A 68,377-nucleotide genomic window follows, 5' to 3' on the forward strand; every position below is an offset into this window, starting at 1 on the left:
ATGACACGTGATATGTGAAACTACAAGTTCTGACTATAGCCCAGTACTACTGAACACTCAGTACTAATTCTACAACTGCTGACAGATCAGATATCAGTTGTCTCACAGGAGAAAAAAACTGATTTCTGTTTGCGGTCTTTCTTTCATTTCATTGACAGGTGGAGCCACTTTCAGGTGTGGTCATACCGCGTATATCAAGCGTCTGGTGAATCACTGTGAGGTTCTGCCGTCAGGGTTTATTAAAAAGATTATTTTGAAAAATATCCGATCCTGCATGAAGTATTTAAATGCATAAAAAAAGAGTCCAGCCTCCGCACAGCACTGCACTTATATTATTATTATTATTATTTATTTCTACTGCTTCTATCACTTTCGATCACCTTTTGTTTTTATACCTTAGAGCGTTGTATGTAAAACTTCTTTTATGTGACGTCTCTGTTGTTTCTCTTTTTGTTTTTCATGTTCTGATGTCACATTTCTACCTTCTGTCAGCAGAAGACGGTAAAGCTTAACTATTTAGAAAAAAAAAATCAAGGCCCACTTCAACGTGTTAATGTTCAGCTGACACACACACACACACACACACACACACACACACACACACACACACACACACACACACACACACACACACACACTCTCTCTCTCTCTCTCAGCCTTCATTCCTGGAACAGGTTGGGCCTGCGAGTCTTCACTGTAAAACATTCACAGCTTAAACACCTGCTCTCTGATTGCCTGAACGGTTCACATGCTGCTGCTCCACTTTTCTGTTCAATTAAATGGCAGATTCTTTTTTTTTTTTTTAAATAGTGACATCAGCAATTTCTGCTGTTGAACTGTTTATTACTCATTCAGAGAGTTCAGGCCAGTTTTTCCAACCAAAGGGCCGTGGGCCCTCCAAAGGGCCACCATATAACTCTTAGAGGTCATCAGCTGAGTAATTTGAAAGCCATGAAAACAACGATACTCAAAAAAAAAAAAAGAAAGAAAGGAAAAGAAAATATTAGATCCACATACAGTCCGTGAGAAACTATTCAGGCACTTCCACTTTTTGCACACGTTGTCAGTTTTTTTTTTTGTTGCAGTTCCTCATTTTGACCGGACAAACAGACCGAGTGGATTTAATCGTGTGGTGTTTACGAGTGTAAGGCGGAGCTGCGGCACGAAAAAAAAACGTCCCACGTGAAGCAGATCAGAGACTGAGACGCTCAGAGAAACTGCAGGTACGTACTGACAGGCAGCAGACAGGTAAACGGGTAAACAGCGCGGAGCTCAGGTGTTGTACTGACACCGAGGAGTTGACAACAAGGTAAGACGACCACAGACAGTTTGTGTTTTTTATGCAGCTTGAATCACAAAATCACAACCTTCTAGTTTTAGACTTTTCATTAAGGGAGACCTGTTATGTTCAATTCAAAGTTTTTTTTTACCTTAATTCTGTGACTATATTAAAGAAGCTTTTCATGAGTCACAGATAATTTTTTTTTTTTAAAAACAACAACAACTGCAGCGTCTCAAATTCATCTAAACATGTTCGAGGCTGAATCTGATCGATGTTGGAGTTCAACATCGTTTGACATAACAATTAATTACGTTTTCAATCACAAGCGGCATTTCATTTTTTTTCTATACATGATGTGGTGTATGCGTGGGAAATGTGTTAACATAGCGATGAAATGTCATTCTGCTGTCGACAAACTAAAGAAATCTGTGATATGTTCATTATTTGAAACTTTGGACACGTGTACTATGAACCTCGGACATCGTAACATTATATAAATACAGTAGAGCATAACCAGTTTACGTTTGCGTTATGACTATCAGAACCAAACTGATAAGGACCACACTGATATGGATCAGAATCGCATGTCGACAACTATTTGACATGTCTCAGTTTCTTCTCAGTCTCAGCCTCCATCCGTTATTGATTTATTAAAAGTGACAGGTGAATGAATCAGTGACCTCACTAATCACTCAAAACTTTTGAGTTCAGACTGCAGAAGATCAATACGTTTGTTGGAGCGTTGATTTGTAGTACTTTACCATAGAATCAGATTTATTGAGGATATTTGGTTGCTAAGAGACAACGATGCTCCTGTGATAGATAATTGATCACTGACAGCCTCTCCCTCACCTCCAGATGAATCCTCCTCCTCCTGTCCCGAAGCCTCGAACTCGTTACGCGAGGAACAGCCGCAGCTCCACCTCATCTTTGGACAGGTCAGTGCACCTTTACATCTACGGAACAACCCTTTAAATCTGATGTCGGAAATGGATTATTACATTTTCAAAAAGGAAGTGAAACTCTCAGTTTGAAACTTTGCTTTTCAGAGTCGTGATTGGTGAAAATGTACGAGAAGTCTTCTCCAATGGAGTACACACAGGTACACACACACACACACACACACACACACACACACACACACACACACACACACTCACACTCACACGGAGGTGAGTCATGTGAAAGAGTCACAGTGACATCATCATCAGCTAATATGGGTCATTTCCTCAGGCACAAACATGTCCAAATGTCTCCAGTTGTCTTTTGAGTGGTCTGCCTGGTTGTCAATCACATAATCAATCGCCCGGGTCTTCATGATATAATAATCGAGCTATAATGTTTCCATGATGCTCTCAGCTGTAATAACAGCAGGAGGAGGTTCTGGAGGACACTTCAGGTTCTGTACTGGGACCTGACTGAAGCCTCCTGGTTCTACTGACACTGAAATGGATGCAGCATTCTTGTGCTTCAATTCTGTGGCATCAGATTTGATAAACTTGTAGATGAGAATTTTTTAGAACAGGTTCGACCACATCGTGACTCGTTCTTATCAGGTTGTTATGTACCGTCTGATTTACAGTTTGGATTAGGTAGAAGTGAAAATGTCAGCGTTAGCTGGAGGTTTTCGGCTCTTACGCCGTCGTGATGTTTAAGACAAAGAGACTTATTGTATTTCTAAATTCTGTCAAGCGCCTCTGATCCATAGAGGGTCGTCCATGTCAGCGTCGCAGCTGTGCAGCTCTTTGTGAGTGAATTTTAAATGAGGTTTTGAGGCAGAAATTTCACGATTTCGCCTGGAGCTTAAGGAGTTCATGAAACAAAAACAAAAGCAGCACTTAAAAGTTCTAATTTCACATATTTGTAGGTTATCTGTTGCTAATAATTTCAATTTTGAGAACTGTACGATGCAGATTTTAGTTTTGGGTCAACAAACACCAGAAACAGGCCTGGAACAGTGGACGTTGATGTCAAATGTAGTTTGTAACAATTGAAATCAAGTTAATCAACATTCAAACAACACAAAAACTATTAGGACTTTCTTCGCTCTTCCTTTCTGCAGTGAGTTCATTCAACCACCTGCAGCAATCACTGTCACATATAGGAAGATCGTCACGATGACCGAACAACTGAAAGCTGTGGATCCAGATTATTTTTAGCCAGATAGCTGCTGATGTGTTTTCAGAGTGAACAGTTGAACCGGTTTGTTCCATGAGAATAAATCTGAAGCTTCTGGAAACAGAAAACTGGTGATTATCTCAAACCAGTTTGTCTTATGATTGGTGATGATGAAAAAAACTCATCTGAAAGTACAGACTGTAAAGATCGCTGCCGCGAATATGAAATCTCTAACATTACTCTTATTGTGGCAGTCTTCCCTCAGTGATCTTTATAGGACTCTTATTGTGAAAGTCAATGATTATTATGGGACTCTTACTGTGAAAGTCTTGGTGATATTGCTGGACTCTTACTGTGGTGGGAAGTGGGAGTGCTCAGGTGGACGTTGGAAGAACTGCAGCTGGTCACAGAGGCATGTTTGTTTGATTGACAGGTGTCTCAGCCTGTAACCTGATGTCTGATGATGATGTCAATCTGTTCACCTCCTTAGATGAAAATGCTCCTCCTCTTACTCCTCCCGGTGGATCAGATCGTGGCATCGCTTTCCCAACTTTGGCTGGCGTTGCTGACATCATCGCCACCAACATCCCGTCACTGGCCGGAGTTGCCGATGCAATCGGAGGCTCCGCCCCCTCAGCCAACCTGGCCTCCCCAGATCCTCCATCCATAGACAGCATGGCTAACGGCGTCGCCGCTCACATACCTGGCTTACCAGAAGCTGCTGGCGCTATGCCTAACCCTGCTGCTGCAACGTTAAACCCCGCCCCCTCCACCACACCTGCATCTGCTCCTAGCACAGGTGCTGCAAGTTTAGACAGCATCCTCAGCTCACTGGCTAACATACCCAGTTTAGCAGGGTTTGTTGGCAGCGTGGCTAATCCTGCTGTTAGCTCCTCCCCATTAACCCCATCCATCGGAGCTGGAGATGCTCACACAGGTACAGCAATCAATCAATCAATCAATCAATTGATCAGGTCACCAATCAAAATTAAGTTAGACCAGTATGTGATTTTAGTGAAAGGGAAAATGATTCACTTTATATGTGGATGTCCTCCACGTGTTGACAGTAAATTCCTGTGTTTGCTATACTGACCAAGAAAGAAGCTTTCAACAGTAGGAGGCGCTCTAACCTGTAATAACCCACAAATGCACTAGTAGCAAAAGTTACAATCGTTTACCCAGCATTAATCAGCAGTGTAACATCTGGCTCTCTCTGTTGTACTGAACATATGTCTTCTGTCCAGATGTTGGAGCGCTGTCACAGCTGGTGTTGGCGGCTTTAGACCCGACTGCTGGAGTCACATTACCAACTCTAGAGGGCGCTGCAGAGTCCACAGACAAAGGTACTGAAGCAAACTGTGTCCTCCTGACGGTCTCGGTCCCGTTTGAATTCACCCTCTTGTCCTCCATCTGATTCCGGTTTCTCGGTTCTGGTTCTAGTTTCATCTCCGTCTAATCAGGCCGCCAAAGAAGAAAACCCGTACGTCACCGTGTTGGCATGTTGGACGAGCCAAGAGGAAGCTGACACAGAGTCATCCAATGAGGAGGAAGATACAGGGGTTAGCCCCACCCCTTCTGGTACCGAGGGACCAACGGAAGCTCTTGCCTCTGACCCGACTACAAACACCAACAAGTGTGTATATACTACTGTCGCAAGTACTACATCTACTTGTAAAACAAATACTTCTGACACGGCATTGTTGTGTTTTTTGTTTTTTAGCGTTTCGTCCAATCATTTAATCCCCACTCGACCGGCCCCGCCCCCTCCTCGCAAAGCAGGCCAATCAGAGAGGCCCGTGAAACAGAAGATTCCAAGGTAAACGCAAAGACAAACTGGCGTTCGGCTTTCACTCAGAGTCCATGGTCATCCTCCTGTGAGGAACCGTGATGTCAGCAGCTCTGATGTCCTGACAGAGTTTGAACCTTTTAAAAAAAACGATTTTCAAACTCCTCCTGGTTCCCACACTCCTCTGGTGTGTTTTTCCCGCAGGACGGCCACCATCCGAGTGTCGAGGACGAAAGTGGCCAGCAAGAATTCAGCTCCTCAGAGTGCCGTGGTCCGAGCCAGCTGGCTGGACGTCTGGAAGGGCTTCCGGTAATCAACATCTTCATTCCCACCATCACCAGGTTTAAAAAAATGCTGCTTTAGATTCAGTCTTTTAATAACATAAATAATAGTTTACCAACTGGGCACCACCAAAGCCCTGATTCTATGTCTCTGAGGGGTCTGTGGCACATTGGTGTTAGAATATTTTGAGCAAAATATCAACATGATAAAGACCTTTAGGAAGGTTCTCCTTCACCACCTGATCTTAAGGCCTTTTCTTGATGGTGCCCTGAAACAAAATCACGTTTTTAGATTTTTATTACGTCTGATGATTGACCAGGTCCTTCTATTCTCCAGCTGACTTTTTGAATGATGTGACCCAGAGAAATTACATGATAATTTAAATGAAGATCAAAAGGAGACCCAGGGTTGATCCCTGAGGAACACCAGATCAGGATATCAACTGCTGATCACAGCAGATGGATGGATGGATGGATGGATGTGTAGCCTGTCTACCATCCAAATCGGTAGATAGGGCCCTGAGTTCTTTACTTAATTTAATTGTGGTTTTATAACCAATTATCTCTATATTATTCTCCCTGGATCAATAAAGAAACCCGGTACCGCACAGATATAACTTAACAGACTGCTATACTATACTATACTATACTCGGTTCACCTGGTGGTCCTCTCTCGGTTCACCCGTCACAAACAGTCCACGTTGCTAATTAGCCACTCGCTGAATTAACGAGCAGAATCAGGTCACAGCATAACAAACTTTGCATGGAAGTTTACTGCCACTTATCAAACAGGTAGTCCTACAAATGATCTTGCTGATAATTCACAACTTAAGGAAATATAATTATTTTCCTTACCACTTTGGCAAAAACTCCGCCAAGCCACCGCTTCGCTCATTAACACCTTTCTCTCTCTCCCCACATGTCCACACACCTCAGCACAATCACGTGACCTCATACACCTCTATCGACAGAAATCATTCAATAAAATTAACTGCTTCTATCAAAAAAGGAAAACATAAAATACATCAATGTACTTTTAACATTCTTATCCATGAACGTTATATTTTATCACACACAAGTGAAATGTGTAGTTTAATCTGACTTTTTAATAAACTGTTTTCATTTATTTATAATTGAAACTATTTATTAACCCTGGATTTATGCATGGTTTTTTTTATACCTGGGCTACAGATAGATGGAAGGATGAAGGATTGCTATACAGACTTAACCCTGTTTGCTCTTTTTCCCCGAACAGACACAATGTTTTGTGGGCTACGTTGGACGGACAGTTGATGTCTCTGTGGAAAAAGCGCACAGTAAGTCAGCGTCTGTCAGCTGTCTCACTGTGTACCTTTCAGGGCGTCATTAAAGTGATGGGTGCGTTTGTTTTGCGTGTCAGGACCGGTTCAGTGAGGTGCTGTTTCACGTCTCCAGTGTCACCAATGTGAAGAAACAGGACAAAGGCAGATTTTCCATTTACTTCAGGAAGAAACATTATGACTTCATGGCTCATAACGATGGTAAGAATGCAGTTTTGAAGGTGTGTACATGGGCTGACGTGTAACCGGTGGTTATTTTTGAATGAGATGTAAGCGGGAGAGTTTTTTGCTGAGAGTTGTGAGGTTTGCAGGTTCTACTGGAGTACCCAATGTTTCTTATATATTTTTGTCTCTCAGAGGTTCAGGATGGTTGGGTCTCGTCCCTGTTGGCGTGTCGAGGCCAGCGAAGCCCCGCCCCCCCAGAACTGCACGGACAAATCACCATGAAGGACACGCGGAGCCGCGCCTACGCCGCCGTCTGGGGTCATGACCTCTGGATTTACCCCAACAAGGAGGGCTTCCAGCTGGGCATTGCTTCCTTCTCTGTTCCCCTGAACTTGGCCACGGTTAAATCTATAGGCAAACACTCGTTTGCCCTCATCACTCCGTACAAGAGCTTTAAGTATGCACCTGTCTGTTTACCTGTCCGTCCGTCTGTTTGGTGAAGTGGTATGTTCCTAACATTGTCTCTCTCTTTCCCTCTCTGTAACACCGCCCCCTGCTTGTAGCCTGTCCGTTGATTCGTCGAAGGATCTGACCGTCTGGTTGGACAGCCTGTCCTTGACTATCCGCAGCGCTCTCTCCTGCAGCCAGGTGGCGCTGCGTCTCTGGGAAAACCCTCACAACAAGGTTTGCGGCGACTGCGGCACCGTCAATCCTGAGTGGGCGTCGGTCAACCTGCTGCTGGTCATCTGTCAGAACTGCGCTGGTACGAGCTAACGTCAAGCATCGATAGTTCAACGGGGGAATTAAATGTTTGGATGCTGTTTGAGGAAAGTAAAACTCTAGAGACCCCCAAAGCTGACGTTTGTCTCCTCTCAGGTCAGCACCGAGCTCTGGGCAGCAGCCTGTCGAAGGTCCGCAGCCTGAAGATGGACAACAAGGTCTGGACTGAACCACTCATACAGGTGAGGAGGGTGGGGAGAGTTCATGTGAACCACTTGTTCATTCTTTGGGTCTTTTTCTGCCTAACTTTTTACCCTTTCGTCATCTCCCAGTTGTTTTTCACCTACGGTAACCGGCTAGCCAACCAGGTGTGGGCTCCAGCGGTGCCAGCGGCGGAGCAGCTGCGTCCGGAGTCAACGGATGAGGAGAGGTCAAAGTTCATCCAGGATAAATACAGCAGGGGGCGCTACAGACAAGTCCATGCTCTGACTTCCTTTCACTCTCTGATGGATCAGGTCTGACCGAGTCCCGTTCATTTTAAACCACTTACCATCGTAGTCCCTCTACAGGTTCTGTGGCTTCAATTAAACAATTGTACTATCGATACGGGCGGTCTAATGTCACATATCTACGGTCTAGAGATTATCATACCTATAGAGTGAGAAATCAACAAATGACGCACAGACTTCAGTTTTAGTTGTGATGGTGATGTGTGTCCGTGTTTCAGCGGCTGTGTCAGGTGGTCTGTAGTGACGACGTCGAAGAAACGATGTCTCTGATCTGCTCGGGATCGAAGGTCAGACGCTTTTACACTTCGTTCTGAATTTACGACCCTCGTTGAGGTCATTAATGATTCATGACGCAGAGCACCGTCGTTCACCGTGTGTGTTAAGGTTGATCACGTGACACGGTGTGTGTGTGTGGTTGTGTAGTTTTCTGTGTATCTGAGGGGATGTTACCTGTGTGCAGGTGCGTCAGTCGGACCCACAGAGCCCCTCCCCCATCCTGCTGGCAGAGAGAGCCAATCAGGCTCTGCAGACTGAGCTGCTCCGACTCAACGAGTACACGGGTAACACACACACACACAGGCACACACACACACACACACACACACACACACACACACACACACACACACACAACAGGTAACACAGTATGCTACATAGACTTTAACTCACCTGGCAGTGATGTTTTTATTCAGGCCTACTTCCCCTTTTTGTTTTTCAGTGGTCCCGTCTCACCAGCCCCAATCAGCCAATCAGAGACTTGACTCCGCCCCCTTAGGTATGGCCTTCAGGACATCTGTACCGTGGCTCCTACAATGATAAGAAAACAGTGTTTCAGACATGATTTGAGTTTCTTGATTTCCTCCGTAGATGCTTCCAAGCAGTGATGACGAAAAAACATCAACAATCAACTGTCCGTCACTCTGTTACTGAATTTGAAACAACGTGTGTGTGTGTGTGTTTCCTGTGTGTTTGTTTTACCTGTGCTTGCAGGTGAGGAAGAGGAGGAGCTTCATGGCAAACTGGAGGAAGACCGTTTTCTGTTCTCGTTAGAAAACGACTCGGCAGCCTGCGACGTCCTCGACCTGCGAGAAGTTCTGTCTGTCTTCCTCAGTGAAGGGTAAACATGGATGTCTGATACTATTATTACACCAAGTAATGCTGTTTTTAAATCATATATTTTACAGGGACGACACACACCATATTTTTACAGCAGGTTTTTTTTTTTAACACAGTGGCTCCCTCTGCTGGAGGCTCTCCGTTCACTGCAGTTACAAACTGACTCGACAAGTCAAGCAGAAAAACTTAATGATTTTATTTTAGCAGTCATCAAGTGACCACAAAAAAACTGATCCAGAGTCAGAACACAGAAGAGGATTACAGGCTATTTTATCTGTTAACAGATGAAGCGAGCCGATGTTTTAATTGTCTCAGATCAGACAGTAACACTTTATCTGCTCCTGTGTTTTCAGACCGGCTCATCAGTTCAAGATGGTGACGCTGAGCGATCAGCTGATCTGTAACGCTGACGACAAGGAGGCGCTGCTGAATCACCTGGTTCATATCCTGAAGGTGAGTTTGTCTGAGGGTTCAGGGCAGGTTAAGAGTTGGAAGTAAGCTCGGGATCCTCTGTCTCTTTTTGCTATAACCCGAGTTCTCGTTTCCAGGTGATTCTCCCCAGGGGCGTGTCTTATGCGGAGGTGGGAGGAGCCTCTGCTGTCAGTAAAGTGTGTGTCGTCGAGGTGGGCGGGAACTCGAGTCATTCAGACGCCTGGTTGTTACTGTGGGAGGATGGAGTCAGTGTTCACCCCGTCAATAAACACTCACAGGAAGCTCTGAGGATCGAACTGAGAGCACTCAGTCACCATGGTAACACATCATTTTATTAATCACACCTCCTCACACCCGAAGCTTTATTTGTTTCTCCAGAGAGAAGATGAAGAAGATGACAGAGTCCTACACGGCTCGACTATGGGTCCTCTAGCGTTTAGTCTTTGTATGTTATTATGTTTGTTTGTATGCAGTTGACGCCTAAGTCTATGCCACTATTTCACGATGTGAAAACGTCCTCCTGCTGAGTCGGGCCAGAACAAGCTAAATTTATTTTGTATAATTGAAATTGAGTTCACAGGTATCTGAAATACCTCAACGGGAAATATTTTGGTTTTTTTTATTTGAAAGAAGCAGGTGTAAAGTTTCAGGAGTTTATAAAGTTAATCTGGAGTCAGTTTCATTTCAATGTGATCACTGTTTATTTCATCTTTCAGAAATGAATCCATCTGAAAACATCATCACCATGGTCACCGCAGACAGGTGTGCCTCACACATGTTCAGCTTTTAAAATATGATTTTACAGATCAGTTCATAACAGCAGTACTTTTATTAAAAAGACATCAAGACAAGAAAAAACAGAAATTATCTTGACTTCCTTTCTCGGGAGTCTATTTTCTGGCTTCGGATTGTCTGAGTCTGGTACAGACAGATGTGACATCACAGGTAAAACCCTGTTGTTTCTCTCATCAGGACAGTGTCGCTACGTTTCGAGGAGCAGCACAGCTGTCAGTCCTGGTTTGATTACCTCCAGAGAGCTCTGGCCAATCAGAGCTCAGCTCCACAGCGCCCTCCTGCAGCCAATCACAGCGCCGCTCGTCAGCCTCTGTACCCGGTGATCGACCTGGGGTCGAGAGGTTCAGTGCCGCCGGCCATCGAACGCTGCATCTCCCATGTCACAGCCTACGGTCAGCAGAGTTCACACGTGTAGACACAGGAGGCTTTATAGTGAGCACAGGTGTGAAGGTGAGCAGGTATTCCTGCTACCTGCAGTGACAGTGTCAGTGAGCGTCAGTTGTGTCGGCATGAAACGCTGCTCGGTTAAAATCTGATTCTTTGATGAACGGTTGTAGCTATAAGGAAACTGTGGTAATAATAAAAAAAAAAATTCTGGGAAACAAAGCTGAAATATTTCAAGCAGAAGGCAACAACATGAACCTGCAGAGATCTGAGTTCCAATGAAGTCCAGTGTCATTCGTCAGATAATCAGATACAGCTGATGATTAACCATCGGAAAAATGTCACTATGGGGCAGGCTGTTACTATGGAAACAACCAAAAGCAGAGCGTTATGGGATAGTTGTGATGTAGTTTTTTTTTTTTATTTTTTTTTTTTTTAACAAGTATTTGTCTGCCTCCCAGGTCTGAAGGTGGAAGGTGTGTACCGCCGCTGCGGCCTAGCTCTCAAAGTAAGCCAATTGGTTGAGGCCCTTATGACATCACCAAACTCCGCCCCTCTGGAGAATGATGAGCAGGGTGTGTTGGATGCTGGCTCCGCCCTCAAACAATGTGTCCGCAAGCAAGAGAGTCTGATCCCCGATGGAGACCAGCGGCAGTGGCTGCAGGTGGCAGGTCAGTACACAGTGTCTGTAGTACAAGTACATGTCGTACTATTGCAGGTCAGTATAGTGTCTGCAGTACAGACAAGTCACTTGTATCTATACATTTATTTATAGTAATAGTACTGCAGTATTCGCTCTAACAGTACTCTTGTCTCTCAGTGATTTCAGATGAACGCTGCAGGTTTAAAGAATACAAGCGGTTACTACGGCAACTTCCTGACGACAACCGAGCAACGCTGAACGCACTGTTTGGACACTTTTACATGTAACACACACACACACACACACACACACACACACACACACACACACACTGTAATACAGCTAATTTCAAGTATCAATCGAAGTGTTCACTGTCAGCAGGATTAAGCATGTTGTCAGAACAACAGTAGAAACATGTTTCACCAGCAGACAGAGAGAATAAACACACTGACGTACAGCAGTCTACCTGTTTTACTGATCCCTCCCCCTTTCCGTCTCAGGGTCCAGGTGTTCTCTCAGGTGAACAAGATGTCGGCTCACAACCTGGCTGTGGTCCTGGCCCCCTCTCTGTTTCAGGCTCTGACCCAGGATCTGATCAGACTCACCAGAGAGTTCATCATCCACCACACACTGCTGTTCCTGGTAAATATTGGATACTGCCAGCACCACCTGTGATACACCTGCTCGGTTTAATATCAGCGTCCCCGATTGGGTGGACGTAGAAATGTCAGTTCCACGTGAAAATTTGAAAACAAATTGAATCAGAAGCGGTCGAGTGCATTTTTGTTGTCTCTGTAGCGCCTCCCAGAGCTCAAAGGCTCGAACTGTAATGTGAATGACGCTCAGTGATTAAAATGATTGTGACTTTTGTCTGCAGACACCAGAGGGGCAGCAGGGGGAGGAGAAGGAAGAGCAGATCACCGTCTTCTGATGAAGAAGAAGATGGGCTTCATGTTTTCTCATGTTAATGTTTCTGTATTTTTGCTGCAGATGAACTCAAATCAAACTCTTTTTAATGAGCTGATTTTTAAACTCTCTGCGATGGAAGACGAACATTTTCCTGACAATCAAACTTTTTTTTTTACTTAAACAAAAAGTTTGGGTTCATAATGAAAGATTTATTGTCAATGAAATTAATTTCTCTCCCACAAATACATTTACTGTTTATCTCTGTCTGTTGGGTGTTTTTTTTTTCTTATTTGGTCCAAACTAATTATCACAAAGAATAAACGTCTTATTGATGATTTGAATCAAATTGTTGTCATCATGTCTTTACTGTCATTTGATTAGATAAGAAGTGTGTGAGTTAGAGCTAAACGTATATTTGCATTAGCTATTAGCAGTAATTTAACAGGCTGCACTGTTAATGAAAAGAAAAATGAATAATATTTGTTGTGAGTGCAATGAAATTTCACATAAGCAAATTTTTTAACATGAATTTTATACATAGCCTACTCAAACTAAAAACAACAACTCTAGTCAGGGTTTTCATGATAACAAAGCACCTTGTTAATTCAAGCAAATGAAAAACTAAAATTTAGATCTGATCCTGAACTTTTCAAAATACAACAATGTATTTTGAATAAAAGCATTTGTGTGAGAAACGTTTTTACAATTTGAATATAATTATGATTCAATTCTGAAATTATTTTAAATAAAAAAAATGTATTTTAAATACATTAATGAAGATTTTATGCTATCAAGATTCAGATCTTTATTATTTTTTTTTTTTAAACATTTCAGATCTTATTTTTTCAATTTCAGATCATTTTTTTCACTTTCAAATCTTTTTTTCACATTCAGATCGTATGAGTTCAGTTCAGACTTTTGGCCCCCATCTGGCTCCGTACAGGGTGTGCGCGCGTATGTATGTATGAGTGTGTTATTTTGTTTTTTTAGAACAAGAAGTAGTTTCACTTTCATTTACGTTTGTGACGCAGTTAATTTTTTTTTTTATCCGCGTGTTAATTTAGGACCCTCCATAAGAAGGTAATGCAAACATATGTTCATGTTTTACTCGGTGATTTGGCAGCTGCAGCAGAACTGAACACAGCTGAAGGCTGAAAGTGTTAATGACGCGAATAATTAAACGTGTCTGCCATTTTCCTCTCGATATGTGTTAGTAGGAAGAATTGAATTTAAACAGCAACAGTTTAGACGACGGTTACTGAGCGCAGCGACACCTATTAGAGACTGAAGGTAGCGTTTCCTGTCTGAATGAACATATCATTTAGGATATTCACAGTGCTGCACAGTGATATTGATTGTAATTTTCCCTGTAAGATATTATATGATACTTTATCCTTCTCTTGGGTGCCTCTTTAGATTAAGAGCATTATTGAAAAGAAAATGATAAATTGGTAAAACATAATCACCAGATTAAAGTATTTTAAACAGCTCAAGCTAGATACAACATTAAAATTCAACTTGCATGTTAATTTAAATAATATAAAAGGGAATTTAGTAGCTATTTCTGATGTGTTTACCCGAACATTGTGTAAGACTTATTTGATTAGGATTATGGGACAAGGAAATATTATTTCTCAATAAAAGAAATATGCAACGTTTGACCATTACTATTACTATGTTTAAAAAAATAATTCAAAAAGTTTGGAAAAGCTACAACAGATAATAACATCCAACACATAAAAAGAAGCCTAAAGACAGAACTTGTTAACGAAGTGAAAAGTAATTTGGTTAATTTGATGCTTTCCTTAATATTTTTGATTTAGGGGTGCCCAAAAACTTATAATGGGAGGAGAAACTGTTATAAAAGGTTTTTAGAAATTATGTCGGATTATTTTCAACGAGATGAAAATGGTTGAATGTCGTGGAGTAGATGCAGTCTCGGTTGTTTTGTGTGAAAATGTGTTCCTTTTTGTGTGTGTTGTAGACACATGAAATCAGTCCTTCTAGGTCTGTCAGTGGATGTAAATAGTCATCCATCCGTCGGTCGTTTGCTCTTCACTTAACTGCTACTTAATGACGTCATCTAGTGGACTGATAGAAGAAGTGCAGCAGGTGATGTCAGCGTCCTCTTCCTCACTCAGCGGTGTGACTCACTCAGTCAGTTGAAACCGATATGAAACAGAAAATAAACTCAGTTCAGTGGACTGATGTGATTCGGTTGATTTGTTTTCTCTTTAGATGAAGGCGGAGACGTTTGTGTGTGTGTATTTAAGCTGATGTGAGTTCAGTAACATGGATCACAAAGCCACTCTGTACGAGGATCACGAGAGCCAGACCAAAGTTCAGAGGTGAGATGATGTTCTGTCTTGTCACTTTTCTGTCAGAGCTCATGACTCAGATCACCGCACTCGTCATTATTCAATTGTTTCACAGTGGAAAACTACACTTCCTGTGAATAGAATAAAAGACAACAACGTTAGAATAGGAATATTAAGGAAATATGAAGACAGTAGTGGTATACATGCATAAATAAGGGACTTAGTTTTGCAGTTAACAGTTACAATGACTGAAATAACAGACAAGCACACGTTAAAGTATCAATGTCAATAATAATATTCACACTCAAAGCTGTGTATGTGTTGAAGGCCGGAGCAGCACCATTCTGCTGGACCTGAACCAGAACCTGACCCAGAACCAGAGCCTGGCCCTGAACCCAGCTGTGTGTCCTTTAAGAGCGACCACTCAAAGGGTTTAGGTATTGCATTTAAAGAAGGACAATCATCTGCTCCAAAAAGGTAACCTCCATCTGAATGTTGTATCTGTAGTGTAACTTACTAAATGTTTTGAAATGTATATGTTTCGAAAAAAAAATTGTACACGTTAATATGTCTTAACATGCGAAGCAATGAGTGTTGGATCTTTTTTTCTCTCCAAAGTCACAGCAGTGAAAGTGTAGAGAAAGAATGTTGTCGTAGAGGTTTCTGTGGTGAAGAGGCTGACCCTCTCAAGGACACCAGTGAAGCCAGCAGACGTCGCCTTCGTGCTTCGGCTCCAACCAAGCGAGCTGAACCTGAACCCAGCTGTGTGTCCTTTAAGAGCGACCACTCAAAGGGTTTAGGTATTGCATTTAAAGAAGGACAACCATCTGCTCCAAAGAGGTAACCTCTCTGAAAATCCCTGAAAATGTCCAGTCAATCTTGTGTGCATTGACAAACAAACTGTTTCATGATTTAAAAAAAAAAGAAAGAAAAATGTATCAAAGAAGTTATCCGTGTCCTCTGGGTGCAGATCAGAATCTGTCCTGTGTTTATTAGGAGGACACTGGAAAATCGTGACTCTGTTGAAACTGAACTGTGCCGTGTGTCCATGAAGAGGAAAGTAAAACACCCTGTTAATCAAAGATAAAGATTTAAAACTCAAACTGAATACAAAACTATTACATACAATATAAAACATGACTTTCTCAGATAAAGTTCTCCCGAGTCTATTGATGGCAGCACCCGGCCTCACATTCCCACTCAAACACGCAAAAAAAAAATGCAGACTTTGCTGTTGATTCTCAGTGGGATTAACAGGACTAATGAATCTCTGAAGGGATTCATCTGATTCGCTGTTTACGTTCAAATACCACGTCGCAGAAGTGATTTTTGTGCGGACCGACATAATGTGAGCTGATTCTTCGCGATTCCTCCACAGAGTCGACCAGCGGAGCTCAGAGGTTCCCAGTGGTCAGTCTGTTCAGGAGCATGAAGCACACCTGGACTCCATATTCACGGTCTGTAACATTTCACATTTGTTCTGTCTGCCGTGTTGCACCAACATGGATCTGATGTCTCGGTCTGTTTGTGTCATTCATGTTATGCTCTGCTTCCAGACGCTGGAGGACCACATTATCACTTTTGTGAAGAACCAGCTGATGAAGATCCGGAGTCCAGATTTCCCAGAATGCTTAGATAAACATATGGAGGATGAGGAGGAGGCCTTTCTGAAGATCACGATGCACTTCCTGAGGAGAATCAACCAGGAGGAGCTGGCCGACTGTCTGCAGAGCAGTACGAATATATTTATTAAGTTTTGGGGATAGAAGCAAAGAAGGACATTAACAAATGTGTCACCCAGAGTTAATAATAATAATACTAATAATTACCTCACTTCAGCAGCGACCCTGTTAAAGGCTACTGCAACGGGGTTATGAAGTGAAGGTTGAAGGTTTTTCCCCTCCTAGTTTATGTGGGAATTGTTGAATTGTTGGGTTTCTCTGTATGATGCCGTAATGTTCTGCTGTAAGGACCTTAATGTGTTAAGTGCCATGAAATAACCCGTGTTGTGATTTGGTGTTATTATAACTAGAACTGAATTGAATTGAAGGTCGTGGTGTCTGAAATCTAAATTCATTGTTTTTGTGTGAAAGTGACCTTGTTGGATTTAGCCGGCGAGCTGATTTGATGCGTGTTCTTTCAGGGACTCCTGCTGGAAACTGTGGACGTAAACTCAAGTCTAACCTGAAGAAGAAGTTCGAGTGTGTGTTTGAGGGGGTCGCCACAGCAGGAAGCCCAACCCTCCTGAATCAGATCTACACCGAGCTGCACGTCACCGAGGGAGGCGCCGCGGAGGTCAACGATGAACACGAGGTCAAACAGATCGAAACGGCGTCCAGGAAACGAGACAGGCCAGAGAGAACCGTCAGACAGGAAGACATCTTCAAAGCCTCGCCTGGACGAGACGAACCCATCCGGACGGTGCTGACGAAGGGAGTGGCCGGCATCGGGAAGACCGTCCTAACGCAGAAGTTCACTCTGGACTGGGCTGAAGACAAAGCCAACCGGGACGTCCAGTTCATGTTTCCATTCACGTTCAGAGAGCTGAATGTGATGAGAGAGAAAAAGTTCAGCTTGGTGGAGCTCGTTCATTTCTTCTTCACGGAAACCAAAGCAGCAGGAATCTGCAGGTTTGAGGAGTTCCAGGTCGTGTTCACCTTCGACGGTCTGGACGAGTGTCGACTTCCTCTGGACTTCCACAACAATCAGATCCTGACGGATGTGACAGAGTCCAGCTCGTTGGATGTGCTGCTGACCAACCTCATCAGGGGGAAACTGCTTCCCTCCGCTCGCCTCTGGATAACCACACGACCTGCAGCGGCCAATCACATCCCTCCTGAGTGTGTCGACATGGTGACAGAGGTCCGAGGGTTCCCTGACCCGCAGAAGGAGAAGTACTTCAGGAAGAGGTTCAGAGACGAGGAGCAGGCCAGCAGCATCATCTCCCACATCAAGACGTCCCGGAGCCTCCACATCATGTGCCACATCCCGGTCTTCTGCTGGATCACCGCTACAGTTCTGGAGGACGTGTTGAAAACCAGAGCGGGAGTAGAGCTGCCCAAGACCCTGACGGAGATGTACATCCACTTCCTGGTGGTTCAGTCCAAACTGAAGAGGGTCAAGTACGATGGAGGAACTGAGATGGACCAACACTGGAGTCCAGACAGCAGGAAGATGATCGTGTCTCTGGGGAAACTGGCGTTCGAGCAGCTACAGAAAAGAAACCTGATCTTCTATGAGTCCGACCTGAGAGATTGCGGCATCGACGTCAGAGCGGCCTCGCTGTACTCGGGAGTGTTCACCATGATCTTTAGAGAGGAGAGCGGCTTCTACCAGAAAAAGGTGTTCTGCTTCATCCACCTGAGCGTTCAGGAGTTTCTGGCTGCTCTTTACGTCCACCTGACCTTCACCAACTCGGGCGTCAACTTGCTGGAAGAGGAACAAACTACATTCTGGGAACCTGAAATAAGGGAGGACGAATCTGCGGAGACAGACATCTACAGGAGTGCAATGGACAAGGCCCTGAAGAGTCCAGACGGACACCTGGACCTGTTCCTCCGCTTCCTCCTGGGTCTGTCCCTGCAGACCAATCAGACTCTCCTACGAGGCCTGCTGAGACAGACGGGAAGCAGCTCACAGACCAATCAAGAAACAGTCCAGTACATCAGGACAAAAATCAGCATGAACCTGTCTGCAGAGAGAAGCATCAACCTGTTCCACTGCCTGAATGAACTGAACGATCGCTCTCTGGTGGAGGAGATCCAACAGTCCCTGAAGTCGGGAAGTCTCTCCACAGATAAACTGTCTCCGGCTCAGTGGTCCGCTCTGGCCTTCATCCTCCTGTCAACAGACAAAGACCTGAACGTGTTTGACCTGAGTCAGTACTTTGCGTCAGAGGAGGCTCTTCTGAGGCTGCTGCCGGTGGTCAAAGCATCCAAGAGAGCTCTGTGAGTACACCGACGGTTTGACACCACCAGATTAAAAACACTGCCATCTTTTCAACACGAGAGAAAAATGAATAATTCTTCAACTAAAGAGTGTATTTTTTGTTTTGTTTTGTTTTCTCTGAAGCCTGAGTTTGTGTAACCTCTCCGAGAGAAGCTGTGCAGCTCTGTCCTCCGTCCTCAGCTCCCAGTCCTCCAGTGTGAGAGAGCTGGACCTGAGTAACAACCACCTGCAGGACTCAGGAGCCAAGCTGCTCTTGGTCGGACTGGAGGCTCCTCACTGCACTCTGGAAACTCTCAGGTCCAACCCAGTTACAGTTTTCTTTCAAATGATCTTAGAAGTTTAACAAATATAAACTCTGGATTCACTAATTATGACCAAAAATTTCACACAAATGTCTCGTGGAATGAAATGACGACATAATATTCCAGAAAGGTCAGTTTCACTGTGACATCATAATGTTCTGCAAAAAGCCTTGTCTGTCCGTTATTGAACAGCCTAACTCAGGAACAGAAGGGGCGGTTGTGACCTGATGTCATATTTGGCCAGATGCTGAACTGGTGACACTAATCGTGGGTGTCTGTGGTGATCGTGTAGATCTCCTGCGCTGTTGAAGATGTGCGTGTGAAGCATCCTCGTTTTAGATTTAGATTTTTAATTTGAAGCTCTTTCTGCTGTCAGTCAGCTCTACTGGCCACGCATATGATACGATATGAGTCGAGACAAACATGGATGTAATCTGCAGCTTGTGTTCACGGTTCTGACTGTCTCCTCAGACTGAGCTGGTGTAACCTCTCCGAGGGAAGCTGTGAAGCTCTGTCCTCCGTCCTCAGCGCCCGGTCCAACAGTCTGAGAGAGCTGGACCTGAGTAACAACAACCTGCAGGACTCGGGAGCCAAGATGCTCTCGGTCGGACTGAAAAGTCCTCACTGCAGACTGGAAGCTCTCAGGTCAGGATTCATCCAACAGCGTGATCTGTCAGTCCGAGACTCACGAATTCGGAGAAATATTTCACGTTTGTACTTTTGATTCACTTCACGATTGCTAAGACGCCACCGGGTGTTCAGAGAGTTTGTGGTTTTGCGTGTCTGCAGGCTGTCGGGCTGTCTGATCACAGAGGAAGGCTGTGTGTCTCTGGCCTCGGCTCTGAGCTCCAACCCCTCCCATCTGAGAGAGCTGGACCTGAGCTACAATCACCCGGGAGACTCGGGAGTGAGGCTCCTGTCTGCTGGACTGGAGGATCCTCACTGGAGACTGGAGACGCTCAGGTATGGAGAACGCCTGCTGAGGAGGAAGGACTGCAGAAAGTTTCCCCGTCCTACACTTAGCCTTCGTATTACAATATGTGGATGAGAGCAGTCCCGTGTCCACGTTTGCATGTTGAAAGAGACTGTGCAGGTCTTACCCTCCTCCTCCTCCTCTTCCTCCTCTCAGGGTGGAGCCCGGTGCAGCCCGGTTGCTGAGGCCTGGCGTGAGGAAGTGTAAGTGTTTGTTCTTTAACTCGATTCATGAAAACAAAGCAGCGGACATTCAACCACCTTCCAGCTGGGACGTCACTTATTCAAATCCCACTGAGGATGTCGTGTCAATAAATGTACAGATAGTCGATCGATAACCGTTCCTTGTTCTCTCCATCAGATTTCTGCGAGCTCACACTCGACACCAACACCATAAACGGGAACCTCAAACTGTCCGACGGCAACAGGAAGGTGACACAAGTGACGGAGGTTCAGTCGTATCCCGACCACCCGGACAGGTTTGACTTCTGTCCTCAGCTGCTGTGTGCAGACGGACTGACCGGTCGCTGTTACTGGGAGGTGGAGTGGAGAGGGAGGGTTCACGTATCGGTGAATTACAGGGGAATCAAACGGAAAGGAGACAGTGACGTCTGCGAGTTTGGGATGAGCGAGCAGTCCTGGAGTCTGTTCTGCTGTGAAGGTGTCTACTCTGTCTATCACAATAACAAAGGAACATCTGTTCGTCTCCACTCCTTCTCCTCCTCCTCCTCCTTCTCCTCCTCCTCTTCCTCGACCTCGGTCTCTAACCGAATAGCGGTGTATGTGGACTGTCCTGCTGGCACTCTGTCCTACTACAGAGTCTCCTCTGGCACTCTGAACCACATCCACACCTTCAAGGCCACGTTCACTGAACCTCTTTATCCCGGGTTTAGACTCTGGTCTGGTTCTCAGTTGTCTCTGTGCTCGGTTTAGTATGAAGCGTCTCCTACAGTTCGAGAAACACTCTCACGTATGAACACATAGCTACTGTCTTGGAAAAATATAAGACTGTTACATGATAAACATAGAAGACTGGTACGTGATAAAAAAAATATAAAACTGTTACATGATAAACATAGAAGACTGGTACGTGATCAAAATGTTGCTACCATGTTACCAAGTACTTGATTTCTTCTTCCAATTAAAGCATCATATTAAATATGATTATGTTGTGTGTCTCTGAACCTCCTTTCAACTCGGACAACTTAGTTGCGGTTATTATTGAATGCTGAAGGCTCTGCCAAGTTCAACTATTCTGCTTTTTGAAAACTGGAGGGTCCACAAATAAGCCAGCCTTCTGTGAGCAAAGCAATCCCAGACAATCTGTAACTAGTCACAGACCTCTGTCAGTAGTTCCAGATCTATTTAACGAGTCCTAAACCTTTGTAACTAGTCACAGACACGTTGTAACTAGTCCCAGATCTCTAACTAGTGCTAACCCTTTGTAACTAGTCACAGACACGTTGTAACTAGTCCCAGATCTCTAACTAGTCCTAAACCTTTGTAACTAGTCCCAGACACATTGTAACTAGTCCCAGATCTCTTGAACTAGTCCTAAACCTTTGTAACTAGTCCCAGATCTGTTTAACTAGTTCCAGAAACTCTGTAACTAGTCCACAGACATCTACTACTAGTCCCAAAACCTCTGCAACCACACAAACATCCAGCGCTGTCATACAGAAACAGCGGTTATTAGGGCCCGAGCACCGATGGTGCGAAAGCCCTATTGTTCTTCAAGGAATTATTATTCTGCGTTATAATCATTCTCCGTAAACAACTGAATTTTTGAAGGCCTTATAATATAAAAAAAAAAAAATCATGAAAGTTGGTACACGTGTCTCTGCCGGTGCAAAATTTTGTGTTTTAGTTGAGTCGCGAGTGGGCGTGGCCAAATGGCTCGCTAGCGCCCCCTAAACTTCAGCCCCGGCGTCTACATTTACCTACATGCACGAAATTCGGTGGACATGAGTATCACACCGAGATGTACAAAAAAGTTCCAGAGCACCCTTACGTCAACTCAACAGGAAGTCCGCCGTTTTGAATTTAGTCGCCCTTTTTGGCGATTCAGACGTTGTACTTGTACTCCTGCAGATTTTGTCGGACCGACTTGAAATTTAGTCTGTGCACTCTTAACGTGTTCGGGATTAAAAGTTAAAAGTCAAAATAATTCCTTTTCGGCGATCGGGGTGGCTGTGGCTGCCAAAAAGTGACCCAAAAGTTATACCAAAGGGAATATGCGGACCCTCGCTTGCTGCACGACCCGCTGGATCCCCGACATGCAGCGTGCGTGGGCCCGCATAGCACTGCTTGCAGTTTTAATTTCCACTTGTTACCCACTATCATGGTTCTTGTGTATTTGTTTTCTAATCATTGGAACTCTCTAATATAAAAAATAATCATCCACAAAGTTGATCTACAAGTTTACTTTATTTTCATTCAAATAGAAACAGAATTAAGAAAAATATGAATTCCTCCGGGGAACTGAAAAATGCCCATCGGTGATGTAAAAACAAAAGGTGAGTGATCTGAAGGTAAAGCACGCCATGCTGAAAACAAGATGAGCTCTGGTCCTCAGACGTAGACGTCTTCTTCATGTTCGGTGAAATTGGCAGGACTACAGGGAACTTGTGAAAGTAAAACAAGACAGCACACAAAGTTTAGAAAAGATTTAAAGTCAACAAATATTCAGTAAAAGTTAAATTGTTTAGTTTTTGTCTCGCTGGACTTTCACATCTGCTGTAATTAAAAGTAACTTGTTTATGTGCTGTATACATTCAAAATTCTTGGTTTAAATGAACTTAGATTTCTTTAACTTTTTGATTTACGTTCATAACCAGTTTGATTTGTTCGTACATTTTCAGTTTTTACTTTAAAGAAGTTTCTAATGTCTACACAAAGTATTATTCATGCCACGGAATATAAATTGCCGTATGTTTGTGTTATTTATTTATTTATTTTTTTACCATAAGCAGACTCTTCTTCTTCTTTCCCCGTCTTCTTTTCATCCTCCCCCTTCTTGCCATGGTGACTCTGCATCACCACATACTCATTCTCCTCCTTCGGAGCTGAAAGCAGGAGAGCAGATCGTAAGTGAATGACTTCTTATTAATATAAATCTGCTAATGTTTCATTTTAACAGACCAGGCCAGCGCCCAGACTGTCTCTGATTGGTTGATTTACCTGAGATTGTCATCCTATCAACCCTCCTCCTCCTCCTCATGATGAAAAGGATGATGATGATGACGAAGAGCAGGAGCAGGAATAGAAAGAGGAGGTTGTATATGAGTCCTGACCCCCCCGCGGTGGTGCTGGTGTCTGAAGGCGCACAGAGACGGAGGTGTTAACTCCTCTAGACCACAGAATGCAGTGTTTCATACAGGCTGGTTCAAAACGGGTTTTTGGTTGGTATTTGTGGTTGTTTGTTGTTTGTGGGTTGTTGTTTTTTTTCGTTGGGTCTTGTTGTCAGTTGGTGTTTGATGTTGTTGGGTTTTGTTATTGTTTGATATTGATCGTGTTTCTTGTCCGTTGTCTGATGGGGTTTGATGTTGTTGGTTACTGTTTGTTGTTGTTGTTTGTTGCTGTTGGTGAGTGTCTGTCTCTACAGACGTTGACTCACCTTCCACCCGCAGAATAAACACCTTCTTCCTCTTTAGTTTCCCTTCTTTATCAAACACCTCCAGCGTGTAGTTTCCTGAGTCTCTGGACTGAACTCTGCTGATTGCCAGCGATCCGTCGCTCAGCAGCTCGCAGCGTTGGTGTTGACGCACTGTCCGGTTCTTCATCAGCAGCAGGTGGGGGTTCGTCCACCTGACATCCCACGTCTGGTCCTTCAGCAGGTGTGATTGCAGCCGGACAGGCTCCCCGCTGGTTGCAGATATTGTGACAACGTCCACAGCGATGGCTGGGGTCAAAGGTCACACACACACACACACACACACACACACACACAACATGTAGGACCATTGAGCTGCCCATACTTAAAGATCATTCCTGATCGCAGGGACTCTGCTGCAGGATGAATCCGTTGTACAGGTTTGTGTTCAGACCAATTTGAATCAGACTTCACATTGTGTTTTCTTAACACTACATTACCCATGAGCCTCTGCTGCAGTTTCTATAGAAGAAGATGTGTATTTTTGTTCAGATTCTATTGTGTATTTTTTTTTTTTTTAAATCATTATGTTGTGCTGAAACAACGGAAAAGGAAGCTCTGTGATTGGCTGTTTATCAGTGAAATGCACCCTGGGAAGTTTGGTTTACATCTCTCCATAGGATTCTGTTGGAGTTCTGAATTTCATATCAGAATCATACATTTATATTTCACCGCTGTGTGTCTTAAAGGAAGCTCAGATCACTTACTATCACTCTTCGTTATAATCATCACCATCATCATCAGGAGCAAAGACGAGACCAGAAGGGACACGGCCATCGTCTGGGAATGAATCTGCTGACTCCGCTGTTCTAGCTGTCAATCACTGAGTAGGAAATGCAGAATTTTTGTGGTCAGAGTGTGTGTGTGTGTGTCACTCTCTCACTCAAAGGTGTTCACACAAGCCCACTTAGTCAGAAAGTATACATTTTTCTGCAACTTTAACAAACCAAATAATGATTCAATTGAGACAATATTATGAAGATTGATCTGTAATGAAAATGGTTAAAAATCCAACCTGCACAGCACATCGAATACTTTTACTGTTGGAAGTACATGTTCCTGTTTATACTCACATACTTTTACTGAAGTTTCACAGCAGGGCTTTTACTTGTTCCGGAATACTTTTACCATGTGTTGTTCGTACTTTAGTTGCAGTTTGTGTACTTCCTCCATCTCTGCTTAAATTTGTACCTCTTACTACCACAGGCATCCTGTGAACCTTCAGACCTGAGACTTTCTCAGAGTGGATTTTTGTTTTTTCATTTTAAAGCTACAAATGATCAGTAACAACTTCCTTCTCCCTTTTGTGCTATTTTACTAAAGCATCTCAAAAACAATCTCTCATCTCAGCCCGTTAAACTCTTTATGCGCTTCATTTCAGCTTTTTAAACGCTCTTGTTTTCCTGGTCTCCATTTGAAATTGTTAACTTGTTCATACCCATCTGTCTTTGCTCTTCTGCGGTTTGGACGGAGCTTAAAGACACACCGAAGACACATTGAGTCCTTAAAGTTCTTAGGAAGACAAACTGTGGATAAGACCGAGAAGATCTGCTCGTTTAAATCAGCACGATGAGCAGGTCACGCCGCCTCATTTTACATCGTTGACCTCTCGGGCGAGAAGTCGCAGACACGCTGTCCCTTTCTGACGACATGCAGAACTCAGGACGTCCCAAAGGTTCTGAACTTTAAAAAAAAAAGTTTGTTGTGACCTCTGACTAACGCAACGAAGGACAAGAGAAGCACTGAAAGCAGGAGAGAAATGAGCAGCGCGTTATCTACCCATGTGATCATATTTCTGATTCAGAGAATTAACTACCTGAACTGATCCCCCTTCTGACTTTAATCCAGAACCGGATCTGGATCCTGACCCGGGACAGACGGAGTGAATCCTCCTACCTGTCTGAGAGCCGTCGTCTTCAACCTGATTCAGATTCAAACAAAGTGTGTAAAATGACGGCAATGAAAATGAGACCAGACTGAGAGAAGAAGGAAACAACATTAGAAACCTGGTCACACCCTCTCCCCCCTCCCCAGTCACCATTAGACCACAGCACGTTTCTGTTTCTTTAAAGGAAACCAAAAATATACTCAAAAAACTGAAAACACTTTTATTTATGACAGTCACTCACCGCTGCTTTTATTAGACTGAAGTCTTTCTTAAGTTTGAAATACAAAACGTAAACCGTGAGCCTTTAACAAACGGACGACAGTCTCTTATTTAATTCAGACGGCATCAAGACTGCCACAAACTCTTCGCTTCATATCCTCCTGCTGCTCTCGTTTCCTCTGTTTCATAATGTCAGTCGTCAGATGGCCTCAAGTGTGTGTTCACGAGCCCTTCAGGTAAAAACCAGGTGGATCTGCTGCCAAAACATCAAACATTTTCTTCTCTGCAAATTCATCTTTTCTCCGTTTTAAAATGTAGATTTCATGACGCCTCGACTTACACACAATTGAATTTAGGAAAATGTAATTTAAACTCATTGACTACTTTATGAGGAACAGCTGTGAAGTCTAATTCAATCCAAATGCTGGAGACACCTCATCTGTCAATCAGTCTGACTGACTCGACTTCTTTGTCCTATGGCGCCACCTGCTGGTACACAAACGCCTCGCTGAAACACCGAAACATTAAACTCAAACCGGACCAAAGAAATATTCATTACATTTCCTTTTATTCCAGACAAGTTATTACATATACATTTCCTTGATGTAATACATTTGATAATTACTTTTGTTGATAATGTGTTGGGAATTAAAATCAGGTTTTTTAGTGACTTTTATAACTGTTCTGATCACTATATCTATTTTTTAAATTTTTTAAAATTTTAAAACGATCATCTGATATTGTTGTTACAATCGTTAGACTTATTGAGGCTATTTGTGGTTAAAGTTGAGACATTTTTGTTGTTATCTGCAGAGGGAAGGGCTACAAAAGGTCTGGAAAGTTTAGGAATTTGATTAATAACGAAAAACACATTTGCGTGGTTATCAATGTTAATACCCTAAAACGTCACAGTCATAAACTTGCACTGATAAGTCATTTCAACATGGCCCCGCTGTCACAAGGTGGTCAACCTGTCGAGAAGCCAGCAGGAAGAAGGAAATTGGTGATTGGCCCACTCACTCAGAGAAGAATCGACCAATCATCGGTATCGGTGCAACTTAAAGACAAAAACAGCCTGTTCTCGGTCGAGCGTCACAGAGATGTAAAACTATATTGAGGTGGTTTTTGGTGCTGAAAAACACCAGAAAAGTATAAAACATCCATCTTTAATATGTGAATTAATCGAAATGACAGGTCAGGAATGACCCGGGGCAGAGACACAATAAAGTTCAGTTTAGTTTCAGAGTCTCGTGGAACTTGTTGAGGATTTCGTCGAAGGACTCAGCAGGTCCGATCTGCTCGACGACATGGCGGACTCCGCTCTCTAAGGCGTGATAGTACCGCTTCACTTCTTCCAGCTCGGACTGCAGTCGTTTCTCCACCTGCTCTCGTTCCTGCTGAGCTTCACTCAGCAGCTTCTCGTACTTTGACTCGACAGATTTGATTCCCTCCTCCAGTTTCTTCTGGTAAACCTCTCTGAGCTCCGACTCCCTCTGATCCAACATCTTCACCGCCTCCAGGTAGGTTATGTTGGAGTAACACTGCCCCCCGTTGTCGTCCACCATCGTATCCACCTTCTGCAGCAGATCCAGAACTTGGCGACGATCGTTGGCCTGGCAGTTGTTGAAGATGTGGTATCTCTTTCCGGCCTTCTCCAGGACGACTTTCAGGTCCTCTCCCGCCTCCTGCACCGCCTGATCGATATCATCCACTTTGTCTCCGTGGGTGAAGAGGATGATGGTGTACTTCCAGGCTTCTTTTCCAAAGATCTCCTCCACCTTCTTCACGGCATCTCTTTCCTCTGCTGAGAAGGGCCCGACCTTGATCACCAGCAGGATGGCGTGGGGCCCCGGCGCCGACATGTTGATGCATTTGGAGATCTCCCTTTTCACCGTCTCGTCGGCCTCCGATGTGTCGAAGATGCCAGGAGTGTCGACGAGCGTTACCGTCCGGTCGGACAGCTTCTCCTGCTGCTTGGTGCATTCGACGGTCACTGAGGAGCGGAAAGATTCAGACGGAGAGCGGTTAAAACATCACACAGGAAATCATTTTGTAAAATCATTTCTCTTTCCCGTGTAATAAAAACAGCTGGATGAAACTAACAGATGTGTAAGATTCCCGTCACTGTTTCTATGTTGCTCAACATTTGCTGGTTGACTGGCTTATTCTCCTTGCGCCCTGTTCTTCTTCTATGATTTATCTTTTTAATGTTTCTCCACCTTTAGACTCGAAGCCAAACATCACAGTCAGTAAATAAGCGCTTCTTATATGTCTGTTATCAAACTATAATGAGAATTATACTATAATAGTGGCATAAAATCAGTAGAAAAAGACATTAAATCACGTTTATTTGCATGATAATAAATCAACTAAGCTTTCGTGATGGTGATCGTACCCGGTCGTCTGTCTGTGTGCTGCAGGAGGTTCAGAAAAAGTGAGCGAGTTACCTGAGGAGTGACTAGCGGCTGCTCTGAAGGCGTCTCTTCCCAGGATGGTGTTTCCACTGGAGCTCTTTCCTGCTCCGGTCCTCCCAACAATAACCAGTCTGACGTCCGACACTGAAACACAAAGCGACTGAAGTCAGGTGACAGCCTGATGCTTCTGTTGTGTTTCAGCAGCTTTTACAGGCGGAAAGACCAAATTGAGTTATTTTTCAGTGTGTTTTCTGAGCAGTTGGGAGGAGGGGAGGAGTGGGGGGTCGAACATGTAAACTCAAACCTGTTGGAGGTTCATTCTTGCTGCTTCTTCTTTTCCTCCCTCCTGCTGTTCAAACCCATAGACAGAAATAGGAAGAGATGTGTTACAAGGATAATAATTAATAGACAGAGAGGACAAACTGTCACCTTCAGCTGGTGGTGATCACAAACAGGAATGATATCATATATTCATATTTCAACTTATGTCAGGATCACATTTCAGATGTCTACGAGTTGTTAACAGCTCCAACAAACAGGGATTTTTCCCTCTAAACTTCCCACATAGTTTCATTTAAATAAATCTCCAGATGACCCCCAACAACAAAAACTGAAACCAGATTTTCATCTCTTCCGTCCCAGTAATCATCTGACGAACCATCTGATTTGCCTGCTCTCCCTGTGTATGATACTGTGTGTAAAGTTGTTCAAACCAGCTCCACCTGCAGCAGCTACAACTGTAACATGCTGCTGATTAAGACGATGTCATAATACTATATCAGTCAGAGGGACCAAACCAGTCGACTACTTTAACTTTAACTACACTTTGCAACCCCTTTATGTACCTACTTTTATTTCAGGAGGGTTTTTTTGTTTGTTTGTTTGTTTGTTTTTTTCATGCAGGACTTTTGTCTTGAAATGGAGAGTTTTCATACTGCTGTAGTGGTGCGTTTATTAATGGTGCAGTATGTAAACACTTTTTTCCACGGTCATTTTTTTTTTTGCCGTCAGTAGGATGGGAAAGTGAAAGCAACACCGCATAAAAACTGCGTCGCATGAAAAACACCTTAAAGCTGCGAAATGCACAATAAACACGAATTAATACAAAACGGGACACTAAAAACGAAATAAACGTTGAACTTACTGCAACTTTTCGAGTAATTGAAAGATTTTATCGAGTTTGTGGAGGACAAAGAGGCACACGTTCTTATTTATTCGTTTAAATTTATGAATTAAAAGATTAAATAAATATGAACTACTGCAAACTCGCCGAGTTCTCCGATCTCTGCCATTACCTATGCTGGGGTTCAATTATTCTTTCAAAATTTTGGGCTGAAAAATCTACACGTCCTCATGCAGCCGTTTCTTCGACAGCCACACGTTCAAAATAATAGCCGTCACCTATTTATCTATCCGGGTCAGTGGAGAGTATTGAGGGTTACTTTTCAAAAGTAATAAGTTACAGATTTACTTACTACTTTACTACTACATTTTTTGCTGAAAGTGATGTAACTATTTTGATTATTTCATTAAAGCACCGTGAACTTTATTAGTCTGCTGTTTGATTACTTTTCTAACAAACGTTTTAAACTGGGACATGAAGCTGAAAATCCATGAAAAATAAATGTAAACTAATCCGTATAAACGTCACAGCACTGACTTTTAATTAAATGTTCTTCAACTTGATTTAAGATTGTTCAGAATGTTTTGGTTTCAAAGCACAAACACCAAAACAAATCACAAGTATTTGTGACACTGTAGTGTTTTTGTTTTTTTTAATTAAAACTGGATTTAATTTAGTGTGGTAGTACTGTACTTTACTGTAACTGTACTTTATAGAAATGAACTCAAAATAACGTCACAAAATGTTTTCCAGCGCTGCTTATCGCTCCCGTGCTTTTATTTTGAAAGACTTTGCGCTACGGGTGCAGAAAGGGCCATTTTATTCAGCTCTGTTGAACTGTCAGTGGATGCAGTTTGTTTTTCCCTTTTTCAGCTCCACCGGGGAGACTGATCGGAACCTTGAAGGAGAGTTTTGATAGTTTTCCGTGTGAAGTCGGCGAACAGCAGAGAGAAGCTGAGCTGCAGCTGCAGGATGTTCCAGGTTTGATATGTGGCCAATTGATCCAGACGATTTTCAGTCCTACGACGAGTTCTTGGAATAGTATCATTCATTGCAAGTTCCCCCTCTTAATAATTCTATCATCAATCAGAACATGTTTTTACATCTGATTTATACATGTCAGGCTGGTACATTTCTGACTCTTAAGTTAAATGGGAAACATGTTTTAAACGGGAAGTCATGACGCTGGAAAACGAAACTAAAGCAGATTATGACGACGCTGTTTGTATTTTAGACAGATCGATCCCCTTTTACCTTCTTCGCACTTTGAAAACACTTTAAAAAAAATTTTTTTGATCGTGTTGTAGATTTCATTATAAATGGATAAAACGTTCCCATCAATCCACAAATCCAAACGTGTTATTTCATAGTTTTCATGGCTTCAGTTTTTGTTTTGTAAAAAACATACAGAACCTTCAATGTGCTGGTGTTGACTGCTTCTGTGTGTTTATACTCTATAATAGTTCTTTCAGATACTATAAACACAAACTACATGTTGATTACCTACATGGCACAATAGGGTGAGCAGGTGTCCCACTTTATCTCCCCTTTGTCCCCACATGTTGAAATGATGTCCCACATTTTGATTTTCTCCAGATTCTCAAATGTCAACACTGCTGGACAGATGTTTTTTTGTTGTTGTTGTTTTCTTTTAAAAAAAAACTCAACACGCAGCTGCAAACAGACTTTTCCACTAAAAACCTGAAGATGATTGGAAAACAGCAACTAAAATAACTTGTGTTTACCACATTGTGCAGCTCAGAACATGGGAGGAATATTTTATGTTCTAAGTTAGCAAAACTTCCGATGACCTCGACACTGGTAATGTGTCCTACGTCCCTCACAAACACACTCATTGCCCCACGTTTGCCTCAGTGGGATCTGGTGCCTCTAAGCATAACAGGCTTTTATCTACGGGACTAATTCAAGCACCAGAGTGGGGATTTATAGATCTATTGGCAGAAATTATATTTAGGGCCCGAGCACCGAGCATCGGTGCGAAAGCCCTATTGTATTTCGTAAAGATGTTCTCGGTCGTCGTCGCTCTTCTTATCCTTACGTAAAGTGATTTGCCTTTTTGGAGGCTTTATCATATTCAAAAACTCATGAAAGGGGATACACATATGTCTCCTGGCGAAAAATTTCGTATTCGAGTTATTGTTATGTTTTCATTAGTGTATCCTTAAAACTAACAATCGTTATGTTTTTAGTTACCGTAGAATAAGCTCTAATATATTTTATATGTTCCTACGGTAGCCCAGAAGAGACATTCTCTTACACCCTGTTCAGTTTATTGTAATCTGCAAGCGCTAAATGCCACTAAATCCTACACAGTGCTTCTTTAAATGTTATGTTATCTTTAAAATATTCTTTAATTTGTTCAAATTTATCTATAAATCTCAATGAAAACGGGGGAAACGCGTTGGGTTTCTCCTTCATGTGGTTCAGCATGAGGTGTCATTGTTTCCCCTTTCAGCAGTAATAACGTCACAGCAGGAGCTCTTTGTTCTAACTGAAACTAAACCATGTCTGCTCCTTCTGTTGTCTCCAGGGATTCGCCATGGTTGTTCAGGGAATACTTGGACCATTTCGGCCGATTCCATTTCAGGGATGAGCACGTGTCCATCGTCCTTTTGGGAAAAGCAGGAGTTGGTAAAAGTGCTTCAGGAAACACTATTCTGGGACGACCAGTGTTTGATTCGAGAACGGCCTTCAGACCGGTGACCAAACTAATCACCATCAAATCCGAACGAGTGTTTGGGAAACAGATCTCAGTGGTCGACACTCCGGGAATAATTGAATCAGAGGAGAAGATTAAAACCTTCTGTGAGTACGTCCTCGAGTCCTCCCAACCTCAGCTGTTCCTGGTGGTGATCCGAGTCGGACGGTTCACGAAAGAGGACTCGGCGGCCGTGGAGGCAGCGATCCGAGTCATTGGGCATCGCGGGCTGAAACACTCCTACCTGCTTTTCACAGGTGGAGACGATTTGACGATGTCACTGCAGGATTATATTTCCAGCCAGAAAACAAGTTCCCTTCCAGATGTTGTTCAAAAGTTTTCAGGGAGAATTCACCTGTTCAACAATAAAGACGGAGAGGCGGATCAAGTCAGAAGGCTCCTGCTGAAGTCAGGACACATCGGTGAGTTGCTGTGCAGAAAATGTAACGCCTTTTCTGACGGCAGCAACATAAGTGTTTCCAGAGGTCAACGATTCTGTTCACGATTCGTCGTATAACTGAACACTGAAGTATAATGCTGATAACAAACACAAAGAACAGGAATATACCTTGTAGAAAATGTTTCACTGTGTGCTATCAAGAGCTTTGAATTTAAGTAATGTTTTAATTTTAGAAAGTGTCCGTGATTGAGACCCTTTAACATGTCAGTGATGTCTTTATTCCCCAACAGATGCAGACAAAATAGAGCTGAGGATTGTGCTTGTTGGGAAAACTGGAGTTGGGAAGAGTGCAACAGGAAACACCATCTTAGGAAGAAAAGCTTTTATATCCATGATGTGTCCTTCTTCTGTGACATCAGAGCATAATAAGGAAACAGGAGAGTTTGATGGTCAAACACTGGCTGTGGTTGATACTCCAGGTCTGTTTGATACCAAGAGAAATCAAGAGGAGGTGAAGAGAGAGATCGCTAGATGCATCTCGTTGGTTTTTCCTGGTCCTCATGTGTTCCTGGTGGTGATCCAGCTCAGCAGATTCACAAAAGAAGAACAAGAAACAGTGAAAATCATTCAGAAGATGTTTGGAGAGAAGTCAGCAGATTACACCATGGCCCTGTTCACCCACGGAGACGACCTGGAGGAAGAGGGAGTCACCATTGAAGAATTCATTGGTGCAAATCCAGATCTCATTCGCTTCATCGGTCAGTGTCGTGGAGGATATCACGTCTTTAACAACAGAAACAAGGATCCCTCTCAGGTCAGCGAGCTGCTGAAGAAGATCAACTCGATGGTTCTGAGAGAAAGAGGAAGATGCTTCACCAATGAGATGTCCCTACTGACTCACATAGCCACAAGACAAGAGGTGGTTAGATTTCGCATGCGCAGGAGATTTAGACATCAGTTAATGGAGGAAGACTTTCCACAGTGATATTCAGCTGCAGCTAATTTAAACGACATGAACATCGAGATCCTGGAAAATAATCGCAGCAGCAACATGATTTTGATTTGATCAGATTTTGCTCTTTTAATCCTGTTGTTTCCCTGAATGTCTCGTGCTTTTTTTTTTTTTTTTTTAACAACAGCTTGCTCTTTCTTCATTTTTACAGAATAGGATCCGAGTTTAATTTCATTCTTACCGACCACGTCGTGGAAGCGACACATTTCCAGAAGGGCAAATGCAGTGTGTTTCTGTGTTGATTTAAAAGTGAGAGTTTGAATAAATATGTAAAAAAAAGTTGGGTCACATTTTGTTTTTAATCTACACGTTAATAAATAAAAAATATCCTCCCTCTGTAAACATCTTTCAAAATGCTTTGTTTTTTTAGGCTCAAAGGATGAGTGTTGAACTTACTGAGGGTCAAAGGTCACAGGATATTTTACCCTCTGCCACCTCCATGATAACCTGTGGCCATGAGGAGAGAGCGTTTACGTTTCAGATCGTATTCTGAGAGCAGATCTGTAAAAGCACAAATCACATCAAACTCCCCGAAACACAGACGTGACTTAAACCCCCCCCCCCGCAAAATACCGGATTCAATAAGAAGTCCCTGATTGATTAAATCTGTCCTGATATGAACTAAAAGCTACTCAGCTTTCTGTCAGCTGTTTTGTAAAGTTCGAAACGCGTCCACGCACGTTTCTTCTCGGTAAAATCAGATCTTGTCTCCATTTTTCAATTTCTTTCGCATTTCTTTTAATTTTTTTATTTTTATTTTTATTTTTTTTTTTATCTCTAGCCGAATACAGATCGTCTGTGGGATGGTCAGGACTCTGCGGTGCTGAATCTTTAAATAATGCTGGCAGTCATTGGGAAACGCTCATCTTTCCGTCAGAAGTCCTCTGACACTATGAGCGCTTTATGACATCATCATCAGGGGCCCGCGATGCTACAGAGAGAAACACCAATGTTTCTATACCTTACAGCCTTCACACTTAAATTAAAAGACATCTGCAGCTTTAATGTTCATTTGTAGTCATCTCAACAATGAAATATACAATATAAACAGCAGTCTTCATAAACTTATTTTAAAGCAAAAGGACCAACTTCCATTTGAACATGGAATAACTGTAATAAACGGGTTTTTGATCAGGGTAAACGCTGACTGAAAGGCGCCAGGATTAACTAAACCTGGCTCTTTATTGCACAGATTTAATCTCCCTGGTAATTTATATTTCCTATTCTCACATATTCCACTGCTTCCATGAAACCTAATCAAGTCTCAATTATGCCCGGATTACTGCAAAATCCAAGTTGAAACGACTTATTCAGGGTCACAAGCCTTCTTAGAGTCATCTCAGAGATTTTCCAATTTAGCCTGAAAATTTCAAGCTTAAGAATGATTTGGGAAACTTTATCAGAGCAACTCCGGGCGAGGAAGAGCCTGAAGCTTTTCTCTTAATGAGGGTTGACAGCGTCGCTGTGCATGACGCATCCTTTTAAAGACGTGATTGGTGATCATAACGTGCACTCTTGGTGATAAAGGACACAAAGTGGTGACATCCAGTGGAGAGGAAATGAACAGCGGGTTTCATTTTCAGTGTTTTTTGTGTTATTGCGTTTAAGTGGGAGATGTGAGATTGACCACAAACATCGACCCTGCACGATGCAATTTGTGGCGTTTCATAAAAACTCGCTGTAATTCAGCGAATAATCTCCATCTGCCATTTCTCTCCTCAGATTAAGAAATTCCTAAACCTCTTAAAAGTCCTCCTCCTTGCTCCAAGGATCGATTCTTAACTTTCAGAGAAAATTCTTGATTTTTGTCTTTTTTGTCTAATATACATATATAAATGTATATATATATATATATATATATATATATGTATGTTTACGTGTACACTCTCCTTGGTCACGACTCCTCTGACAGCACCAGAAAAGAACCTTCATCAACAATGTTCATCTTTTTTAATCATGATGCATCATTTAAGAAATCAAACTCAGAGGTTGTTTTTTTTTTTTCAGTTTTTACAACTTTAAAACACACAGAATAAGTTATATAATGTAGCATTTAGATTGTTTTGGACTAAAGTGAGTGAAATGAACAGAAAACAGCTTTGAACAAAGATGATGAGTTCATAAAAAATACCAAACTGTGATTAAATCTGATAACGAGCTGCAGCTAGTTGTTATTTAACTCTGATTATCACTGTATGACGCACACCTTCTTCTTAACCTCAACACCAACAGCTGCCGCTGTAAGTCCGACTGCAGCTTTGACTGGACCAGCGACAATTCCAATAACTGCTCCAACGACACCACCTGCTAAAAATGCTAGAACTTTCTGGATGAATGAGTTGTCTTCCTCTGCTCGTCTTCTTGCTTCTTTATACTCCATACCTGGATTTTCTCTCAGAAGTCGTGCTGTTTCTTCTCTGATGGCTTTCTCAGCCTCTGGGAACATCTCATTGGTGAAGTATCTTCCTCCATTTCTCTGAACCATCGAGTTGATCTTCTTCAGCAGCTCTCTGACCTGAGAGGGATCCTCATCTTTGTTGTTAAAGACGTGATATCCTCCACGACACTGACCGATGACGTCACTGAGATCTGGGTTTTCATGAATGAATTGTTCCATGGAGACTTCATCATCCTCCAGGTCGTCTCCATGGGTGAACAGGGCCATGGTGTAATCTGCTGAATTCTCTCCAAACATCTTCTGAATCATTTTCATTGTTTCTTGTTCTTCTTCTGTGAATCTGCCGATCTGCAGCACCACCAGGAACACATGAGGACCAGGAGAAACCAACGAGATGCATCTCACAATCTCTCCCTTCACCTCCTTTTCAGTTTCTCTGTTGTTAAACAGACCTGGAGTATCAACCACAGCCAGCGGTTCACCTTCAAACTCTCCTGTTTCCTTCTGACACCCTGATGTCACTCTGGAAGGAGACAGCTTCGACTGAAAAGCTCTTCTTCTTAAGATGGTGTTTCCTGCTGCACTCTTCCCAACTCCAGTTTTCCCAACAAGTGCAATCCTGATGTTTGGATCCTCCTCTTCTGCTGGAGAAATTAAAAGAATATATTTTACTGATATTGTAAGATGTGAACTCCAGTTTTTACCATTATATCTCTATCAGCAGCTCTCGAATTACACGATTACAATAATCACAATTTTCTGAAGCTGATTTGTTTGTTGCAGTTATCAGATACAGTATTTATCAGTGACAAAGGATACTTGGTGAAATAAAATATGCAGATTTTCATACTGAAATTCTTTAATTGTTGTAGACAGTAGCAATAATATTTGTATGATATTGTTGTCATTTATATACACTATTGTTTTTTTTTCTGCACTATAAAATGACCCCTGTAAAATTTTGATTATAGTTTTGGGACACAAAATGTAGATTTAAATGATAAAAAGACACAAAAGTTCAAAGTTCATAGAAAGATTCATCTGACTTCCCAAATTCTGTTCCTAATAACCGTTACGGTAAAACATTTTCCTGATTTACACTTTAAGTCACATGATGTACAAATATTTGAAAAGAATTCTTCACCTGATAGTCACTTTCATTTATTCAAACTATTAGCACACTAAAAGATAATCAAAATACTACACCCTGACCATCTAGTCTGAAATGAGAGAAAGTGACTTGTGGACTCTGTCAAGGCTCAAAAGAAAATAGAAAAATAATACACAAGTTATTCTGTTCTGTGGCTTGTCAGGTTTAGTGTGCACAAAGCCAACTGCTAACTGTTGTGACAACACATACGTCAACAGTCATTAAAACCTGTTTTTGAGGACAGTAGACAGGCGTGGCCACTTAAGAGGTCACTGAAGTCATGTTCTTGTTTTCTACTTATTCAACTTTGGGGCTTCAACAAACTCTGAAATCTTTACATTCTAATTCTTTATTTTTCTAAAAATAGACATTTTATAGTCTAATTCCAGACTAAACACATTTCAAACCAGTGTGGAAATAAAAATGTATTCATGTCGCAGCTTTCTGGATCTGATGTAATTAATGCTTTTCAGAATTAATAAATAGATAAGATATAAACACTCGATGTTCATAGAAGTAAAATCAAATATGTACAACTATAATATTACAGTGAACAGGTGATTTTGAGCTTCATCAGCTTTTATCAAAACTCTGAAGATGAAACATAATCTAAAAAAAGTCAAAAAGTTTTTTTATTAAAGTTGTAAATTTACTTACCAAGCAGAACATAATTTCCAGCCATGTTTTCCTGCCATGGATTTCTTTGAAACAGACAGATATCCAAACAGGGAAACATTTTAATTTGCTGCTGTCAGATCAGTTCAGGTGTGTTCACAGTAGGTCAGAGGCGTCTACCTGTACACACCAGGTGCACGATGTTTGTTTTATTTGGTACACTGGAGAGGGAGGAGATACCAAAGAACACAAACCACACCTGCTAAAAAAAAGGATCAGATACTGATTTTTATGTATTTATATTTATTAACGTGTTTGAATAGTGATGAAGTACAGGGGATACATGAAACAAATTGTCTCTGCTGCTTGTCAATAAACACAAACATCCCATTTGTATCTCTTTTCTGCAACTGCTTGATTTGAGCTTTTCAAAAGCTCTCCTTGGTCACGACTCCTCTGACAGCATGAGAAAAGAACCTTCATCAACAATGTTCATCTTTTTTTAATCATGATGCATCATTTAAGGAATCAAAATCAGAGTTTGTTTTTCAGTTTTTACAACTTTAAAACACAGAAGTTACATAAGGTAGCATTTAGATTGTTTTGGACTAAAGTGAGTGAAATGAACAGAAAACAGCTTTGAACAAAGATGATGAGTTCATAAAAAATACCAAACTGTGATTAAATCTGATAACGAGCTACAGCTAGTTGTTATTTAACTCTGATTATCACTGTATGACGCACGCCTTCTCCTTAACTGCCACACCAACAGCTGTCGCTGTAAGTCCGACTGCAGCTTTGACTGGACCTGCTACAATTACAATAACTGCTCCAACGACACCACCTGCTAAATAAGCTAGCACTTTCTTGATGAATGAGTTTGCTTCCTCTGCTCGTCTTCTTGCTTCTTTATACTCCATACCTGGATTTTCTCTCAGAAGTCGTGCTGTTTCTTCTCTGATGCCTTTCTCAGCCTCTGGGAACATCTCATTGGTGAAGTATCTTCCTCCATTTCTCTGAACCATCGAGTTGATCTTCTTCAGCAGCTCTCTGACCTGAGAGGGATCCTCATCTTTGTTGTTAAAGACTTGATATCCTCCATGACACTGACCGATGAAGTCACAGAGATCTGGGTTTTCATCAATGAATTGTTCAATGGAGACTCCATCATCCTCCAGGTCGTCTCCGTGGGTGAACAGGGCCATGGTGTAATCTGCTGACTTCTCTCCAAACATCTTCTGAATCATTTTCACTGTTTCTTGTTCTTTTTCTGTGAATCTGCCGAGCTGCAGCACCACCAGGAACACATGAGGACCAGGAGAAACCAACGAGATGCATTTCACAATCTCTCCCTTCACCTCCTTTTCAGTTTCTCTGTTGTTAAACAGACCTGGAGTATCAACCACAGCCAGCGGTTCACCTTCAAACTCTCCTGTTTCCTTCTGACACCCTGATGTCACTCTGGAAGGAGACGGCTTCGACTTGAAAGGTTTTCCTCCTAGGATGGTGTTTCCTGCTGCACTCTTCCCGACTCCAGTTTTCCCAACAAGTGCAATCCTGATGTTTGGATCCTCTTCTTCTGCTGCAGAAATTAAAAGAATATATTTTACTGATATTGTAAGAAGTGAACTCCAGTTTTTACCATTATATCTCTATCAGCAGCTCTCGAATTACACGATTACAATAATCACAATTTTCTGAAGCTGATTTGTTTGTTGCAGTTATCAGATACAGTATTTATCAGTGATGAAGGATACTTGGTGAAATAAAATATGCAAATTTTCATACTGAAATTCTTTAATTGTTGTAGACAGTAGCAGTAATATTTGTATGATATTGTTGTCATTTATATACACTATTGTTTTTTTTTCTGCACTATAAAATGACCTCTGTAAAATTTTGATTATAGTTTTGGGACACAAAATATAGATTTAAATGATAAAAAGACACAAAAGTTCAAAGTTCATATAAAGATTCATCTGACTTCCCAAATTCTGTTCCTAATAACCGTTACGGTAAAACATTTTCCTGATTTACACTTTAAGTCACATGATGTACAAATATTTAAAAAGAATTCTTCACCTGATAGTCACTTTCATTTATTCAAACTATTAGCACACTAAAAGATAATCTAAATACTACACGCTGACCATCTGGTCTGCAATGAGAGAAAGTGACTAATGGACTCTGTCAAGGCTCATGTGAAAATAGAAAAATAATACACAAGTTATTCTGTTATTTGGCTTGTCAGGTTTAGTGTGCACAAATGCCAACTGCTAACTGTTGTGACAACACATACGTCAACAGTCATTAAAACCTGTTTTTGAGGACAGTAGACAGGCGTGGCCACTTAAGAGGTCACTGAAGTCATCGTCTTCTTTTCTACTTATTCAACTTTGGGGCTTTAACAAACTCTGAAATCTTTACATTCTAATTCTTTATTTTTCTAAAAATAGACATTTTATAGTCCAATTCCAGACTGAACATATTTCAAACCAGCGTGGAAATAAAAATGTATTCATGTCGCAGCTTTCTGGATCTGATGTAATTAATGCTTTTCAGAATTAATAAATAGATAAGATATAAACACTCGATGTTCATAGAAGTAAAATCAAATATGTACAACTATAATATTACAGTGAACAGGTGATTTTGAGCTTCATCAGCTTTTATCAAAACTTTGAAGATGAAACTTAATCTAAAAAAAGTCAAAAGTTTTTTTTTATTAAAGTTGTAAATGTTCTTACCAAGCAGAGCATAATTTCCAGCCATGTTTTCCAGCCATGGATTTCTTTGAAACAGACAGATATCCAAACAGGGAATCATTTTAATTTGCTGCTTCCAGATCAGTTCAGGTGTGTTCACAGTAGGTCAGAGGCATCTACCTATACACACCAGGTGCACGATGTTTGTTTTATTTGGTACACTGAAGAGGGAGGAGATACCAAAGAACACAAACCACACCTGCTAAAAAAAAAAGGATCAGATACAGATTTTTATGTATTTATATTTATTAACGTGTTAGAATAGTGATGAAGTACAGGGGATACATGAAACAAATTGTCTCTGCTGCTTGTCAATAAACACAAACATCCCATTTGTATCTCTTTTCTGTAAACTGCTTGATTTGAGCTTTTCAAAAGCTCTCCTTGGTCACGACTCCTCTGACAGCACGAGAAAAGAACCTTCGTCAACAATGTTCATCTTTTTTAATCATGATGCATCATTTAAGAAATCAAAATCAGAGTTTGTTTTTCAGTTTTTACAACTTTAAAACACAGAAGTTACATAAGGTAGCATTTCGATTTTTTTGGACTAAAGTGAGTGAAATGAACAGAAAACAGCTTTAAACAAAGATGATGAGTTTAGAAAAAATACCAAACTGTGATTAAATCTGATAACGAGCTGCAGCTAGTTGTTATTTAACTCTGATTATCACTGTATGACACACGCCTTCTCCTTAACCGCCACACCAACAGCTGCCGCTGTAAGTCCGACTGCAGCTCCAACTGCAGCTCCGACTGGACCTCCTATAACTCCAATAGCTGCACAAACACCAATTTCAATTCCAATTCCGACACCAACTCCAGCAGCTGCTCCACCAACACCACCTGCTAAACAAACTAGAACATTCTTAATGAATGAGTTGGACTTCTCTGCTCGTCTTCTTGCTTCTTTATACTCCATACCTGGATTTTCTCTCAGAAGTCGTGATGTTTTTTCTCTTATGGCTTTCTCAGCCTCTGGGAACATCTCATTGGTGAAGTATTTTCCTTCATTTCTCTGAACCATCGAGATGATCTTCTTCAGCAGCTCTCTGACCTGAGAGGGATTTTTGTCTTTGTTGTTAAAGACTTGATATCCTCCACGACACTGACCGATGAAGCCACAGAGATCTGTGTTTTCACCAATGAATTCTTCAATGGAGACTCCATCATCCTCCAGGTTGTCTCCGTGGGTGAACAGGGCCATGGTGTAATCTGCTGAATTCTCTCCAAACATCTTCTGAATGATTTTCACTGTTTCTTGTTCTTCTGGTGTGAATCTGCCGATCTGCAGCACCACCAGGAACACATGAGGACCAGGAGAAACCAACGAGATGCATCTCACAATCTCTCCCTTCACCTCCTTTTCAGTTTCTTTGGTGTCAAACAGACCTGGAGTATCAACCACAGCCAGCGGTTCACCTTCAAACTCTCCTGTTTCCTTCTGACACCCTGATGTCACTCTGGAAGGAGACAGCTTCGACTTGAAAGGTTTTCCTCCAAGGATGGTGTTTCCTGCTGCACTCTTCCCGACTCCAGTTTTCCCAACAAGTGCAATCCTGATGTTTGGATCCTCTTCTTCTGCTGGAGAAATTAAAAGAATATATTTTACTGATATTGTAAGAAGTAAACTCCAGTTTTTACCATTATATCTCTAGCAGCAGCTCTCAAATTACACAATTACAATAATCAAAATTTTCTGAAGCTGTTTTGTTTGTTGCAGTTATCAGATACAGTATTTATCAGTGATAAAGGATACTTGGTGAAATAAAATATGCAGATTTTCATACTGAAATTCTTTAATTGTTGTAGACAGTAGCAGTAATATTTGTATGTTATTGTTGTCTATTACATACTCTATTGTTTTTTTTCTGCAATATAAAATGACCTCTGTAAAATTTTGATTACAGTTTTGGGACACAAAATATAGATTTAAATGATAAAAAGACACAAAAGTTCAAAGTTCATAGAAAGATTCATCTGACTTTCCAAATTCTGTTCCTATTAACCGTTACGGTAAAACATTTTCCTGATTTACACTTTAAGTCACATGATGTACAAATATAAAACAAAAACTTCTTCACCTGATTGTCACTTTCATTTATTCAAACAATTAGCACACTAAAAAATAATCTAATCTGACTAGTACAACTGACAATAAAAGCAGCGGAGGAATGAAATGTTTCAACAACATCAGCAGTCACAAAGTTAAAGAAGCTTCCTCACAGCCATTCTTTTGCTTGACCACAAATGGAAATTCTTCATTCGGACCTGTTTCACTAAAGAAGTAATGAAACTGAGAGGCGGCCAACAATGAGAAAAGGGAAGTCGTGTTTCCTCTTTCATATTAAACTTTGAGTGTTTAACAAACTCTGAGAAGTTTACACTTTAAAAAAAAAAAAAAGCAGACACGTTATAAGTCCTATTGGAGTAGTATATAGAGACTGAACATATTTCATATTTACCAATAAGGAAAATATTTTTTTTATTTATGTAGCACATTTCTGGATCTCATGAAAAAAGTGCTTCGAAGAATGAACACATAAACAGAATCTAGATTACGTTCAGTAAAACTATGAAGTTACGTTAAACAGTTCATCATCATCATTTTATGGATGCTACTTACCAAGCAGAGCATATTTTCCAGCCATGTTTTTTTTTTTTACAGGCAATTGATCTGTGTTGATGTGTTACTTCTGAATAGTTTCATTTTCATCTCAGCTCTGGATTTTAATCTGCTTGTAGTCCCTCCCTTTGAACGTGTGGTGTCTTTGAAACAGACAGCGGCTCTTAGTGGTATTTTTTTACTTTACAAGCCAAATATCTAATTTGTTATGGTATTAAAATTTCAGAAGGACCACGAGAACACAGAATTTAGTGAGAAAAAAAGTTAATGCTTTTTGAACGAGCCTCTATTCAACCAAAAGTTTTATTTTGGAGCCAGCTGGAGCAGCATTGCACTTTATCCCTGTGTTGTCCTCACAAAGAAAAAAGAAAAAACATTTTTCCTTTCCATTTTTTATTTCCTTGGGGCAATGTTAATACCAATCAGAGATGATTGTTAATTTGTGCTGGAACAGATCGTCTTGGACAGAAATACGAAAGGGTGGAGGAACCTACGTATCTCTGCACCATCTCTGACCACAAACTCTGCTTCCAACGCAACAAGGGTTAAAATAATGACGAGTAACATGGATTTAAACCACATGAAAAAAGAACTGCACCCAATGAATACTGCATTTCTTTTTTAGTTTTTTTGTGGTGCTATTTTTTATTTATTTATAGGCTACTTTTTAGTGGATTTTTACATTCATACTGTTTGTCCTCTTATTCCTAGTTTAAATAAGTCTTCTTTTTAATTTACACTAAATTTCCTGGTGCCAATAATTTAAGTGACAAAAGTCACAGAATCAGTTTCCTGCTAATAACCATCAAAATAAGACTCATTGTGCAGCTTGCTACGTTCAAATACACTTACTTACCAAACTAAAGACAACAAAAATACTATTACTAATAATATTGATAACACGTGTTGACGTGCTTTTATATCCAGTCTATGCGTGCTATGCGTGCATCTATTTCTGTTTACGATCGTCAACACACTCTTATTTTGAAAGAGTTCTTGTGTTTCCGGTCCAACTGACTCTCCTCCAGGAAATGCCCGAACCGAAAGTAAAAAGACGAATTCTGGTAACGTTTATTTTTGTTTTCTCGTCCGAGCTGTTTTAAATGAACAGGTAAGTCCAGACCGAACCGAGCCGAGCCGAGCCGAACCGAAACGAACCGAACCGGACTTTTGTGGTGCATCACGTGGTTTGTGAGCTCCAAACTTGAAAACAAGTTTGACTGTTTGATTGTTTGAGGGATTTCGCTGAAACAATGCTGAATATGTTTTCATCGAGAGCAAAAAGTACTGCATGAAGAGTTACATTTCTACACCAAGATGAAAAGTACTGCATTGATTTTAAAAGTACATTAAGAGTGAACGCAATGCATTAATAGTAAAAGTACAAGTTACATTGAGCATAAAAGCACTGGATTAAGGCAAAGACTAATGCATTGAGAGTGACCGTACTGTGTTAAGAGTAAAAGTACTACATTAAAAGCAAAAGTACTGCAGGAAGAGTGAATTAACTGCATTAAGAGTAAAAATACTGCATTGACAGTAAAAAAAAAAAAAATGGTAATAGGAGTAAACACACTGCATTGATTGTAAAATGGAAAACTACATTAAAGATGAAACTTAATCTAAAACAAGCAGTGATGTACGGGCCCTCACACTCCAGCGTGCTGCCTCCTCCCCGAAGCCATCTCCCAGAAGCAGTCTCCCTGAAGTGCAGTGCTCCAGGGACAGCTATTGTCTCAGTTGCTATTTTTGTCTGGTTTCCTGTCTCCAGCAGGGGGCACTGGCGAGTCGTTTGGCCACGCCCACTCGCAAAACATATCAGATGTATCATCTCACCACGCGGGATGTATGTCACACGTTTCGTGAGGTTTGAAGCATCCTTTGACCTTAAACATCAACTTCCTGTGTCACGGCGAGAAATCCAACTTTGCCGCATCGTCACAGCGACGCCCATTGACAAAGTCCAACGAATATCTCAATATATCATTAACTACATGTTTAGGTTGTTGTGACCCGACTTTAGGTTCATGTGATCAACCAGCTCGATGTAGAACGTGAAATTATGAAAAGTGTCATTTCCAGTGGCCAACAGGGGGCGCTATGACTATGAGCGAATATTACCCCACAGGGGTCTTCAGGGCGGGGCTGTTATCATACCTGTGATGTTTGGAGAAGGTCGGTCCATGTACGTAAGATTTAAAGCAACTCGTAGTTTCATGGAGAGACACTCAAAATGGCCGCCTCTTACGGGCACACGCATCGACGAAAACGAATTATTTATACAACTTTTAATCCCAAACATGTTTTCTATCCGTAGAACCTAAATTCAAGTCGGTTTGACAAAATCCCTCGGAGGAGTTCGACAAAGTACAACGTGTCAGAATCGCCCAAAATGGCGACTAAATTCAAAATGGTGGACTTCCTGTCCAGTTGACGTAACGGTGCAATGTAACTTTTTCGTGCGTCTCGGTGTGATACACGTGTCCACCGGATTTCATGAAGTTAGGTAAATGTGGCCGCCGGGGCATCTCTGCAGGGGGCGCTCTCGAGGCATTTGGCCGCGCCCACTCGCGACTCCACCAGAATACAAAATTTTTCGCCACGACGACCGAGAACATTTTTACGAAATACAATAGGGCTTTTGCACCGATGCTCGGACCCTAATTATTAAAGTTGTAAATGTACTTACGAGGCAGAAATCATTTCCAGCCATGTTTGTCTTTTACAGGCGGTTGATCTCTGATGTGTCGAAGTCTAACTGCTGATTAGTTTAATTTTCATCTCAGCTCTGTATTATATTCTGTTTCTAACTCCTCCCTTTCAACGTGATTTCTTTGAAACAGACAGATATCCAAACAGGGAAGCATTTTAATTTGCTGCTGCCAGATCAGTTCAGGTGTGTTCACAGTAGGTAACATCGTAGTCAGCTGGGAGGAGTTTTCTGTGAGTTCTTCATCTGCTCCCTGATTCAACTTTTTCACATATACTGTAAGGAAAACTTCCATCATCACACAAATACTAAAGAAAACAATAAAAAAAAAAAGGATCAGATACAGATTTTTATGTATTTATATTTATTAACGTGTTAGAATAGTGATGAAGTACAGGGGATACATGAAACAAATTGTCTCTGCTGCTTGTCAATAAACACAAACATCCCATTTGTATCTCTTTTCTGCAAACTGCTTGATTTGAGCTTTTCAAAAGCTCTCCTTGGTCACGACTCCTCTGACAGCATGAGAAAAGAACCTTCATCACCAATGTTCATCTTTTTTTAATCATGATGCATCATTTAAGGAATCAAAATCAGAGTTTTTTTTTTTTTTTTTCAGTTTTTACTACTTTAAAACACACAGAAGAAGTTACATAAGGTAGCATTTAGATTGTTTTGGAGTAAAGTGAGTGAAATGAAATGAAAATAGCTTTGAATAAAGATGATGAGTTCAGAAAAAATACCAAACTGTGATTAAATTTGACAACGAGCTGCAGCTAGTTGTTATTTAACTCTGATTATCACTGTATGACACACGCCTTCTCCTTAACCGCCACACCAACAGCTGCCGCTGCAGCTCCGACTCCAGCTCCGACTGCAGCTCCGACTGGACCTCCTACAGCTCCAATACCTGCTCCAACACCAATTTCAACACCAACTCCAGCAAGAGCTCCAACAACAGCACCAACACCTGCTAAAAATGCTAGAACTTTCTTGATGAATGAGTTGTCTTTCTCTGCTTGTCTTCTTGCTTCTTTATACTGCATAAGTGGATTTTCTCTCAGAAGTCGTGATGTTTCTTCTCTGATGGCTTTCTCAGCCTCTGGGAACATGTCATTGGTGAAGTATCTTCCTCCATTTCTCTGAATCATCGAGTTGATCTTCTTCAGCAGCTCTCTGACCTGAGAGGGATTTTTGTCTTTGTTGTTAAAGACTTGATATCCTCCACGACACTGACCGATGAAGCCACAGAGATCTGTGTTTTCACCAATGAATTGTTCAATGGTGACTTCATCATCCTCCAGGTCGTCTCCGTGGGTGAACAGGGCCATGGTGTAATCTGCTGAATTCTCTCCAAACATCTTCTGAATCATTTTCACTGTTTCTTGTTCTTCTGGTGTGAATCTGCCGATCTGCAGCACCACCAGGAACACATGAGGACCAGGAGAAACCAACGAGATGCATCTCACAATCTCTCCCTTCACCTCCTTTTCAGTGTCTTTGGTGTCAAACAGACCTGGAGTATCAACCACAGCCAGCGGTTCACCTTCAAACTCTCCTGTTTCCTTCTGACACCCTGATGTCACTCTGGAAGGAGACGGCTTCGACTTGAAAGGTTTTCCTCCAAGGATGGTGTTTCCTGCTGCACTCTTCCCAACTCCAGTTTTCCCAACAAGTGCAATCCTGATGTTTGGATCCTCTTCTTCTGCTGGAGAAATTAAAAGAATATATTTTACTGATATTGTAAGAAGTGAACTCCAGTTTTTACCATTATATCTCTGTCAGCAGCTCTCGAATTACATAATTACAATAATCAAAATTTTCTGAAGCTGATTTGTTTGTTGCAGTTATCAGATACAGTATTTATCAGTGATAAAGGATACTTGGTGAAATAAAATATGCAGATTTTCATACTGAAATTCTTTAATTGTTGTAGACAGTAGCAGTAATATTTGTATGATATTGTTGTCTATTACATACACTATTGTTTTGCTCTGCACTATAAAATGACCTCTGTAAAATTTTGATTATAGTTTTGGGACACAAAATATAGATTTAAATGATAAAAAGACACAAAAGTTCAAAGTTCATATAAAGATTCATCTGACTTCCCAAACTCTGTTCCTATTAACCGTTACGGTAAAACATTTTCCTGATTTACACTTTAAGTCACATGGTGTACAAATATAAAACAAAAATTCTTCACCTGATAGTCACTTTCATTGATTCAAACTATTAGCACACTAAAAGATAATCTAATCTGACTAGTACAACTGACAATAAAAGCAGCGGAGGAATGAAATGTTTCAACAACATCAGCAGTCACAAAGTTAAAGAAGCTTCCTCACAGCCATTCTTTTGCTTGACCACAAATTGAAATTCTTCATTCAGACCTGTTTCACAAAGGAAGTCATGAAACTGAGGCGCGGCCAACGATGAGAAAACAGAAGTCGTGTTTCCTCTTTTGTATTAAACTTTCAGTCTTTAACAAACTCTGAGAAGTTTACACTCAAAAATAAAAAGCAGACACGTTATAAGTCCTATTGGAGTAGTATATAGAGACTGAACATATTTCATATTTACCAATAAGGAAAATATTTTATTTATTTATGTAGCACATTTCTGGATCTCATGTAAAAAGTGCTTCGAAGAATGAACACATAAGCAGAATCTAGATTACATTCAGTAAAACTATGAAGTTACGTTAAACAGTTCATCATCATCATTTTGTGGAGGCTACTTACCAAGCAGAGCATATTTTCCAGCCATGTTTTTTTTTTTTTTACAGGCAATTGATCTGTGTTGATGTGTTACTTCTGAATAGTTTCATTTTCATCTCAGCTCTGGATTTTAATCTGCTTGTAGTCCCTCCCTTTGAACGTGTGGTGTCTTTGAAACAGTCAGTGGCTCTTAGTGGTATTTTTTAACTTTACAAGCCAAATATCTAATTTGTTATGGTATTAAAGTTTCAGAAGGAACATGAGAACACAGAATTTAGTGAGGAAAAAAGGTAATGCTTTTTGAATGAGCTTCTATTCAACCAAAAGTTTTATTTTGGAGCCAGCTGAAGCAGCATTGCACTTTATCCCTGTGTTGTCCTCACAAAGAAAAAAGAAAAAACATTTGTCCTTTCCATTTTTGATTTCCTTGGGGCAATCTTAATACCAATCAGCGATGATTATTAATTTGTGCTGGAACAGATCTTCTTGGACAGAAATACGAAAGGGTGGAGGAACCGACGTATCTCTGCACCATCTCTGACCACAAACTCTGCTTCCCCTTTTAACAAGGGTTAAAATCATGAGGAGTAACATGGATTTAAACCACATGAAAAAAGAACTGCACCCAATGAATACTGCATTTCTTTTTTAGTTTTTTTGTGGTGCTATTTTTTTTATTTATAGGCTACTTTTTAGCGGATTTTTACATTCATACTATTTGTCCTCTTATTCCCCGTTTAAATAAGTCTTCTTTTTAATTTACACTAAATTTCCTGGTGCCAATAATTTAAGTGACAAACGTCACAGATTCAGTTTCCTGCTAATAACCATCAAAATAAGACTGCAGCTTGCTGCGTTCAAATACATTTTGTTATCAAACTAAAAACAACAAAAATACTACTAATAACAATACTAATAACACGTGTTGACGTGCTTTTATATCCAGTCTATGCGTGCTACGCGTGCATCTATTTCTGTTTACGATCGTCAACACACTCTTATTTTGAAAGAGTTCTTGTGTTTCCGGTCCAACTGACTCTCCTCCAGGAAATGACAGAACCGAAAGTAAAAAGACGAATTCTGGTAACGTTTATTTTTGTTTTCTCGTCCGAGCTGTTTTAAATGAACAGGTGAGTGCAGACCGAACCGAGCCGAACCGAACCGAACCGGACTTTTGTGGTGCATCACGTGGTTTGTGAGCTCCAAACTTGAAAACAAGTTTGACTGTTTGATCGTTTGAGGGATTTCGCTGAAACAATGCTGAATATGTTTTCATCGAGAGCAAAAAGTACTGCATGAAGAGTTACATTTCTACACCAAGATGAAAAGTACTGCATTGATTTTAAAAGTACATTAAGAGTGAACGTAATGCATTAATAGTAAAAGTACAAGTTACATTGAGCATAAAAGCACTGGATTAAGGCAAAGACTACTGCCTTGAGTGACCGTACTGTGTTAAGAGTAAAAGTACTACATTAAAAGCAAAAGTATTGCAGGAAGAGTGAATTAACTGCATTAAGAGTAAAAATACTGCATTGACAGTAAAAACAATAATATGGTAATAGGAGTAAACACACTGCATTGATTGTAAAATGGAAAACTACATTAGGCATAAAAGTACTGGATTATTCGTAAAAGTACTGCATTAAGAGTAAAAGTTCTCTCCTCTCACATTTGTCTTCTCTGATTTCATTTGTTTGTGTGCAGATCAACAAGAAACTAAACTGAAACTCATTATAAAAGATTTAAGTCAAAAATTTATACCCAAGAAACCATTTTTTTTTATCTGACTTTTTTTGAATGTCTCTTTGTTTTCTCCTGCAGGTTTTCCGATGGTCAGATATGGCTCCAGGTCCCGATTCAGGCCCACTTCCAGATCTCACCGTCGTCCTCCTGGGGAACTCGGGCGTGGGAAAAAGTGCTTCAGGAAACACCATTTTAGGACACGAAGCATTTGAATCGAAGACATCTTTTAACTCCGGGAAGGAGATCAGTGAGAAAACTGGACGAGTGTTTGGGAAGCGGATCTCAGTGATCGACACTCCGGGAATATTAGAATCAAAGGATCTGATTGAAGCTCGCTGTCAGGACGTCCTGCGGTCCTCCACGCCTCATCTGTTCCTCCTGGTGGTGAATTTAAGTCGATTCACCGTCGAGCAGAAACGAGCTGCCGAGGCGGCGGTCGCAGTCGTCGGAGTTCAGGGCTTCAGCAGGTGCTACCTGCTCTTCACATGCGGAGACACCTTGAACAACACGTCGCTGCAGGAATTTATCTTCCAGGACAGTAAAAGTTCACTTCCAGAATTTGTTAGAACGTTTTCAGGGAGAATTCACTTGTTTGACAACAAAGACGGTGGAAAAGAGCAAGTCGGAGATCTGCTGCTGAAGTCAGGACACCTTCAGATCTGCGAGAAAACTTGTTCAGCAGGTATCACGTCAGCAAAATTTAAACTGTTGATTAATCGTTAAAATATCAAAACGTCTTGAGGCTGTTCCTCTTCGTAGCAGAGCGATGAGCACAGGGAAGCTAAAACCTTTGCGAGAAAGTATTTCAAGTTACATCAGCAGCTGAATTACACTGGTACGTGAAACATTTACGATCTCAACCTGCATCTAAAGCTCGGGCAGAAAGCAGATTCAGAGGGGGCGGAGCTTCACCATCCAAGACCAAAAAAGCTCGTCAAATTAGGTCGCGCGACCAGCAGGTTTGTGCAACCGTGAATTGCCCCCCCCCCCCCCTTCCGGGTCGGACTGTCAACACCGAGTTCTGCTGGGATCTTCTAAAGGGGAAAACATTCGGGTGGAACAACCTGAACTGTGGCGCCATGGCAACAGGCTTCTCCAACGTGACGACAGGCCTCTGCTCAAGTCTCAGGTGAAATCGCAAATGCACCAGTGGTCTCAGAAAGACGTGTTCATCGAGTTCATCGAGTTCATCAAGCGACGTAACTTGGAATACTTCCTCACCAAAGTTGTAGCTTCCTGCTGCTCATCACCGCGCTGCGCTCCGTCTTTGTGCTTTTTGTTTGTTTCTTTTATCGCCGTAAACACGAGAACTTCGGTGTTTCAAGATTTGAATGTGTTTTGTGTCCCGCAGGTCTTCGCGACGAGACGAGGGTCCGGAGGATCGTTCTGATTGGTCCGGCTGGAGGCGGTAAAAGTTCGTCCGGGAACAGCCTGTTGGGATCCCGTCAGTTTGATCTCGACTGCGACTTCAATGGAATCCGAAGACGGCACCGGCGCGGGTCGGCGGAGGTGGAGGGAGGACGCATCGCAGTGGTGGACTCCACCGGACTCACAGGACAAAGTCTGACTCTGGACCAGCTGGCCCGAGAGATCAGGACCATGATGGACCTGGTTGATCCGGGACCACACGTGTTCGTGTTTGTGGTGAAAGTCGGCCGGCTGTCCGGAGACGACTCCCGGCTGCTCGGGTTGCTGACTCGGCTGTTTGACGGGGACGTCTCCAAACACACCGTGGTGCTTTTCACTCACGGAGACGCTTTGGGGGGGCTGAACCTCCGGGACACCATCCGGTCCAGCAGCTGTGTGTCCAAGTTGGTGTCCCGCTGCGGAGGGAGACACTGTGTGATCGACAACACTCGCGGAGGAGATGGACTGCAGGTCAGGCACTTCCTCCGTCAGGTAGATGACATCATCAGAGATAACGGGGGACGGCACTGTGACTCGGACGATTTCAGCGCACCGGACGGACGAAATCACGGACACCCGGGACAGACGATTCGTAACAGACTCTGGATCAGTGGATATGTGCATATGTGGATGTCTTTGTCCTCAGTCTGGCGGCTCAGACCGTTGATTCACCCACTAAAGATTTACTGTTTAAATCAGACACTATTTTATTTATTCATAACCGAACAGAATCTTCTGAATATCAAACAAAGAAACAGTTTGAAACCAGAAAATGACCTCAAAGACTAAACGTACAATAAAACTACAACTTTTATTCTCTGTCGTTGTCAGTATTTTCCGTTTGGTTTCTCATGTGATCGTGTGTTTCAGACTCCAAATAACCTGCAGCTGTGGTAACCAGCATAATACATATATATATATGTACATATGTAATTATCTTACTGTTCTACTGCCCTGTAATACTGTGGCAGTAATATACTACGTTTCCTTTGTAGGCTCCATCAACAGTTTGTATGTTACCATAAACTCCTTTTACTACTTCTTTTAAATTTGCAGACACATTCTGTAAACATTGACATTGGAAAATAACCTTTTTTCTTTATGCTGTCATACTTTCTGCAGAACTTCTATTGAGTGACTTCACTGCAAAGAAAACGTTGGAGTTTAGCAAAATGACAAGCTCCTGCAAATATTGCAGAGATTGGTCGAATTTAAGTAAATGATTGGAATTTCCCGAAAGGGAGTGTTCATTTCTTCTTCTTTTTTTTCTGCTGCGTTGAGACTCAGTACAACATGTGAGTCAGCAGGGGGCAGCATGATGTAGAGCAAAGTTTTTTAATTATTCAATAGAAGCTGATTTGTTTTACTTTTAGTTCCATTTCTGATTTGCATTTATTTAATTCTAACGTTTAACCTGTTTTTACCTTCACTGGATGAACATCCACTTTGACCTCTGGTTTCACTGAAGTGCAGGATTCGCCATTTTTCCCTTCACATCGGGACATTTGGTAAGTTCATGCCTATCTAATAGAATGTCACAAAATGTCAACGTCAAAATGAGAAGCCACAATTAATGTACACATATTTCTTTGGTGCATTTAAAATCGGCCACTTTTAGGCGACTAATTATTTTCTTTTATGTGCTTTCTGTCTGTCAAGTCTGACAAACCTCTTTAAGAAACAAGGTTTCTCTGGTCAGTTGTGAGCCTGCCTTCTGCATTAGTTTGGGCTTCTTGTGAAGGCTAAAGTGCACGTGGACCAGCATTTGGAGAATTCGACTAGCTCTCAACATGGCTGCCACTTTGATACTTCAAAGTGCTTTTTCATTCAACTGGGGAACCTTGACTGTTTGACTGCAACCCTGACTGCCCAAGATGGTTGTGATTGGTTTAAAGAAATACAAACAAGCCAGAAGGCTTTTTTTTCGTTTTTGTTTCATCCCCCTAAAGCAGAATTATACATCGGTGCAACCAGACCATTTTCTAGCACTGGCACACATCGATAAAGATAGGGTCTGGCTATCCTGGACTAATATCGTTTTAAGGTTTGCTCTTCAGATACCTCGATGAACTCGCACTGAATGGTTTGGTGACTCATCTCAGAAACACCAGAGGTGGTTTAACAGGCGCGTTTATCAGGATTGTAATCAGGCAGGTGTCACACCTGAAGAGGTGCTGTAGTCGGAAGATGCAGGATATAATAAAAATTCACTTCCCAGGTCATCACTGGAAATTATTTTAAGAAGATTTAATCCCAAACATGTTTTCTATCCATAGAACCTAAATTCAAGTCGGTCCGACAAAATCCCTCGGAGGAGTTTGACAAATTACAACGTGTCGGAATCGCCCAAAATGGCGACTAAATTCAAAATGGTGGACTTCCTGTCGAGTTGACCTAATGGTGCAATGTAACTTTTTTGTGTGTCTCGGTGTGATACACGTGTCCACCAGATTTCGTGAATTTAGGTAAATGTGGCCACCGGGGCATTTCTGTAGGGGGCGCTCTCGAGCCGTTTGGCCGCGTCCACTCGCGACTCCACTAGAATATGACATTTTTCGCCGGGAGACATATGCTTATCCACTTTCATGAGTTTAAGAATATGATAAAGCCTCCAAAAAGGCAAATCACTTTTCGTAAGAATAAGAACGTCCAAGAACATTTTTACAAAAAACAATAAGGCTTTCGCACCGATGCTCGGTGCTCGGGCCCTAATGAAACGTAATGATGTTAAAGATTATTCTCATCAGCAGTTCTCACCAGTAAGACCTGTTTTTGAGGACAGCGAACAGTCGTGGCCACCTAAGAGATCACTGAAGTCATCGTCTTCTTTTCTACTTATTCAACTTTGGGGCTTTAACAAACTCTGAAATCTTTACATTCTAATTCTTTATTTTTCTAAAAATACACATTTTATAGTCCAATTCCAGACTGAACATATTTCAAACAGACGTGGACATAAAATGTATTCATGTCGCATCTTTCTGGATCTGATGTAATTAGTGCTTTTCAGAATTAATAAATAGATAAGCTATAAACACTTGATGTACATAGAAAAAAAAATCAAATATGTACAACTATAATATTACAGTGAACAGGTGATTTTGAGCTTCATCAGCTTTTATCAAAACTTTGAAGATGAAACTTAATCTAAAAAAGTCACAAAAAAATTATTAAAATTGTAAATGTACTTACCAAGGAGAGCATAATTTCCAGCCATGTTTGTCTTTTACAGGCGGTTGATCTCTGATGTGTCGAAGTCTAACTGCTGATCAGTTTAATTTTCATCTCAACTCTGTATTATATTATATTTCTAGCTCCTCCCTTTCAACATGTGAATTTTTTGAAACAGACAGATATCAAAACAAGGAAGCATTTCAATTTGCTGCTGCCAGATCAGTTCAGGTGTGTTCACAGTAGGTCAGAGGCGTCTACCTGTACACACCAGGTGCACGATGTTTGTTTTATTTGGTGCACCGGAGGGGGAGGAGCCTAACTCCAATCTGTCCGTGATGCTGCTCACTTCTGTAAATCTGAAGTTTCAACTTTCACAGCTGAAAAAAATTAAAGAGTTTTAATATCTTCCGCGGCCCTCTGAAGACACGTCGTAGTCAGCTGGGAGGAGTTTTCTGAGTTGTTCATCTGCTCCCTGATTCAACTTTTTCATATAAACTGTAAGGAAAACTTCCATCAACACACAAACACTAAAGAAAACAAACTAAAAAAAAGGATCAGATACAGATTTTTATGTATTTATATTTATTAACGTGTTAGAATAGTGATGAAGTACAGGGGATACATGAAACAAATTGTCTCTGCTGCTTGTCAATAAACACAAACATCCCATTTGTATCTCTTTTCTGTAAACTGCTTGATTTCAGCTTTTCAAAAGCTCTCCTTGGTCACGACTCCTCTGACAGCATGAGAAAAGAACCTTCATCACCAATGTTCATCTTTTTTAATCATGATGCATCATTTAAGAAATCAAAATCAGAGTTTTTTTTTCAGTTTTTACAACTTTAAAACACAGAAGTTACATAAGGTAGCATTTAGATTGTTTTGGACTAAAGTGAGTGAAATGAACAGAAAACATCTTTGAACAAAGATGATGAGTTCATAAAAAATACCAAACTGTGATTAAATCTGATAACGAGCTGCAGCTAGTTGTTATTTAACTCTGATTATCACTGTATGACGCACGCCTTCTTCTTAACCGCCACAGCAACAGCTGCCGCTGTAAGTCCGACTCCAGCTCCGACTGCAGCTCCTGCTAAAGCTCCGACTGGACCTACTACACTTCCAATACCTGCTCCAACAGCAATTTCAACACCAACTCCAGCAAGAGCTCCAACAACAACACCACCACTTGTTGACAAAGCTAAAACGTTCCGGATGAATGAGTTGTTTTCCTCTGCTTGTCTTCTTGCTTCTTTACACATCAACTCTGGATTTTCTCTCAGAAGTCGTTGCATCTCTTCTCTTATGGCTCTCTCAGCCTCTTCAAACATCTCATTGGTGTAGTATCCTCCTCCATTTCTCTGAACCATTGAGTTGATCTTCTTCAGCAGCTCTCTGACCTGAGAGGGATCCTTGTTTGTCTTTTCGAAAACATGATATCCTCCACGACACTGTTTGATAAAGACATGGAGATCTTCATTTTTACCAATGAATTCTTCTATGGACATGTTTGCATCCTCCAGTTTCTCTCCGTGGGTGAACAGGGCCATGGTGTAATCTGCTAACTTCTCTCCAAACATCTCCTGAATGATTTTCACTGTTTCTTGTTCTTCTTTTGTGAATCTGCCGATCTGCAGCACCACCAGGAACACATGAGGACCAGGAGAAACAAATGAGATGCATCTAGCGATCTCTCTCTTCACCTTTTCTTGATTTGCATTGGAGTCAAACAGACCTGGAGTATCAACCACAGCCAGAATTTGACCTTCAAACGCTCCTGTTTCCTTCTTACACTCTGATGTTTCCGTGGAAGGAGACAGCTGCGACTGAAAAGGATTTCCTCTTAAGATGGTGTTTCCTGCTGCACTCTTCCCGACTCCAGTTTTCCCAACAAGTGCAATCCTGATGTTTGGTTCCTCCTCTTCTGTTGGAGAAATTAAAAGAATATATTTGACTCATATTGTAAGAAGTAAACTCTAAATTATAATTTGTATCATTATATCTCTATGAGCAGCTCTCTAAGTAGATTTGATCAAACCCTGATAAAAAAGAGCATTTCATTTGAAAGTCAAACTGGTCACTGAACTGACAGAAAGTGTCAGCAAGCTGCCGGGATGCTTTCAAGGAGAAACAATCTTTGAACTGTATTTCCAACCCGGTGTCACGGCAAAGTTTGAGAATGACACGCTTTGGGCTGTTAAGGCGTGAAAGTTACACGTACACTGGAGTAGATGAAAATGAAACATACTGCATGCTTTGAGCCATTTGATTTACAGGAAAGCAAAACTTTTTGCAAAAACTCGTGGTTGGGGTTAAACAAAAAAAAATGTTGGTTCCAACAAACACATAAGGTCAAAGTTTACATTAAGTTTCATCAGACCTCTCACTTGTGTTCCTAATGAAATCTACACTACAGAACAGTTATGTCACATAATGAACAGATAAATCCAGAATATTCACGTTACAGTTTTAGTCTCTGACGAACTGATTAGTACAACTGACAATAAAAGCAGCGGAGGAATGAAATGTTTCAACAATATCAGCGGTCACAAAGTTTAAGAAGCTTCCTCACAGCCGTTCTTTTTCTTTACCATAAATGGAGATTCACCAGTCGGACCTGTTTCACAAAGGAAGTCATGAAACAGAGGCGCCGCCAACGATGAGAAAACGGAAGTCGTGTTTCCTCTTTTGTATTAAACTTTGAGTGTTTAATAAACTCTGAGAAGTTTACACTCAAAAATAAAAAGCAGACTTGTTATAAGTCCTATTCGAGTAGTATATAGAGACTGAAAATATTTCATATTTACCAATAAGGAAAATATTTTATTTATTTATGTAGCATATTTCTGGATCTCATGTAAAAAGTGCTTCTAAGAATGAACACAAACAGAATCTAGATTACATTCAGTAAAACTATGAAGTTACGTTAAACAGTTCATCATCATCATTTTATGGAGGCTACTTACCAAGCAGAGCATATTTTCCAGCCATGTTTTTTTTTTTTTTTTGACAGGCAATTGATCTGTGTTGATGTGTTACTACTGAATAGTTTCATTTTCATCTCAGCTCTGGATTTTAATCTGCTTGTAGTCCCTCCCTTTGAACGTGTGGTGTCTTTGAAACAGACAGCGGCTCTTAGTGGTATTGTTTTACTTTACAAGCCAAATATCTAATTTGTTACGGTATTAAAATTTCAGAAGGACCACGAGAACACAGAATTTAGTGTCCGGCTGGAGGCGGTAAAAGTTCGTCCGGGAACAGCCTGTTGGGATCCCGTCAGTTTGATCTCGACTGCGACTTCAATGGAATCCGAAGACGGCACCGGCGCGGGTCGGCGGAGGTGGAGGGAGGACGCATCGCAGTGGTGGACTCCACCGGACTCACAGGACAAAGTCTGACTCTGGACCAGCTGGCCCGTGAGATCAGGACCATGATGGACCTGGTTGATCCGGGACCACACGTGTTCGTGTTTGTGGTGAAAGTCGGCCGGCTGTCCAGAGACGACTCCCGGCTGCTCGGGTTGCTGACACGGCTGTTTGACGGGGACGTCTCCAAACACACCGTGGTGCTTTTCACTCACGGAGACGCTTTGGGGGGGCTGAACCTCCGGGACACCATCCGGTCCAGCAGCTGTGTGTCCAAGCTGGTGTCCCGCTGCGGAGGGAGACACTGTGTGATCGACAACACTCGCGGAGGAGATGGACTGCAGGTCAGGCACTTCCTCCGTCAGGTAGATGACATCATCAGAGATAACGGGGGACGGCACTGTGACTCGGACGCTTTCAGCGCACCGGACGGACGAAATCACGGACACCCGGGACAGACGATTCGTAACAGACTCTGGATCAGTGGATATGTGCATATGTGGATGTCTTTGTCCTCAGTCTGGCGGCTCAGACCGTTGATTCACCCACTAAAGATTTACTGTTTAAATCAGACACTATTTTATTTATTCATAACCGAACAGAATCTTCTGAATATCAAACAAAGAAATAGTTTGAAACCAGAAAATGACCTCAAAGACTAAACGTACAATAAAACTACAACTTTTATTCTCTGTCGTTGTCAGTATTTTCCGTTTGGTTTCTCATTTGATCGTGTGTTTCAGACTCCAAATAACCTGCAGCTGTGGTAACCAGCATAATACATATATATATATATGTACATATGTAATTATCTTACTGTTCTACTGCCCTGTAATACTGTGGCAGTAATATACTACGTTTCCTTTGTAGGCTCCATCAACAGTTTGTATGTTACCATAAACTCCTTTTACTACTTCTTTTAAATTTGCAGGCACATTCTGTAAACATTGACATTGGAAAATAACCTTTTTTCTTTATGCTGTCATACTTTCTGCAGAACTTCTATTGAGTGACTTCACTGCAAAGAAAACGTTGGAGTTTAGCAAAATGACAAGCTCCTGCAAATATTGCAGAGATTGGTCGAATTTAAGTAAATGATTGGAATTTCCCGAAAGGGAGTGTTCATTTCTTCTTTTTTTTCTGCTGCATTGAGACTCAGTACAACATGTGAGTCAGCAGGGGGCAGCATAATGTAGAGCAAAGTTTTGTAATTATTCAATAGAAACTGATTTGTTTTACTTTTAGTTCCATTTCTGATTTGCATTTATTTAATTCTAACGTTTAACCTGTTTTTACCTTCACTGGATGATAATCCACTTTGACCTCTGGTTTCACTGAAGTGCAGGATTCGCCATTTTTCCCTTCACATCGGGACATTTGGTAAGTTCATGCCTATCTAATAGAATGTCACAAAATGTCAACATCAAAATGAGAAGCCACAATTCATGTACACATATTTCTTTGGTGCATTTAAAATCGGCCACTTTCAGCCGACTAATTATTTTCTTTTATGTGCTTTCTGTCTGTCAAGTCTGACAAACCTCTTTAAGAAACAAGGTTTCTCTGGTCAGTTGTGAGCCTGCCTTCTGCATTAGTTTGGGCTTCTTGTGAAGACTAAAGTGCACGTGGACCAGCATTTGGAGAATTCGACTAGCTCTCAACATGGCTGCCACTTTGATACTTCAAAGTGCTTTTTCATTCAACTGGGGAACCTTGACTGTTTGACTGCAACCCTGGATTTATTGCACTGCCCAAGATGGTTGTGATTGGTTTAAAGAAATACAAACAAGCCAGAAGGCTTTTTTTCATTTTTGTTTTTCATCACCCTAAAGCAGAATTATACATCGGTGCAACCAGACCATTTCCTAGCACTGGCACACATCGATAAAGATAGGGTCTGGCTATCCTAGACTAATATCGTTTTAAGGTTTGCTCTTCAGATACCTCGATGAAGTCGCACTGCATGGTTTGGTGACCCATCTCAGAAACACCAGAGGTGGTTTAGCAGGCGCGTTTATCAGGATTGTAATCAGGCAGGTGTCACACCTGAAGAGCTGCTGTAGTCGGAGGATGCAGGATATAATAAAAATTCACTTCCCAGGTCATCACTGGAAAGTGATTCACACTTTTCAGCATCAGGGAGTTAAGCCGTGTACCCCACAGGAATCACATCTACTTAAAGGAGAAAACAGGTCATGCTCACATGGGGCTTACAGTGCTGGAAGCTGCTTATTGGTCGAGGAGGACATCCCGTGGAAATCTGAGGTGGCGATCCGAAACAAAACGGTCTACTTTAAAATTTCAAAAATACTGTCATTGTTTTTGTAATGTTGTGATGTGACCAGCCGCTGTTTCTCGATACATTTTCTGACTAATTTGTATGATCTTTGTGGGGCTTTAGACCATGCTGGTAACACGGATAAGAATTAGCTGAAGTAACACTTAGTCCCCCAGAAAGTTCCCAGACATTAGAACTGTTGGTGAAGTTTGACAACAAAAAAGGCACCAATCGAGTCTGACAAATAAGACATAGTGAAATAAAGGTTTATTAATCGGTAAAGTAATTTACTAAATGTACAGTTTATATTCAAGTGTTCTTTGGCTACATGTGATAGCTGTATAAAATACGTGCTGTCCAGCTTTGTCCGTCTTTAACAGCTGAATGTTTATGTCAGATTGTCTTTGTTACTGTCCTGCTCATTTGTCCCTTCCTGTTGTCGAAGTTGTCCGTTTCTGCCACAGGATGTTGGCAGAGACAAGAACTGAACAAAGAGCAGCACTTCAGCAGTATTTTGGAGCTCGTAACACACTCCGGTTTCTGCTGTGATATCACACATGATGTCAGTTGACCTGAAGTATCAGAAACAGTCAGTGAACTTTTAAGATGTTAATTTAATTTCAAGGTCGTGTGGAACTTTTCAAAGGACTCAGCAGGTCCGATCTGCTCGACAACATGGCGAACTCCGCTCTCTAAGGCGTGATAGTACCGCTTCACTTCTTTCAGCTCGGACTGCAGTCGTTTCTCCACCTGCTCTCGTTCCTGCTGAGCTTCACTCAGCAGCTTCTCGTACTTTGACTCGACAGATTTGATTCCCTCCTCCAGTTTCTTCTCGTAGAACTCTCTGAGCTCCGACTCCCTCTTATCCAACATCTTCACCGCCTCCAGGTAGGTTATGTTGGAGTAACACTGCCCCCCGTTGTCATCCACCATCTTCTTCATCTTCTGCAGCAGATCCAGGACCTGACCCCGATCGTTGGTCTTGTTGTTGTTGAGGACGTGGAATCTGTTTTTCACCTTCTTCAGGATCGACTGAAGTTCAGGTCCAGCCCTCTCGAGCTGTCGCTGGAAGGCTGGTTCAGTTTGGTCGTCCTCGGTGAAGAGGATGATGGTGTACCTCCAGGCATCCTCCCCAAAGATTTCCTCCACTTGCCTCACAGCCTGCTGCTCCTCAGGGGTGAAGCGTCCCACCTTGATGACCAGCAGGATGGCGTGGGGCCCCGGCGCCGACATGTTGATGCATTTGGAGATCTCCCTTTTCACCGTGTCTTCAGGTAATAAAGTGTCGAAGAGGCCGGGAGTGTCGACGACGGACACCTCCATACTGAACACCTCCCCTCTCTGCTTACAACACTCTCTGGTCACTGCGGAGAGAAAACACATTGATAATTGTGAAACATGACTTCACATCACAGGATGCAGGAGCTTATTAGCCAGAGACACATGTTCATAAAACAATGTCGCCACTGGAGGTGTTTTAGACGTACTTCAAGTCTTTTTTCTTCTGTTTGGTTCACCTTAATCCTACATTTGAAAAGCTTCAAAAACCTTGACTTTCCATGTTACCTGAGGACTGGCTGATCTCAGCTCTGAAGGCGTCTCTTCCAAGGATGGTGTTTCCACTGGAGCTCTTCCCTGCTCCGGTCTTCCCAACAAGAACCACTCTGAAGTCTTAATAGAAAGCAAATGTTGAAACACTGATGATGTGACATAAACTATTTATGAGTGCTAATGGACTTCCAGCTGAAATGTACACTTCCTGTACCTTGTATGCACACTCAACCTTGCTTACCCCGACACCGTTAACAACATTGAGGGATTTGTGTCAGGTTCATTAAACAAGTCACAGAGCTTGGTTTTCCAAAGCAGACATCACTTGTGCTTAAGTCTTATCCTTTCATCGAGCCTCGTCAAAACATAGTTTGCGGCAAAGGAGCATTTTGCTACATTAAAGTGGGCGTCTGTTGCATGAGCATCGCATAGCATTGTGATGCGCATGGAGCCGGGAGAAGCTACACCTTTTGTGACTAAGTATACCAAGTTATGTTGATTGATCAAAATCAACACCTGCGTTAGTCACGTTTAACACTGAAGAAGGCGAGTCGGGTCAGGAGCGAAAAAGGTGGGACTGCTTGGACATTTGCGGAGTTGTGCGCTGTGTGTGCAATTCGTCCTCCAGGGTCAGGAGGTCAACACAGAGCTCTGCTGTGACGTTCTGAGGCGTCGGAGGGAAAAACATTCAGCGCAAACGGTCTGAGGGGTCGAGCGATGACGCTCGGGTCGACGACACGACAACACGCTTGTTCACAGCGCGTTGAAAACGTGCACATTTCTGGCCCACAATCGTGGATTGTCGTATTTGGGTCCCTGACACCCCAAAATTTGACAAAATATTTTGACATGCGCTCTGCTGAAGCTTCAGGTCCGTGTTGAAATCATCACAAAACATCTGTAACTCGGGCGAGTACTTGCGAAGGTTACTGCTTCCACTTGCTCCATGCGCATCACCGTTGTATGCAACACAAACAGTGCCTGAACTTTTTGATTTCCCTGGTATGTCTGCAGAACTACGATTTTTGACACCCTTTCATAAGTTGGATCCTTACTTACCTCTACAGACTCCTTTTTGTCCATCTCCTTGTTGATATTCTCGTCAATCAGCCTCAAGTCCACATCTCTAAAACTTTCTCTTAACTTTTCTTTTTCTCTTCTCCCTGTCACGTTCAACTTCACAGTAATGGAATTTTTTGTTCCAATTTTCAGCCTCAGTTTCATTTTTGATTTTGTCTGTTGACGTTTTTACCACAGACACTCCCCTCCTTAAAATGACCAAATCCAAACCTGCTTGTTACAAAACAGTTTTTTCGACAAACAGGTTGTCCTTCTATGTTCCATATTCAAGTAAAACCGTCTGCACCTTCTGTCTAAACTGCTACCTCAGCCCGTATGAGAAAATATATCTGTTCCTTGATAATGACAGGGCATTAAACAGTAAGCCATCTCGGATCAAACCATCCAATTCCTTTTAAAACTATTCTCTATAAATCACCATGTTGACACAAATGTACAGAACTCCTTCAAATGGTTTTTAGACTGATTTCATACCGTTACGGTAATCCATACTTCTTCTTCGTGTTGCTGTTCACAGAAAAAGGAAAAAAAAAAGTTTTCAGTATATCATTAAGACCTAAAAAACAACTAAACATTGCAAATAGCAAAATACCTAAACAGGTGATTACATAAATGACATTTGTAGAATTAATGTAGCATGTACTTTTTTTAGTCCTCTAACTGAAAGCTAAAAAAAAAAAAAAAAAAAAGATTAAGGAAAATAAAAACGGCTGTTTCTGAAGATTTTGATGACCTTGGCAGGACGTTTGCTTACATCTATGAGGGGTCTGAAATTTCTTTAAAATATTCGATATCTCATTTTATAATACTTTATTGTTTTAAACTGAACTAAATTCAACTTCTATTCTGTGTCCTCAACATTATCTGTCAGTTAGTATCGTTACATTCGTGCTACTCAATGTAATAATCCTGATCTTTCATGATACAACTTTCAGTGCACATTTTAGATCTCAACTAAGAAAATACCTGACAACAAACTATATAAAAAACACAGATCTCATCTGACGGTCTTCTTTGAGTGAACTGCGTCTTTACACCTTGTGAATCTCTCCTAAAATGTGCTATTCACTACACGTGACCCTCTAATCAATAGCTACCTGCAAAGGCACTCCTTGTTTACGTTTTAGTCTCATGACAAGTCTCAGGACCCGTTGACCCTATTCATGACGTCAAAACCTAAAACCGTAAAGTAATCAACACCCAGAGAAGGTTTGTTGAAGGTTTACTGAAAGTAAATTATTAAAACGAGTTGACAGCACGAAGCGCGTAACAGTGGGGTTGTGGTTTATGTGTGGTGGATGAACATACAGTGTGCTCTGATTGAAAAGTGAATCCAGTCTGAGTATACCTGCCGAAATAACTATTTTATGGCTTTACGGGACACAATTGACTTTGTATGCAATGATTTCTGCTGTTTCTCATCTTTTCTGCGAGTTAAAATTAGAGAGAATAAATAACTTTCAGAACATTCATGGCTGCAAAAGTCATGCTGCAAACTTTTTTTCAGTTGTTAGTAAAGATAAATTAAACATCAGTAACAACACTGTGATCACATTAATGACACGTTAAAAGATCAAAGTGACAAATCAGAAACAAATCCGACTCACTGGACATTCGTCTGTCTGCCATGATCGCTGCAGCAACTTTATTTTCACTCTGAAAGTTATAGTCTGCATATATTGCGGAAGTGCACTTCAACGGATCAAACACTTGGTTAAACACCTGAGGACAGATTTAGAACATCCGGTTTAGAAAATAAAACAGACAGAGGGTGAGTTACGCATTGAGCAAATTAAATCAGCAAACATTTTTTATAACGTTTCAAAGCACAGAAGGACAAACTGATCATGCATCAGGACAAACCCGGTCTGTGTTCAGCTGAGTTTAAGTCTGAAACAAAACAAAAGAAATATCCGCTGCTTTTATTTTGAAAGGTATTTTGGTAGTTGGTTCAGTTTAATAGGCTATGTGAAATTTGAGGAAGTTTTAGTAGGCGTAAACGAGGAACAGGAAGACGCGTTTTAATGTCTGTCTGGACTCTGAACACCCTCCTTCCTACTCTTAGGTATGTCCGACAAATTTGACCAAAAAAAATACGTTTGTCTCCCGCTTTTATGGTCTATTATTTTGTCTTTCTTTATTCAGATGACGTTCACCTGCAGAGGCTCTCCTCTCTTTATTCATAATTAAGTAACTTGATTTAGCTGACACAATAGCTGCTTCTGACCGCAGCAAACATTACATAATGTTCTTCATTTAAAGTTGATCAGTTTCCTCTTTATATTTGGTTTCGTTTATTTGTCTTGTTTTTAATTTCAGTAGTTACAGTTATCTTTAATGGTTTTAGTTACTTTCGATTCGACGTTAACTCGGGACAAAAAAAAGAGCGAAGAGTTTATGATATCACCTTCCCACCTTGTACACTTAGGAGTCATATTCCATTTTATGTTTTCATTGAAACTGCATGTTTTATTAAAATTATGTAATTTCCCATCACTAGACTTATTGAATTTGGTTGTTTCATTCTCAAAAGTTTGTGTGTAGTTTCCTGGTCTGAAAAGTGAGGCCAGTGCAGAAGTGCCTTTAAGTGCAATACCACAGAAGGCCGCTAGGGCGTGGCACCAAAAAGGCTTGCGGCTCCATAGACTCCCATTCAACTTCTCATGAAATACAAAGTCAATATAGTTTTAGACACTAGTCATAATGGGGCCATCCGCTAAAGTCACTCCTTCTCATGAGTTTTCTGGAAAATAATTCCATAATTTATAAGATATTGGGCCTCAAAAAGCGGTATGTTTAGGGGTGTGTCTGTCTGATTGACAGGCTTGTGGTGCCATCAGGTTTCCTCTGGAGGTGGGCGGAGCATAGGCTAGCGTCCTCGAGTTCCCTATTATATTGAGTCAAATTCACCGCTTGATCCTCCTCAGCTTGTCCAAATATGGTCACGTCCGGCTCCTGAATAGAAAGATGATGATGGCCAAAATACCGGACTCAAGACTTCAAAACAGCAGTTCACAAACCGATTGGCCGCCTGGTTTTCCATCACGCAGCAGTGGTTGTTCCACTGGAGTGAGTAGGCGGTGCTAACAGCAACAGCCTCACTCTTCAACTCCCAACAGACTGATGTCACACCGATGACTCTGTTTGGACCCCTGGGAAGTGAATTCCCCCCAAAAAAGCTGCAATTACTGCTCTTTGCCATAAGTGCCACCAAATAGAACAAAATAGAGATCTTCCGTTTATATAGATACCTGTGTATATAATTCCACGCTGCATGTCAGGACAGTTCAGGATTTGATCCATTTAAAATAAAATCTCACCTGTTTAACTCTGATCTTCTTTATTACTGATAGAAATTATGGCCATCAGACCAGAATGAAAAAAAAACTTTTTTCTAGAAATGCTGTTTAATTAAAATCTTTGTTTTCTTCTACAGGTCTAGACATGGATCCATGTCCTGCTCCAGATCTCACCATTGTCCTTCTGGGAAACTCAGGAGTGGGTAAAAGTGCATCAGGAAATACGATTTTAGGACAAGGAAATGTGTTTGAGTCGAGACAGGCCTTTGAACCTGTGACAACTCAGATCTCTGAGAAATCAGGACGAGTGTTTGGGAAACAGATCACAGTGATCGATACTCCAGGAATATTTGGATCAGAGGAGGACATTAAAACTCATTTTCAGGTGCTCTTTCAGTCCTCCAGACCTTGTTTGTTCCTGGTGGTGGTTGAAATTAATAGATTCACCGCCGAGCAGGAAAACGCCGTGAAGGCAACAATCGGAGTTATCGGGGATCAGAGACTGAAAAAGAGTTTTTTGCTCTTCACAAAAGGAAATGGCTTCAACAGCAAGTCACTGGATGAGTTCATCAACAGACAGCCAGACGGTCCACTTGCCCAACTCGCTGCAAGGTTTGCAGGGAGACATTTGTTTGACAATATAAATGGAGATCAAGAACAAGTCCGAAATTTGCTGCTGCTATTTGACAATATAAATGGAGATTCTTCAAGACACCCCAAACAAGGTGAGACCAAGATATTGTGTTGCATAGTGCCTTTTCAAGCCACCACACTTCAGACTGCTGTGTCAGCAGAAAGAGTTGTTGGAAGGTTGCAAACCACAAGTTGAGAACCACTGCTGTCGTGTACGCTGTTGTGAATTCGGTGTGAATGATACAGTCTTTAATTTTACTTTATCCAAGAAATTGCATTTAACATCAAACCCTTGACTCTACAAGCACAGTCAGAGCAATGAATGTTTGAGGGTGCAACTTGATTGGTCCAGGGGTGATGTCCCAAAGCAAGTGCTTTATTTACTTCTGGAAAAAAAAAAACAATCATGTTTTTTATGCCTCTGTATATTTTCTTTCCTTCAGGTGCTCCTCCTTTGAAAGTCAGGAGGATCGTTCTGCTTGGCCTACCTGGAGATGGCAAAAGTGCATCAGCAAACACCATCCTGGGATCAAAGCAGTTTAAATCATCCAGTAGCTTTGAAGCAGTCACTACAGAGAGCGACTCTAAAACAGCTAAACTGGGGGGTCATGAGCTCACAGTGGTTGACACTCCAGGATTCACTAAAAAAGTTCTGTCTCCCAGAAAGCTGTATGAAGAGATTGTAAAGGCAATAGTAAAGGCCAGTCCAGGACCACATGCCTTCATCATCGTGGTCAAATTAGGACGAATCTCTGAAGCAAACATTATACTGTTTAAGATGCTGCCCGAAGTCTTTGGGAAGGATGCTCTTAAGTACACAGTGGTTATCTTCACTCATGGCGACACCCTGGAAGGTCAGACCATTAAAGGCCGCATCGAGGAAGAGAAATGCATTCGGGACCTGGTCTCCCTTTGTGGCAATAGATACTGTCTGTTTGACAACACAAAGAGAGGAAACAGACAGCAGGTCAGAAACCTGCTAGATATACTAGATACAATGGACACAGCTAATTCTGGACAATACTACACCCCTGAGATGTTCTACGATGTTCATAAAGTGTATCATAATTGGCAGAAGTTCATTGAGTGGTTTGAACAGATGCTAAAAAAAATAGATGAATATTTCAGAAGCAATCCTTGTGAGGTGAAGTTGTTAAGTGGACTGCAGTGATGGAGAAGCTGCAGAACGACAGACAGATGGACATACAGACACAGAGACAAATAATGGAGTACAAATGACGAAGTCCTCATCTTTAAAATTATACATTCTCATTATAAACAACTGATGTGGGAGGATTTTTTTTTTTCATGGTGATTTATTTCATTTTTCTTCTATGTTTTTTTCCACTCCACTGAGATTCAGGGGGGCAACAGGGGGCAGCAGAACGTAAGAACAAAGTTAAGTTGTCTTTTCAATTAATAGGAGGTGAT

General features: G+C 41.5%; 9 protein-coding genes across 9 annotated transcripts in view; 5 read left to right on the forward strand and 4 right to left on the reverse strand.

Annotated features, from left to right (window-relative positions):
• Nucleotides 1-1,199: 1,199 nt before the first annotated feature.
• On the forward strand, nt 1,200-12,801 carry LOC138213654 (arf-GAP with Rho-GAP domain, ANK repeat and PH domain-containing protein 1). The gene is made up of 26 exons (XM_069174897.1): nt 1,200-1,309; nt 2,141-2,220; nt 2,332-2,384; nt 3,891-4,337; nt 4,645-4,743; nt 4,841-5,033; nt 5,121-5,216; nt 5,391-5,495; nt 6,723-6,783; nt 6,867-6,987; nt 7,144-7,408; nt 7,515-7,714; nt 7,828-7,913; nt 8,004-8,186; nt 8,399-8,467; nt 8,641-8,740; nt 8,899-8,955; nt 9,171-9,297; nt 9,650-9,749; nt 9,845-10,046; nt 10,445-10,490; nt 10,701-10,915; nt 11,369-11,578; nt 11,728-11,833; nt 12,051-12,192; nt 12,428-12,801. Exons 2-26 carry the CDS (start codon nt 2,141-2,143, stop codon nt 12,479-12,481), a joined length of 3,417 nt encoding a protein of 1,138 aa, XP_069030998.1. The 5' UTR covers nt 1,200-1,309; the 3' UTR covers nt 12,482-12,801.
• Nucleotides 12,802-13,493: 692 nt separating this feature from the next.
• On the forward strand, nt 13,494-21,163 carry LOC138213653 (NLR family CARD domain-containing protein 3-like). Its single transcript, XM_069174896.1, has 12 exons — nt 13,494-13,539; nt 14,698-14,807; nt 15,105-15,254; nt 15,396-15,617; nt 16,156-16,234; nt 16,334-16,511; nt 16,921-18,724; nt 18,849-19,022; nt 19,499-19,672; nt 19,817-19,990; nt 20,157-20,203; nt 20,361-21,163. The coding sequence occupies exons 2-12, from the start codon at nt 14,752-14,754 to the stop codon at nt 20,930-20,932; spliced, it is 3,630 nt and encodes a 1,209-aa protein (XP_069030997.1). The 5' UTR covers nt 13,494-13,539; nt 14,698-14,751; the 3' UTR covers nt 20,933-21,163.
• Nucleotides 21,164-22,443: 1,280 nt separating this feature from the next.
• LOC138213656 (uncharacterized) lies at nt 22,444-24,459 on the reverse strand. Its single transcript, XM_069174900.1, has 5 exons — nt 24,359-24,459; nt 23,616-23,900; nt 23,180-23,314; nt 22,963-23,064; nt 22,444-22,623 (listed from the first exon to the last, which is right to left on the reverse strand). Exons 1-5 carry the CDS (start codon nt 24,426-24,428, stop codon nt 22,571-22,573), a joined length of 645 nt encoding a protein of 214 aa, XP_069031001.1. The 5' UTR covers nt 24,429-24,459; the 3' UTR covers nt 22,444-22,570.
• Nucleotides 24,460-26,288: 1,829 nt separating this feature from the next.
• Nucleotides 26,289-30,347, reverse strand: LOC138213619 (GTPase IMAP family member 9-like). Its single transcript, XM_069174846.1, has 5 exons — nt 30,175-30,347; nt 29,317-29,378; nt 28,477-28,521; nt 28,206-28,316; nt 26,289-27,751 (listed from the first exon to the last, which is right to left on the reverse strand). The coding sequence occupies exons 1-5, from the start codon at nt 30,345-30,347 to the stop codon at nt 26,988-26,990; spliced, it is 1,155 nt and encodes a 384-aa protein (XP_069030947.1). The 3' UTR covers nt 26,289-26,987.
• A 372-nt stretch (nt 30,348-30,719) lies between these two features.
• On the forward strand, nt 30,720-33,550 carry LOC138213660 (GTPase IMAP family member 7-like). The gene is made up of 2 exons (XM_069174904.1): nt 30,720-32,436; nt 32,705-33,550. Exons 1-2 carry the CDS (start codon nt 31,821-31,823, stop codon nt 33,397-33,399), a joined length of 1,311 nt encoding a protein of 436 aa, XP_069031005.1. The 5' UTR covers nt 30,720-31,820; the 3' UTR covers nt 33,400-33,550.
• Nucleotides 33,551-35,394: 1,844 nt separating this feature from the next.
• On the reverse strand, nt 35,395-43,036 carry LOC138213661 (GTPase IMAP family member 8-like). The gene is made up of 4 exons (XM_069174905.1): nt 42,981-43,036; nt 41,307-41,938; nt 38,554-39,151; nt 35,395-36,468 (listed from the first exon to the last, which is right to left on the reverse strand). Exons 1-4 carry the CDS (start codon nt 43,003-43,005, stop codon nt 35,615-35,617), a joined length of 2,109 nt encoding a protein of 702 aa, XP_069031006.1. The 5' UTR covers nt 43,006-43,036; the 3' UTR covers nt 35,395-35,614.
• A 3,007-nt stretch (nt 43,037-46,043) lies between these two features.
• On the reverse strand, nt 46,044-64,682 carry LOC138213620 (GTPase IMAP family member 8-like). The gene is made up of 8 exons (XM_069174847.1): nt 64,622-64,682; nt 63,489-63,521; nt 61,950-62,054; nt 60,994-61,747; nt 57,972-58,519; nt 57,707-57,781; nt 56,036-56,664; nt 46,044-47,381 (listed from the first exon to the last, which is right to left on the reverse strand). Exons 1-8 carry the CDS (start codon nt 64,641-64,643, stop codon nt 46,494-46,496), a joined length of 3,054 nt encoding a protein of 1,017 aa, XP_069030948.1. The 5' UTR covers nt 64,644-64,682; the 3' UTR covers nt 46,044-46,493.
• LOC138213658 (GTPase IMAP family member 8-like) lies at nt 49,575-52,363 on the forward strand. Its single transcript, XM_069174903.1, has 3 exons — nt 49,575-49,604; nt 50,238-50,841; nt 51,511-52,363. Exons 2-3 carry the CDS (start codon nt 50,256-50,258, stop codon nt 52,353-52,355), a joined length of 1,431 nt encoding a protein of 476 aa, XP_069031004.1. The 5' UTR covers nt 49,575-49,604; nt 50,238-50,255; the 3' UTR covers nt 52,356-52,363.
• Nucleotides 64,683-65,017: 335 nt separating the features above from the next.
• LOC138213608 (GTPase IMAP family member 4-like) overlaps nt 65,018-68,377 on the forward strand; it is a 4,614-nt gene continuing 1,254 nt past the window's right edge. Inside the window, exons 1-3 of the mRNA XM_069174838.1 lie at nt 65,018-65,079; nt 66,451-67,038; nt 67,390-68,377. The exon at nt 67,390-68,377 is cut by the window's right edge and continues 1,254 nt beyond it. Of these exons, the coding sequence (XP_069030939.1) occupies nt 66,459-67,038; nt 67,390-68,117 (1,308 nt within the window). The 5' untranslated portion in view covers nt 65,018-65,079; nt 66,451-66,458 and the 3' untranslated portion in view covers nt 68,118-68,377. The remainder of the gene's footprint in view (nt 65,080-66,450; nt 67,039-67,389) is intronic.

Source organism: Embiotoca jacksoni, unplaced genomic scaffold, assembly GCF_022577435.1.
Source record: "Embiotoca jacksoni isolate LCO1_2020_lvr unplaced genomic scaffold, fEmbJac1.0.p SCAF_62, whole genome shotgun sequence".
In the NCBI taxonomy this organism is placed as follows: Eukaryota; Metazoa; Chordata; class Actinopteri; family Embiotocidae; genus Embiotoca; species Embiotoca jacksoni.

Bases quoted from the DNA above. Each gene is read 5' to 3' on its own strand.
- LOC138213654 (XM_069174897.1), top strand. From the start codon at position 2,141: ATGAATCCTCCTCCTCCTGTCCCGAAGCCTCGAACTCGTTACGCGAGG. The intron at 7,914-8,003 runs GTGAGGAGGGTG...GTCATCTCCCAG, and splicing joins GGACTGAACCACTCATACAG to TTGTTTTTCACCTACGGTAA. The intron at 8,468-8,640 runs GTCAGACGCTTT...ACCTGTGTGCAG, and splicing joins TGATCTGCTCGGGATCGAAG to GTGCGTCAGTCGGACCCACA.
- LOC138213653 (XM_069174896.1), top strand. From the start codon at position 14,752: ATGGATCACAAAGCCACTCTGTACGAGGATCACGAGAGCCAGACCAAA. The intron at 15,618-16,155 runs GTAACCTCTCTG...ATTCCTCCACAG, and splicing joins CAACCATCTGCTCCAAAGAG to AGTCGACCAGCGGAGCTCAG. The intron at 16,512-16,920 runs GTACGAATATAT...GTGTTCTTTCAG, and splicing joins GGCCGACTGTCTGCAGAGCA to GGACTCCTGCTGGAAACTGT.
- LOC138213656 (XM_069174900.1), bottom strand. From the start codon at position 24,428: ATGGCCGTGTCCCTTCTGGTCTCGTCTTTGCTCCTGATGATGATGGTG. The intron at 23,315-23,615 runs GTGAGTCAACGT...GTGCGCCTTCAG, and splicing joins GTTTATTCTGCGGGTGGAAG to ACACCAGCACCACCGCGGGG. The intron at 23,065-23,179 runs GTAAATCAACCA...TCCTGCTTTCAG, and splicing joins TGATAGGATGACAATCTCAG to CTCCGAAGGAGGAGAATGAG.
- LOC138213619 (XM_069174846.1), bottom strand. From the start codon at position 30,347: ATGAATGATACTATTCCAAGAACTCGTCGTAGGACTGAAAATCGTCTG. The intron at 29,379-30,174 runs GTGGAGCTGAAA...CGAATAAATAAG, and splicing joins GGTTCCGATCAGTCTCCCCG to AACGTGTGCCTCTTTGTCCT. The intron at 28,522-29,316 runs GTAAGTTCAACG...GGGTTTGAACAG, and splicing joins CAATTACTCGAAAAGTTGCA to CAGGAGGGAGGAAAAGAAGA.
- LOC138213660 (XM_069174904.1), top strand. From the start codon at position 31,821: ATGTCTGCTCCTTCTGTTGTCTCCAGGGATTCGCCATGGTTGTTCAGG. The intron at 32,437-32,704 runs GTGAGTTGCTGT...ATTCCCCAACAG, and splicing joins GCTGAAGTCAGGACACATCG to ATGCAGACAAAATAGAGCTG.
- LOC138213661 (XM_069174905.1), bottom strand. From the start codon at position 43,005: ATGGCTGGAAAATATGCTCTGCTTG. The intron at 41,939-42,980 runs GTAAGTAGCATC...TAATTTCTCCAG, and splicing joins TGGAAAATATGCTCTGCTTG to CAGAAGAAGAGGATCCAAAC. The intron at 39,152-41,306 runs ACATCACGACTT...GAGGATCCAAAC, and splicing joins AGAAAGCCATAAGAGAAAAA to ATCAGGATTGCACTTGTTGG.
- LOC138213658 (XM_069174903.1), top strand. From the start codon at position 50,256: ATGGCTCCAGGTCCCGATTCAGGCCCACTTCCAGATCTCACCGTCGTC. The intron at 50,842-51,510 runs GTATCACGTCAG...TGTGTCCCGCAG, and splicing joins CGAGAAAACTTGTTCAGCAG to GTCTTCGCGACGAGACGAGG.
- LOC138213620 (XM_069174847.1), bottom strand. From the start codon at position 64,643: ATGGCAGACAGACGAATGTCCA. The intron at 62,055-63,488 runs GTATGAAATCAG...CTTTCTATTAAG, and splicing joins AAGTATGGATTACCGTAACG to ACTTCAGAGTGGTTCTTGTT. The intron at 47,382-56,035 runs ATGCAACGACTT...GAGGATCCAAAC, and splicing joins AGAGAGCCATAAGAGAAGAG to ATCAGGATTGCACTTGTTGG.